The sequence below is a fragment of the Magallana gigas genome, chromosome 1 (assembly GCF_963853765.1).
Source record: "Magallana gigas chromosome 1, xbMagGiga1.1, whole genome shotgun sequence".
Taxonomy (NCBI): domain Eukaryota; kingdom Metazoa; phylum Mollusca; class Bivalvia; order Ostreida; family Ostreidae; genus Magallana; species Magallana gigas.
Genome location: NC_088853.1, coordinates 64507461 through 64579549, shown reverse-complemented (window position 1 = coordinate 64579549; position 72089 = coordinate 64507461). Strand labels below are relative to the sequence as shown.

The 72089-nt window shown below is 33.7% G+C and overlaps 2 protein-coding genes across 3 annotated transcripts; both read right to left on the bottom strand.

The window, feature by feature from the left end:
• Positions 1-26808: 26808 nt before the first annotated feature.
• Positions 26809-34788, bottom strand: LOC105329227 (uncharacterized). Of its 2 annotated transcripts, XM_066084113.1 has the most exons (11): positions 34672-34788; positions 34133-34213; positions 33616-33696; positions 32924-33029; positions 32360-32435; positions 32110-32207; positions 31844-31911; positions 29731-31629; positions 29289-29375; positions 29007-29078; positions 26809-28503 (listed from the first exon to the last, which is right to left on the bottom strand). In XM_066084113.1, exons 1-11 carry the CDS (start codon positions 34712-34714, stop codon positions 28286-28288), a joined length of 2829 nt encoding a protein of 942 aa, XP_065940185.1. In that variant the 5' UTR covers positions 34715-34788; the 3' UTR covers positions 26809-28285. The 2 variants fall into 2 exon arrangements, with proteins under 2 accessions (XP_065940185.1, XP_065940221.1); XM_066084149.1 differs by lacking the exon at positions 34133-34213 and having other exon boundaries at positions 34672-34784.
• Positions 34789-36147: 1359 nt separating this feature from the next.
• LOC105339865 (uncharacterized) lies at positions 36148-54443 on the bottom strand. Its single transcript, XM_066084071.1, has 16 exons — positions 54258-54443; positions 49694-49813; positions 46862-46928; positions 45605-45632; positions 44549-44629; positions 44165-44245; positions 41148-41228; positions 40606-40686; positions 40044-40124; positions 39670-39750; positions 39087-39167; positions 38483-38563; positions 37911-37991; positions 37319-37399; positions 36945-37025; positions 36148-36450 (listed from the first exon to the last, which is right to left on the bottom strand). The coding sequence occupies exons 2-16, from the start codon at positions 49735-49737 to the stop codon at positions 36341-36343; spliced, it is 1140 nt and encodes a 379-aa protein (XP_065940143.1). The 5' UTR covers positions 49738-49813; positions 54258-54443; the 3' UTR covers positions 36148-36340.
• Between the last annotated feature and the right edge of the window lie 17646 nt (positions 54444-72089).

Sequence of the window (72089 nt, the reverse complement as noted above, 5' to 3'; positions counted from 1 at the left end):
CTAATAGTTTCGTTTATAATTCATGAAATCTTTAATTGCAACCCTTATGGTGCTTCATGGTGTTGTTTTTTTTTGTAAATTGACGTACAGGAATGGCATTTTATGAAATGAATCTTTTATAAATAATACATTTTTTAATTAAATTTCAGAGAAGTCCTTTACTGCAGTCCCTTGATTTATTTGGTTAATTTACACGAAATGTAAACAATTTTATTGCCAGGGTAACGAATGTTTAACCTATTACAAATCATTTTAAAAGGGACCTTTTGTCACGATCATCCTCTCTTACTACAAAAACGACAGTTATGTAGTTAAAGAAATCAATGCTACGGGTTGGTCTCTTGCATGTCACTTCAGTTTGAAACTTACCAAATCATCAATTAAAAATTGTAAGCCTTTTTAACCTAAGTATAGGTCGTAAAGGTTTTACGAATGACCCTCATGATATCCCTGGCAAAATGCAGTAATTCAATGCAAGCTGTTTTTTAAAAAAAAGTGTTATAAATGTAACGGTGGTCTGTTATTTTCCACTTTAATTTTCCCGGATTATCAAGAGATGCTAGTTCATACTCAATTAAGAACAGCAGCAACAACATCATTCTAATGAACTCCTTAACAGAGTCAGAAAATACAAAAATCGCAAAAAGGGTGAAATAAAAGAGTGACGATTAAAAATGAACCCCCTGTTTGTGTAATTATTGAACATGTAATCTTTACTCTCAGTTTGGAAAAAACAACATCACTGTAGACGTTTTTTTTACTAATCTGAGCTGAAAGTTCCAGTGAATTTTTCTGATCACTTTTTTCTTAGTCCATCGGTCTGTCCGTCTTTTTTTTTTCTTTTATACATTTTAGACCTTTTCTATAGAACCACTGAACCGATTTCAACCAAATATAGCACAAAGCATCGTTAGGTAAATTGAATTCAAGTTTGTTAAAACTAAGGGTCAAGCTCATTTTCTAGGTGAGGTAATTAAGGATCATTGAAAATGAGTTTTTATTTTTCAAATATCTTGTATTCAAAAATAATTTGGTCAGAAAAGCAGAACTTTTTGTGAAAGTATCCTCAGATAGAGTAGATTCAAGTTTGTTCAAATCATGATTCCCGGGGCAAGGTCGGGCCACAATGGAAGGGGGTCAAATTTTTAAACAGGGTTATCTTTAAAGATCTTCTTTCCTGAAACTGATCAGCCAGAAAAGATGTAACTTGTAAAGTACCTGCTTTATAAAAAAAGAAAAACAGCAGTCAACTTTTCTTTTAAATGCATTCCAGCTTTTAACATATTTTTTTTAAGAAAGTAAGAATCAACAACCTTTAGAGAATTTAATCGATTAGTTCAGGATCGATTAGTTCAGGATGCAGAAAACTACATTTTAAATTAAATTAAGATTTTTTTTCATGGAAGTCATCTGTATCTTTATTGATTCATTTTATTGATTTACAGAGAATGTCTCTATATGAGATGATTATTTTAACCCCCCCCCCCCCCCACGAAAAAAAATAGATTGTTTTACTTGAAATTCTAGGTATCGGTGCAATTACCTGAACTAATTATTATTTTATTAAGTAAAACAAAGCTTTTGCAAAGTTTTGATTGATGCACTCCTAGTAGCGTATATTAATCAAGATTGAACCCTAATAGTTTCGTTTATATATAATTCATGAAATCTTTAATTGCAACCCTTATGGTGCTTCAAAGTGATTTTTTTTAAATTGACATACAGGAATGGTACTTTATGAAATGAATGTTTTATAAATAATACATTTTTTAAATTAGATTTCAGAGAAGTCTTTTACTGCAGTCCCTTGATTCATTTGGATATATTTCCACGAAATGTAAACAGTTTCATTGCCAAGGTAACGAATGTCGGCAATGTTTCAATCTATTACAAATCATTTTAAAAGGGACGCTGTATTACGATCATCCTATTTTGCTACAAAAACGACACTTATGTAGTTTAGAAATCAATGCCAGGGGTTCGTCTCTTGCATGTCGTTTAAGTGTAAAACTTACCGAATCATCAATTAAAAATTGTTAGCCTTATTAACCTAAGTATAGATCGTAAAGATTTTATGAATGACTTCATGATAGCCCTGGCAAAATGCAGTTATTCAAATCAAGCTGTTTTTTTAAAAAGTGTTATAAATGTAACGGGGGTCTGTTATTTTCCACTTTAATTTTCCCGGATTATCACGAGATGCTAGTTCATACTCAATTAAGATCAGCAGCAACAACATCATTCTTATGAACTCCTTAACAGAGTCAGAAAATACAAAAATCGCAAAAAAGGGTGAAATCAAAGACTCACGATTCAAAATGAACCCCCTTTTTGTGTAACTAATAAACATGTTATTTTTACTCTCAGTTTAGAAGAAAAGAACATCGACGTAGAAGTTTTCAGCTAATCTGAGATGAAAATTCTAGTGAATTTTTCTGATAACTTTTTTCCGCCGTCCATCGGTCTGTCCGTTTTTTAGGTGTTCTTTTTTTAATTTTCAACTTTTTCTACAGAACCACTGAACCGATTTGAGCCAAATTTAGCACAAAGCATCATTAGTTAAATGAATCCAAGTTTTTAAAACTAAGGGTCACACTAATTTTCTAGGTGAGGTAATTAATCATTGAAAATGTGTTTTTATATTTCAAAAATATTGTTTCAAAAACAATTTGGTCAGAAAAGCTGAACTTTATGTGGAAGTATCCTCAGATAGTGTAGATTCAAGTTTGTTAAATCATGATTCCCGGGGTTAGGTCGGGCCACAGTGAAAGGGTGTCGAATATTCACACAGGGATATCTTTAAAGATCTTCCATCCTGAAACTGATCAGCCAAAAAAGACGTAATTTGTGAAGAACTTGCTTTATTGAAAAAATACCGCAGTCATCTTTTCTTTTAAATGATTTTCAGCTTTTAACATATTTCTTTAAAGAAAGTAGTAATCAACAACCTTTAAAGAAGTGTATACATTTATTTCAGTATGCAGAAAACTACCTTTTAAATTCAATTCAGATTTTTTTTCAGGGAAGTCATTTGTATCTTTATTGATTCATTGTATTGATTTACAGAGAATGTCTCTATATGAGATGATTATTTTGACCCCCCCCCCCCCCACGAAAAAAACCAGATCGTTTTACTTAAACTTCTAAGTATCAGTACAGTTACCTGAACTAAATATTATTTTATTTAGTAAAACAAAGCTTTTGCAAAGTTTTGATTGATGTACTCCTAATAGCGTATATTAATCAATATTGAACCCTAATAGTTTCGTTTATAATTCATGAATTCTTTAATTGTAACCCTTATCGTGTTTTATGGTGATTTTTTTTAAATTGACATACAGGAATGGTACTTGAAAATGAATGTTTTATAAATAATACATTTTTAACAAGCATTCTGAGAGTATTGCATAAGCAATACACGTCCCCTACCGGTTTGTATTATTCTATGAAAGATTCCAAGGACACAACTATTTCAGAGCTATTGTAAACGAGATGTCATGCTTTATTCAGAGATAAAAGAACAGAGGAAATTAAAACTATATAGTTGATATAGAAAATAAATAGGAAATAGGTAAAATAATACTCTTTATTTCATCTCCTGTAATCTCGCCAAGTCTATTCTGTATTCGCTTGTAAAAATTTGTGAATACAATGCACTGTTATGCACAATATCATTTCTTACCGTCTTCTGTACCCCGAATCAAACGAAACAGTTAAACAGCCCAACCCGACAACGAACCCGATTGTACTAATACTACAAAAAAAACCTGCCGATTAAATTTACAACACAATGCTTGACACTATTTTATAGAATTTATTTGTTTGTTAGAAATGATAAAAGGAATGGTACAGGAAAAGGAATGGTACAAGTAACGCACGATATTATTACTGACTACATACTGACCTCGTTTATTCAGGTACACACCGAACCCGATAACGAACCCGAACATTAAAAAATGTAATATAAAAAATTAATTTTCTCGAAAATATGTCAATCAGACGCTACAAAAGTGTAAACTTGATCTGTAGTTTGACATTTTGAAGCTGTTCAGCAAGTTTCAAATTATTCCTCAAATGCATAAAGAAAAAAAGTGTGGAAAACTGAAGTGGGACAGACAGACGGACTGACAGACAGACGGACGGACAGACGGACTGACGGACGCAAAGGAAAGCTATAGTCCCCTCCGATGAAACCGGTAGGGGACTAATAAGATTTCAGAGAAGTCTTTTACTGCAGTCCCTTGATTCATTTGAATATATTTACCGAAATGTAAACAATTTTATCGCCATGGTAACGAATGTCGGCAATGTTTGAACCTATTACAAATCATTCAATAGTAATCAACAAAATGCAAGGAAAATGTAGTGGATTACGATTTAGCTAAATTTGCACCGGTTGTCAAGAACCAAGAGAGATAACTTTAAATAATATTACAACTCCACCTTATTGATGGATTTAAAACTCAGAGTTCCAATACAACATTATTTTCAATACAAAGTTATTAACACATTGTCCACGACAGGATGAATCTCTGCCATTCAGTCAATAGAAAGGTGACAGAAAGGTAACTTAAAAGTGACTGAATGGCATATTTATGCCAATCAGTCACATTTCCTGACCATTTACTTATCATTCAGTTGACTGATTGGTAGAGATTCATCCTGTGCACGACCCCAGACGGAAACATATCAATAAACTCCTTAACAGCGCAGAAAAAGTAAAAAGGGCTAAATCAAAGAGTCATGATCAGAAATGACCCCCTTTCTGTGTAATTAATAAACGTGTCATTTTTACTTTCTGTTCAGAAGAAAACAACACAACTGTCAACGATTTATAGCTCACCTGAGCCGAAAGCTCAAATTAGCTTTTCTGATTACTTTTCGTCCGCCGTCCATCTGTCTGTCTGCCCTTATTTTTTTACGAGATCGAGAATACTAATTCTTATCTTTCCAGTTTGAAATAAAAATAGTCTAGAATAAAAAAACTATCTTCATAATTTTATGTGTACATTGGGTTTAATTGGGGGTAGGGGTGGGGGTGCATGCGTGGAGAAATATTTGTGACGATGGGGATTGTGATTGGCAGTAGAATAGGTTGTATAATGGATGAACATGTATCAGCAGTGAATTTTCGAGGTTTAGACATTTTAAGGGTTTTAAATGCTTGTAGAATAGTCAGGTATACTTCTGACTGGGTTTACTATCTGTGTCCACTCTGGGTTTACTCTGGATCCACTCTAGTAAACCCGAAGTAAACCCAGAAAGTAAACCCAGGGTTAAGTTTACTTTCTGTTAGGTTTGGTCTGATCGGTACTGTACCTGCTCTCCTAGCAGCTTCACTGATGACGATAACGACCGTACAAGCACAGTTATGACCACTGTAATCAATAAGTATTCAAATCTGCAATAATTTGCACAATGTTTTCTTTCTAAAATTAATGTATAGATAGTGAACGATAAAAGTAAAATTTAACGTTTTACTCAACATGGTGAAAAAACTTTTATTTTATACAGTATTGCGTGATTACATCCTAACTATAGAGGTATTAATATACATGTATTACTGACTGCACAAACTAGTGCATATTATTTTCAGACTGTAATGAATGATTTTAACACTGTAGTAAACTGAGCATCTTAATAATCTTAATAAATGTACAATTTGCATATACAATGTACTACAGTTAGCAAATCTCTTTTTAATACTTTTTTTTCAAATGGATTATTAAACTTCTCTATTTTGACCATTTTTACGTAACTTCAAAATTCTTCTGCTTTTTATTTAAACCACTTTTACGCGACCACAAAGTTCACCTTAACAGTGCTGCGTCTATGTCACTGAAAAGTTTTTGGAACACATTTTAGTATATTTGCAATAAATTATCAGCATATACTGCTGCACAATACAATATACTAATAAGTACTGCAAATATACTACAAACTATGAACACCTGGAGACCGTTTTACTAACAATTCGTGAATCGTAATCGTAAGAATACATTCACGATTTCTGGACATCCACGTATACGAGAGTTTCACTCAGCTTATCGTTAACGTAGCACTTACGATTTGCGAGTTAGGTTCAACTCAATGGAACTCTTTAGAAAACAGAGGTAAATTCAGTTTGCATAGCAGAAAACTTGTATACATCGGATACAGGATGAAGAGAGAAAAGCAAACTGGACCGAGTGCCACGTACGGCTTGGAGCTTAGTCGGTTATTAGAGGGATGTTTGGTCCAACTTTCTAAACAAAACACAACGCATGGATGAATGTTACACAGTCCAAACAAAACACAACTGATGGATGAATGTTTACAGTCCAAACAAAACACAACTCATGGATGGATGTTACAGAGAGGTATGAAACAGGGATATCTCCTATGGTTTTTATTGTCTTTCAGCAAAAATCTTGAGTTGTTAATTTTTTAACAGTACAACTACAATTGTTTTTACAAAGTATGTCACAAGGCAGTTATCTACGAGGGTTGTTGGGAAATTATTGAGTCTACACAGATATAATCCTTTCAAAGTGACGAATAAGTGTAAAAATTGGCATGAATTTTGAAGAGACATTTACAAATAATTAAACAACGTAATATTCAAAAAAAGGTTTAATATTTTGTTTACAGCGATAGATAAACCAATCGGTAGTCGGGGTACCCGGCGCAAGCATAAAGTTGGAGAATAAGAAAACTATCTAAGCGTCCGAAAACTTACAGTTTATAATGAAAGAAATCAAATTATATATGTTAATTTTGCTATTTATTGTGACTTATTTTTTTTTATCAAGTTTCACTAGTGTTCGAGTTGATATACGCATATGATACAGATATATTTATCAAGCAATATAAATTTGACAACGACGATATATAAAAAATTGACGTCAAGGCAGCGTAGCGAATATACATCAAATTGATGGAAATTTTGGAAAAGATCTTTTAAAGCTGCTCGGTCCGATTTTATATCAAATTTTATGCACGCTTTTAAATGATGGCTATGCTTAGTATATGTATAATAATAGACATTGCAGTAGTTTTACTCGTCAATTATGCCAAATTTCAATGATGAAAAATACGTACAAAATTTGCTAACAAAACAAACGACATTAAAGGGTACCGCGTTATTTCGCCTCGTGTTAATTTCGCCCCTGACGACGAGACGGGTATGGTTGTATTACGAATTTGACATCGCTTTAAATAAAGGTCAAAATGATCAGACAAATTACAATTAAACATGTGTACGTTTTGTTCGCTAATATTTCCAAAGTCTGCTTTCTTTACAATCGATGCATAGCATGCGGGTTGAATAACCCCAATCATTCGGGGGACAAAACCAAGCGGTTTCCTTTTCTAAACATTCCCGGGATGCATTTTGGTTTGTTTTTTCGTTTGCCCAAAGAGAAATTATTTTTATTTACTGTGAATATTTCTAACTTTGAAAGGAGACTGATTCTGCTGGTGTAAATAGGAGAAAGTCTATAACTTTCTAAGATAAATGATTTGTATGAAAAAAAATTGATACTGTAATTACAAAAAAATCGGACCAAGCAGCTTAAAGACTACCCAATTGCTTTAACAAAAATATTGGTCAGTTTACCAGGAATGATCTAATCATGCCATGGACAAGAATATTTTTACATTGATAAACTTTATCCTGGTGTACGTTTATGTGAAATTTCAAGAGTTTATCTTTTCCCCCAAGGAAATAAGAGTAAATGTCTCAATAATTTCCGAACAACTCACGATATTTTAACACAAACGGTTCGCAGTAGCTAATATAATTTTTTTTAATTTATACGCTTCTTTATTTTAATCTTCGTTGTCTTTTTATTCATCAAGCATATTATTTTAAACTATTTCCGACATTTGCCGTATATCAGCGCATTGTTACATGTAAACAGTCGTCTGTCAAAATGTTTTCCATGATCGGATTCTCGTTGGTACAATTATGGTGTGCTGAAGAAAACAAGACTTCTCAGAAAAGTCAGACCAGTGTACAAGGAATTCACGGCTTCTCGTTAATCACTGGACAGGTAAGAAGACCAAAGATGAGCATAATTATTGTGAGAAATCTGTTATTCGACATATTGAGGCCGACAATGCTCAAATTCAAATCAAGCTGGTTCAAAAATGTGCAATTAATGTAACAGTAGTTATTTTGCATTTTAATTTTCCCGGATTATCACGAGATACTGGATCATAATAAATAAAGATCAGCAACAATTAAGTATTCAAATAAAATGCCTGATCTATTTTATGATATTTTTAATGAATCAAAACAAATAACAAAAGGCAGAAAGACAGCTTCCAGAAAGCTCTTGATTTTATCAAGTTTTTTTCTACATGTTTTAGAAAAATACCATCGAAAAAAGAGATATTAAAAGAAAAAGACAAATAAATCACGACGCTTTTTTAACCGAACTTTTCGAGCTGGGGTGAGCTTCGGCACTTTTGGTCACAGGAAAAAAAAATATATATATATATATATATATATATATATATATATATATATCAAGCAGGATGGCGGTGGGTCAGATCGATTCAGCTTAAACCTTGTTTAGAGCAAGAACGTTAACGGTGATGTAGATTTATGTAACGTAAGATCTTCATATACTGTGGTTTCATCAATATTCGTTGAATACCAATTTTCGTGGATTTCGTTGTTAAGTTGATCCACGAAATTAAATGTTCATTGAAGTTCAATTTCAACTAACATTTTGTATTGATAGGATCATTGGCCACGAAATTTCGTATCCTTGAAACTATGGTTTTCATTAAATCCACGAACATTGATACCCACGAAAATAAATGAAACCACAGTATGCACTATATGTCTCTTATTTGCGCAAATTAACGACAGTGTTAATTGATAAGAAGAATTTGTGCACATTTGTTAGGGTTGAGCCACTGAACTGTGACCTCTATTCAGAGGGTCCTCTGAGCCCATTGTCAACAAAAGACACCTGTGATTCTGTATCAAGACCTTACGCTCTGTGAGTGTGTATGTGTTGTTTTCCTTAGCGTCCAGGGCTGGGATTCATAAAGATACTTAAACAGCACTTAAGTGTAAGAAAATACTTAAACTCATAAAAAATACTTAAGTCACGCTAAGAATTTGTTTTAAACTTAAGTTTTATTCATAAAACAACTTATGCCTAAGAAAAATCTTAAGCAATACTTAAATCTAAGAGTCCTCTTGAGGTGTCTTAAAGTTCTAAGAAAAACTTAAGTTCAAAATCAAAATGGCTGCCATCGGAGCACACAGGAGATGTTTTCGCAAAAGAAAAGACTGTTTGGTAGAGTACAGTGATGCTGAACTTGTTGAGAGGTACAGATTTGATTCAGCCGGTATCCGTTTTCTAGAGGGGTTGATTGGTAACGAACTTATGAGTGGTTCACGCAAAAACTGTGCACTTTCTCCACTGCAGAAAATTTTATTAACACTTAGATTTTAAGCTACCGGTAAAATGCAGTTGTGCAATGGAGATGACATGGGTGTCTCGCAGCCTACTGTTTCTAGGTCAATTACTGCAACTCTAAGATGTCTCTCTTCTCCACGAATTTGTGCTCAGTTTATTAAATTTCCACTAAATCTTCAGGAAATTCGCAAAAACCAAGAAGAGTTTTTCAAAATCGCTGGGTTTCCTGGAATTGTTGGGGCCATCGATGGCACACATGTACAAATTATCGCTCCTTCTCAATACGAAAACGAATATGTCAACAGACATCATTACCACAGCATCAACACACAGGTCGTCTTTGATCCATTCCACAAGATAATTAATGTCGTAGCGAAATGGCCAGGCTCAACACATGACGCTAGGATCTTGAATGAGAGTGGACTCAAGTCATTGTTTGACCAAAACAAAATCCCTGTGCATACGCATTTGCTAGGAGACAGCGGGTATCCTTCAAAGAGATGGCTCCTAACTCCATTTTTGCGACCAAACCAAGGTTGTCAAACCAACTATAACAGGTACGTTTCCCATTTCACATAATTCTCTGTCAGGTAAAAGCTAAGTAATGTCTAATATATACATCTACCCTGTCCATACATGATACAACCAACACGAAAAAAGCAGCGAAAAAATGGCCATGACCGTTCTACTTTCGTTTTCCTGATAAGCGCCCTCTGGAGACAGCAGTGCTAAATATATACATAACATGGGGCGGATCAATGAATTTCATTCCACCAAAATTTTATTTCATTCAAAACTGTCACTGTACAGAATATAACGGGATGATATGGCATTTTGCTGCTAGTTCTACATTACTGTTTAAACTATCTCTCTCTATCAATTTAGGAAATTTCCCATTTATATTTTTTTTAAAGGGGGGGGGGGGGAGTAATATCATTTGGTTAATTTGATTTTTGAACCATTAAGAATTGTTTTCCCTAGTATATCATTTCAATATCTAAAAATATCCACACATATACATGTAATTATATGCCTATATAAGTAGTCATATACTTATATCATAATTATAAATTGAAAAGCAACATATGTACATGGTAATTATAATCTTTGCGGGGGAATATTTTACAGAAGTATTATTTTAAATTTGACAATTTCAGAAAAGAATCATTTAATCTGTGTGAGACCATTCACTTCATCTGTCAAGGGTTCATATTAATTATATAATTCCAAATCTTTTATATGCTGAGATTTATCAGAAATAAAGTGCATCAACATGTTCTGAATTTAAAATGCACCTTGCTGCTGATGCTGTAGCTTTTACTGGACATGTGTATAGAAGTAAGCAGAAAGAAGCTTACAGTAATTCTTAGGCATTTATCTGCCAAGTAGTATCATTGAGCTGCTTAATAGGGATCTGTTAATTAGTGTTCTTATCTATGGAATTTGATAATTTTTATGATTAAAAATATGCATAATTTTTTATTTTAAATTTCAAAGATAAGTGAAAGAATTGATTTATTAAGGGTATTTTATAGGGCTCATAAAAAGACAAGAAGTATTGTGGAGAGAGGCATAGGACAGCTTAAGAGAAGATTCCACGTTCTGCATGGAGAGGTTAGATTATCCCCAGACAAGACTTGCCAAGTAATTGTTGCTTGTTGCATCTTACACAATATCTGCAAAGACAGACAGATACCATGCCCCCTGGATGGTGACCTGGATGACAATCAGCAGAATGATGGGCTGAATGTACAGAATGGTCAACAGAATGATGGAATTCGTTACAGACAGCTGTTCGCTGAAACTCACTTTTGACTGGTAGGCATTTGAGTGAAAACAAACATACATGTTTTAAAATATTCAGGTTTTTTTTAAAATAACATTAACAGCAACACCAACAACAACATTTGTATTAAAATAAATTTCATAAAATATCACATAAAAATCACTAGTTGTACATGTAGATGATCATCATAGGTGCACATATTTCAAGTCTTTCTTACTAAATTCATTGATTTAACTACTGAATCTCTAAAATTTGTCATAAATACTATTTCTTTTAAGTTTAACTTTACATTTCTATTGACATTTTACTTCATTATTTATATAAATTAATTTCTGTTTTACTAATGGATTGAATGGACATAGTTTTTTTTCATTCCTCTTTCTTCAGCTTTTTGATTTTCAACTCTAGATACTGAACTTCTAATTCTAGCTTCTTCAAAGTCAGTTCCTCAATTTTCCTTTTAGGATTAGAGCAGTTGGTGCGACCTCTGCTTAATGGCAGCATCCATGAAGATGGAGATGGCGGCGGAGGTGATTCTGGGTCCAGAATGTGGGGAACTGTATCTGGTGGTCCCTCAATAATATTGATCCCACTTTATTTTATTTTAACTTAAATTAATGATAACAAACATAACTGGAATCAAACTATAATCAACATGTCAAGCGGCCATTAAATGTTTATAATTTTTGGTGTACCGAGCTTGATGATTTTATCGAAAAAAATTTCCACCCAATTTTTTTTCTTCTCGAAAATATATAAAATACATCGGGGCGGGCTGTTTTCTTATTTGATTTTGCCTTACACAAGCAAGCTTTCTGTCAAATATTACCTTCTATTCTATCCATTCATACAAGGCAAGATATGATACATTTAATAATTAAGCATTGTTTATACAATTACTTTGAACTTGCCAAAATGACTTTGGGTCTCTCAAGGTCATGACGTAACTTAAGGTCGTAGGCAATCTTTGAGTAAATTAAAAATTTCTAAAACGTTTCTTCCAAACTTTGCAGGGGTAAAAACATACATAAATCTGATATAGAGCTTACTTAGTCAAAGAGTGATTTATCATCTTAATGTGAAACATGTCTGTATATTTGATATAATAAATGCCTGATAAAACAATAGCATAATTGTTTAGATTTAATAAAACTAACCCAGCTCCAGATTCATCAGTCGTTATTATAATGTGAATGAGATCTCATTGTTCAAAGAGAACACTTCTAATAATAGAGACATTCATTACAATTTGTATTCTTTTTCTTGCATTTTGTTATGTTATCACGCGTTTTAAGAACTTTTCCTTTTTTAATTCTAGCAGTACAATATTATTTTTCTTTTTTGGCTGCTAGATTCTACACGTTTATTAACTGATATTAGCTGCTGCTGGATTCATCTTGATTTTCTTTCATACAGTCATATATGTATTTGGTAAATGCGATTGTTATTATTTGAAACAAAAAACCACACACACAACCCCCACATGAATCGTAAATACTTATGAGTATAAAGTTTCATTTTTTTTTTAAAGCACCATTTATTACTTACTAAATTTCCTTTAGTATTATTAATATCCTTTGTTTAAAACGAGGCGAAAATGAACAAAAAGTTGTGCATTTATGTATCAATTTTTTTTTTTTTTTTTTTTGACATTCCAAAATACATGTATTTATTTTTAAAAAATGTATTCTTGTTTATCATCGCTACACGTACTATTAATGTTTAATTAAAGCTCCGACATTAACGAAATATTCACAACATATACAACTTAAAAACATCTGTTTTGAATCACCCGGACACTTTAGAACTGCTGATTGAATGCGTTTTCAATCTTCCTTACTTTAGTAACGATTTTTTTAATCATGGCATACATGTTTCTAATCACTCATTGAATCTTTATCAGCGTCTGAAAAAAACCCTTTAAATAAGCAGAAAATCAGTTTTTCTCATTTGGTTACATGTAATTGAATTGGGATGGAAAATATATACGAGCATGTGTGTCGGAATATATTTTTGTAAATATCAAGAATTAATTCAAACAAAATTTTTAAATCAATTATATATTAAAGGTCAATTTAATATATTGGGTCTTGTCAGATTAATAAAAACTTAAGTTTAAAAGATGTGAACGAGTTTGAAAAAGTGGCGAAGACCACACAGTGCATGGGTAAGCAAACTCCAGTTTGCACCCAAGATATCTTTACAACACAATTTTAATCTTAAAAAATGTACATATCTGTAAAAAAGTGCACTAGGAATCAATAAAAAAAAATTTATCCAAAATATAGGTTGTTTTTCACGGGTATTTAAAATATGGCATGGTACTTTTATGTATGTGTCATTGAAGAATCCCCGAAGCCTTTTTTAGCCGTGTTTACAAGCTAGAGGGGACATTTGAATGGAAAAATCTTGAAATATATTTATACTAATAAATACATATCGTTTGAACTCAGTTGTAATTACTTAAATCGAATAATCTAAACATGCTGCACAGATATATTTGGACATAAAATGTTTACCTTTGGCCAGTGCTCCTTTTCACTGTACACCCATCCAGCATTGTCCACGTACTTAGTTTCTGCTGTCGTTTTATTTTCGTAACTGATTTCACAGAAATTAGCCCCTTTAAAATAATTAACAGATTTACACCGAGGTGTCACTATACATTCCGTCACACAGTCAAGGAAACTTACTTCTGTGAAGGATTGGATTAGTTTCCTGTCAAGCCTGTGTCCATGCTGAAGTTGAGAAAAGCCCGGATTAAGGCTGCCATAACATGACACAAAGAAACTGAATAAATACCACGAACATCGGAAGATTTCAGACAGTTGCATTGTGACTTAGGATAAAGTTGTATGAAAATTCAGTTGTGTTTTGTGCCTCGAAAATTTCTAAAGTAGTGTTTCATACAGTGAACAACTTGAATTGCGCACTTAAAAAAAGGACTTGCTTAATCTTAATTGTTAACCTTTTTGAGATGTAGTAATGATAAGCATGAAATGTTTTAAAAAAGAAAATTTCATTAATAATAAGAAAACAAGCGACAGTGACAATGTCGTTTCCATTAATTTTAATCAATAAACCGTCTTTGTGACTGAACAAAGCCGCTTGAAATTATGCATCTTTAAATAATATATATATATTAAAAGAAGAAATCAGTAATGCATCAAACTCAATAGTTTTACAAGTTTAACAATACATCTACATGTCAAGGTATAAAGTTGTCACAATCAAATCCTAGTAATTGCTGTAAAACAGTAGTGTAAGTTGTTTTTATGTGTAGAGGATTTATCCCGTACTAAACCCAGTGATTTGATAGACTTTTTATTTTTATCTCGTATGGAGCCTCATATTTTTCAGTTTGGCATTGGTCAGCATAATAGACTCAACCTGGGTCATTCTACCCGCATTGTTAGGGCTTATAAGGTTTGAATTTTGCAGTTCTGGACAGAGCGCACGATTTCCCCACACGGATCTGACCACGTGTGTGTATTTAATTTTGTAACTGGTACCTGGTAACTAAATCTCTAGACGGGGTAAGTTTGCTTTTATTCATTTCATTTTCATAACTCTTAAAGCTTGTAAGTGCCACTTTATATTACTATAAATAGCGGACAAGAGTTGCCACGTGAATGTTACCTTAACGTCGTATGTTTAACAGTGCCACGTGTTTGCAACGTATATATCGAAATATTTGTGCATTATAGGCTACTAGTGCCATGTTTTGTTAAGATATGTAGTATATAGTGTAGTATAACTACCTGTGCCGTTCGCTACGGTGTGTAAACATATTTCTAAGTGGCGAGAGTTCACTCTGTTTAAATGTATTATACGGAGACCGGTTAGGGTCATTAATACATTGTACATATGTAAGCATTATAATTAAAGGTCCCGGGGTTAGTCACATTCTATGCATGGACGAGGCTCTGTGTATTGGCCTGAGTGGTGATGGTGATTGACGGCCTATGGTGGACAACCGGAAGAGTTTCCGGTAGTTGATTAACTGGAGCAGGTGAGGTGGTGAACTGGTGGACACGGTGGATACAATGGACGATGATTCAGGGTAGCAAGGTGATGGGCGGAGACAGGAGGATTAGAGCCTAAAGACCGTCCCGCGTCGTATCTTGCCGACTCTTTATTGTGTAATTGTAATTTTTGTATATAAATATTTTATTGTACATTGTATTGTTGTTGTTACTGATCAGAGGCTCGGCCATGGTGACAAAAGTATCAGCTTTCTAATTATACCCCAACTTCTTAAAGAAAGGTCAGGGATGTTGATGTATTCCTGGACTGTCCGGTCGTCACGTTTTACTTTCTCAAACTGCTCTTAAATCTTATAAATCAGCGCACTGAACTCTAGACGTTTGGTTTTTGGTGTAACATTGTCTCTTAAAAAGGTTCATAAAAAGTAATCCTAGGTGTTGAATAATAACAATTTTTTTAACATCAAAACCTGGATCTTTGAACTGCTCCTACAGTTTTAGCTCACCGAGACGAAGTCAAGGGGAGCTTATGCTTTACCCTCGGCGTCCGGACCTGGTTAAAGTTTTTGTTGCAGGTCCTGTATCTAAGAAATTACTTGTCCTATCTTCACCAAACCTACTTATGGACTTGATAGACTTGGATGCTGAATCTGAGTCCTAAATTTCAGATGCTGGAGGAGGTTAAGGTTGTTGGACCAGGTTAAAGTTTATGTTGCAGGTGCCCTTTGATAGCAATATCTAAGTTACTGCTGGTCCATACTTCATCAAACTTGCATGGATGGCGTGTCTTATGATACTGATGAACCAGACAGGCTTGAGTGCTGAATCTGAGCTATAGGTTTCAGATGCTGGAGGAGGTTAAGGTTTTTGGAGCAGGTTAAAGTTTTTGTTGCAGGTGCCCTTTGATAGCAAAATCTAAGTTACTGCTGGTCCTAACTTAACCAAACTTGTATGGATGGTGTGTCTTATGATACTGATGCACATGACAAGCTTGAATGATGAATCTTAGCCATAGGTTTCGGATGCTGGAGGAGGTTAAGGTTTTAAGAGCTGGTTAAAGTTTTTTGAGCAGGTGTCCTCTAATGATTATATCTTAGCTACTCCTGGACCTAACTTCACCAGACTTCAATGGATGGTACGTCTTATGACACTGATGCACCTGACAGGCTTGAATGCTGAGTCTGAGCCATAGGCTTCGGATGCTGGATAAGGTTAAGTTTTTTTAGAACAGGTCACATGTTTACAAGATAATAGTACTATTTCAAACTTGCATAGTTGATTAAACTGTAATATTAATGAATAGCAGAGGTAGCTTCAGATCCTGAGCTTGATCTCCATAATCAAGGATACTAAAAAATATATCTTAGTTATTACAGGTCCTAACTTCACCAAACTTCAATGGATGGTGTGTCTTATGATACAGATGCACCTGACTGGCATGGATGCTGAATCTGAGCCATAGGTTGTGGATGCTGGAGGAGGATAAGGTTTTAATGGCTAGTGCCCTCTGATGATGAAATCTTAGTTATTACTGGTCCGTACTTCACCAAACTTGCATGGATGATGTGTCTTATGATACTGATGCACCTGACATGCTTGAATGCTGAATCTGAGCCATAGGTTTCGGATGCTGGATGAGGTTTAGTTTTTTAGAACAGGTCACATGTTTTATAGATGACAGCTTGCATATATAATAAATGAAATGCAGAGGTTGCTTCAGTTGCAGAGCCTGATCTCAATTATCAAAGATGTTAAAGAAATCTCCTACCTCACTCAAACCTGCTCGATAGATACAGTACCCGCAACGTTATTTTTCACAAGATAAACGATAGGATAGCATTAACGCACGATAGAACAGTATACATGCATGAAAGGATAGGATTAACGCACGATAGAACAGTATACACGCACGATATGATAGGATTGATACACGATAGGAAAGGATAAACGATGTTCATGATAAACGTATGATCGCTTTAAACGATATTTACGAACAAACCGATAATGGCAGAATTTGAGAGAGAACACGTACAAATAAAGATTTACGTGGAATTTTTTTATAGTAACAATTGCTGAGTTGCTAATCATCGCTGCATCATTTATAGAATGTATAAAAATGACCAGTTAATTTTTTTTCAACTTAAATTATGAGCTTTAATGATCAACAAGGGCACCGCTAAGCGGAGCATCCCCTCGCGACATGGGTTATTGTGTGTAGGGATGCATTATTTAGCAATATATAGTTATGTTAATGAGAAGACCACATTCTACTAACCCTCCATTACTGCAAAAACTACATTTTCTTTACCTGTACTAGATCTAAATCCAAAAAATCTCAAGTTGTTGATTTAAAATGCTTACTTTCACTTTGGTTTCAAAGAAGTGAAGCGGAAGTTTGATAACTCTTACTCAGAAATTTCGATTGATAACCCGTATACAAAATCATGTAGTATTTATTGAGTTAATATGTACAATTATAATGATCCGTAGGTCCGGTACCGCTGGACTCGCCGGTCGCCTCGTCGTAAACACGTCAGGCGTCTGTACTAGCCGGCTGCAGATCTCCAACTGGCGGTAAAAGCATCTCGTGCTGGAACTCCCGCTTGGTGACGTCACGGGCTATAAACAGCCCGTACATAGAATAAGTCCACAATCACTACACTCCCCTCCGTTTTCTTTGAGAGGAGTAGGTCACGTCTGGTGCTAACAGAACTTCCGAAAAACTAGGAAGTGGGAAAGCCATCCCGGCAACAGTCGGGATAGCAAGTCACAAGGGCAGGGCCCATCTCCACGACAATGGCCGACACACACACACACACACACACACACAGGTTTGTAAACACCGTCAATTGACTACACCTGAAAATTTACATGCAACTGACTACACTGCTTTCTCGTATACTTACAGCGAAGAAAATTCAGAATTCTATTTAAAATAGTATCCTAATGATCGCTATATACTGCGATTTTTATTTTCATTTAAAATAAGAATCTGTAAAATGCCGTGCATCTCACTACATTTTTACACTTTATGAAAACACACATGCAACTCAATACTGACAGAATGGCATGCATTTCACTACACTATTGACAACACACATGAAAATCACTACATTTTTATGTATATACTATATATCGCATTATAATCTCATAAATAATCTTATCTGCGTTTTAATTCTTAGCGATTTTCTTATACTTGCGCATCTGAATGTGGGTTTGAATTTTCTATTCATTGCAGTGCTTTACAAGCAAAATCAAAATACGGTTACATAAAAAAATCATAGCTGGTCAGCAAGAAAACATAATCACCACAAGTGATCGTTTGTACATCAACTGAAAAAAATACATATTAAGCTATTTTTTATAAAACATTATTGACTAAACTGTTGAATTTTACACTGTGAATCATGATAGTTAACGCAGCTATATATACTTGACAATTGCAACGTATTCTAAACACTGAAAACAAACAAATACAGTTTACAAGGTTGGTCAAGATATTTTTGATGAGAACAAAATCCCCCAGACATTCTCCCACTTTGAAAAACTTTACGCTTCTAATATATTAAACAAAAAACGATTATTATTTTACATAGAAAAAAATTCCCATTTTGCCCGTAAAAAATGTGTTATTACATAAACTCAGCAGAATTTTTCTACGTTAAGAAAACTGAACGCAGAAGGAACGCAAAGAGAGCGCAATAATCGCAACTACAGCGACCTCTAAGAGCGCGCGAAAATAAAAATAACACGTTCAAACGCTGTGTATGCGCACTGAGAGCGCGACAGAGACGCAGTGACATCCCAATTTTTTTGGACTCCGAGAGGACTTTGTGCATGCGCAATCAACTTATCGTTACTGCAAATATGTGCGTTGCTTGAGCGCGCCGACGGAGATCTATAGTAGTGGTGCTGTTGCAGACCTTAAGGCGCTGTCATGATGACAACACATTTCATTATTTACTGTGTGCTTAATAGAATGCAGAAACACGGTGCGTACTTTGTGTATGCTCAAATTGGGCGCCGTCTCATGCCGTTCTAGGCGATCCCACCGCGACAAATGAAGATGTTGCTGCATTGTTGCGGCGCTGTGTGAGCTGTATGAGCTTTTACTGCTTGCAGTTTGATGCTTTACATTTTTAAAAGAACGCAGCAGGACTGCATTGAGAACGCACCCGGTGTAACTTGAGTTCTTAAATTCCATGTCGCACGGTCACCATTTTGTTTAATTTTTTTTACTACCTTTGAATCATTCACGCTTTAACTTTTGACAAGCAAGTCACTCATTAATGGCAAACAACGAACTGTTTATGTATTTTTCCATTTTGGAATTAAACAACAAGTGCGATCGGTCATCAGGGAATCAGTTGTACTTGATCCACCATCTGATGTTCTATATGTCAGCGTTTGCTCTTTATATACCCGGTATTTTGCTGGATTTTTTATCATGATTAGTGTACATTTTTGCCATATTTCATACATCTTTGTCTCACAGATAATATGGGCATACATGTACAAGTACAATGTACAAAATTAAAACTTACGTGTGCTGATATAGACAGAACACCCTGGAAATTGGTAAATAATATCAGATTGAACATGGGTAATATTAGATTCTGAAAAATCCACAAGTCTTTAGTTAGTAAATAGAATTTAAGTGAAATATAAAATGGATGAAGCCTACTCCATATTCCAACGGCTGTGTCTTTGCAGTAATGATGTACATGTACATATTGTATTGATTTGATTTGTTAGTCGTTTTTGTTGTTTTGTTTTGTTTTTGGTTGTTTGTTTTTTTTTTGGTGCCGATTTAGACAACACCTTTTGGCGACAAAATTCCACAATCATATTGAACATTTTGTTTACAACATTAGAAGAACACACCACACAAGTCCACACAATATCATATGTTTTACATGAATTTAATTTCTGGCATATAGAAAGTTTTAAAAACAATTAAAAAAGAGTCCTCGCCTAGTCAAAAAAGAAATATTAAAACGATTGTAGGTTTTTACAGACAGGCACGTAGCATCGGGGGGGGGGGGGGCAGGGGGGGGGGGGCCTGGCCCCCGAACTTTTTATCACATCAACAAATTTTTACATATAAAAAATGGAATTATCATGGAGTTGGCCCCCCCCCCCCCACACTTTTTTGGGAGTATATAAAAAATTGATACGAAAATAAGGAAATCAGGAGTGAAATTGAAGTTATATAGTACCCCCCCCCCCCCCCCCCCCCCCCCACGGATTAGGAATTTGAAGATTTTGGAAAACTTAAAATTCTCCTTTTTTTTTTCTTTTTTTTTTTGCTTGTCAAGATTTTTTGGATGAGTCTGGCCCCCCACTTTCAAAAACGATGCTACGTGCCTGACAGATTTAGATCATAAACATATAATGAGCTTTATAAAGCATGAAAATTATAAAAATTGACTGCGCTTTTGCTGAGTGATCATGACCTGCTAAAAGATTTAAACTTGCGTTCACTGCATTTTCAATGCGCTGACTACATTCTCAAAGACAAAGACAGGTATTACATAACATTAGAAACAGAGGTTACAATATTGTCGATATACCGGTATCTGTAATTACCTGTTTGCATGTAAAAAGTTTCGAACTCCATGTTTTAGAGAGAGAGAGAGAGAGAGAGAGAGAGAGAGAGAGAGAGAGAGAGAGAGAGAGAGAGAGAGAGAGAGAGAGAGAGAGAGAGACGGAGAGACGGAGAGAGAGATAGAAAGAGAGAGTGGAGAGATCTAGAGAGACGGAGAGAGAGATAGAAAGAGAGAGATATATACAGTAGTACTAGTATGTCATTATCACACACACAATTAACACAGCAAGTCACTACACTTTAAATACATACATCAAAGTCACTATATACAGCTGTCAAACATTGAGCAATACTTAAGGCTGTTTCCACAAAGTTAATTTTTATAAGCACTATATTGCCACTGTATATTACCGTACATGTAAGTAATTAAAGCCATTATTATCAAAGACACAACGGAACAAGTCACTACATTTTTGATACACACAGAAAAGTCACTACACTATATAAAACACAAAATTAACATAAAGATTAGAAACAGAGGTGAAAATTTATACCACGTATTTATATGCAGTCAATGTGCATGTAAAATTCCTCATACTCAAATTTCTTTGAGAAAAAACAAAGAGGAAATAGAGAGAAAGAGAGCGAGCGAGCGACAGTAAGGAGTCCCCTAGCACGCGTAAATTATACAAACTCATGCTCCAATTTTATTGAGAGAGAGACAGAGAGAGAGAGAGAGAGAGAGAGAGAGAGAGAGAGAGAGTTCTATGCATAATTTCATAAATGTTTATTGTATATCAAATAATAAGTTTCTGGTGCGGAATAAATAATTTTTTTTCAACGTTATAAAAATGGACAACAATATTTTTTTTCTGAGCTCGTTTGATATTGGTTTAAAATTTTAGGTAGGCGGAATGTGCATGATATTCCTATCTATATCAAGATTTTCCAATTTCTTTTCAGAGCACATACCAGAAAAAAATATCTTAAAAAATTGGAGCATTCTCAAAATATGTTGGAATATTTAAAATCCGGCCGCGGCCGTACATACCTGTATACCAATATCAATACTGCAATTGGGAAATACTCGCTTTATGTAAACCATTTCATGAATTCAATGATTGAAGTCTTCCTATGTATTGAGCAAATCTGCTTAAAAGCTGTAATTTGTTTTCTTCAATTTAATATCAGGTTGCATTTTTCAAGTTGTACGTCGTGCATTGTCGTATAATGAAAATACTTTGTACGGAAAGATGGGAAATGTCGATACGTGTATTATTTTGGATGGTACACCTCCAACAATTTTTGGATAATTCAGGATTTTGTTTTACTGGTTTCACAATGCATTAAGGTAGATGAAACTATAGCATTTTAACAAACTTGTAATTATAAACTGTATATAAATCGGCATTACTTTTGTGGACCATCATCAAACTAAATGCTTTTGCATGTGGACTTCCTTTGAAAACAAATCTGATATAAAATTTAAATTTGACTTGTAAACAAGACCTGAAGCGCTCCAAAACTAATATGGGGAAGTGAGCTGAGGTAAGCAAATTATAAAACTTTTTATATACCTATAAAAAGTCTTAAAGCATCACTACAGGAAAGTGTGGTAATGTTTGACCAGACACAACAGAATATAGAGAACCTGGATGTATTGGTGTATAGTGAACCATTTTCAATCTTTTAGAATTTTCAATTTTTACAATATTTCAATGAGAATACGTTTTAAAATATTCTAGAAAAGTAAAAGTTAAAGAAACGTAAGCGGGTTCCGGGTAAATCCCTAAAATAATGTCATTTTATCAGTAAATTATTAAATCCAACTCGTTGATTTTATCAAATAAATATTTTTAAGAAATGATGAAGATTTTATGAATACCAATTAAAATTTGATTTATACTGTAAATAGATGAAATCGCTAGAAATCAAAAGTAATTAATGTCACAGTTGCATTAAAATGATGAAAGGTCGGCAGCAAAAAGAAGGCACTAAATTTCGTATTTCGAAATTATTGTCAATCTAAAATAAGATGTAAAAACTTGTATTTGCTTCTTAAGATATAAATTCATATAGAACGTAAAGGCAAAGTGTCCCACAAATCCCCCCCCCCCCGAGTTATCCCGGTGTTGTAAAATATATGGAATCGGCATGAGATCGCTAAAAAGGTGAAACATATTGCACACTTTTTCATGATATTCTAACAAGGGATACATGTCACGGCGCCCTGACTGTGACCGAGGCATTTTTGCATGGACAGCAGCGGATCGCTTTAGGACGCAGCGCCGGTGTAACGACGAAAAGTGACCCCCGTAGAATATTGACCCGGAGGTCACATTTCTACGGAGAAAACTGATGCAGGGTCAGTATTCTATGATAAGTAGGATCCATTTTCTACAGTAGAAAACCATTCCAGACCTGTAGATCTACGACCCCCCCCCCCCCCCCCCACACACACACACGTTGTAAACTGACCCCATAGAATTTTTACATCACATATAAACTAAATTATAGAAATTAGAGGTGAGATGTGCAGCATTCATATTTGGCAAGGGGGAAGGGGGCAGCAAAAGCATATTAATTATGGATGAACTTTTGGTCTCAAATTTGGATTGGTCTCTGCCAAAAAATTTTGGCCTCAATTTTATTTTCATATTTTCTTTACATATTTGATGATTTTATTGATTTTAAGTTCAATACACATGAATCATCACACTAGATGGCTTTAAGAGTTTTATAGTGATAGTTCTATTGAACCTGTTTATGACTACAGATATGAGTGATTGATTCTAATAGATTTTGATCGAGGGTGCTTTTAGATTACAAAGTAGTTTAAAAATGTAATGCTACATTACAATTTTGTTAATGTACTAGTACCCAATTAACTCAAACTGCTCTCAGGATCAGACAATACCAATATCAAATACTTGTTTGAAAAAAAAAACAATTGCAGAGACCAGTTTCTTTATTCCAACTAACACGACAGGTCGAAAATTGTTTGCTTTAATCAAATTCTGATATTAGAGTTCCCTCATTGGTGAAAAATTGTTTCCTAAATATACAAACAACACATGCAAGAAACCGTACTCTAATCAAAAGGTAATGATTAACAGCATCGCTGAATCAAGTTTATATAAGGATGCAATGTTGCATTGATTCAAAAACTACATTTATATTAGACTATGTACAAGTAATATTTTACATAACAAAATATTATTTAAACCATTAAATATTATACATATATTAGACCGAATGCTTTTTACCTAACAGATGCATTTTGCCTCAAATAAACGTTAGAATTAATTTGATCTGCAACGAGTCGTCAAATACAATGCAACCCTGTAAAGGACTTCCCTTCCCGATTTTCTGTATGCAGTATGCAACACATTGATGGTGACTTCATTTTTTACTCATGAACGAACATATCTCAATAGATTGTTAAATCGTTATCTAAGGTACGTCTTTTTCTTCTGTTGCCAAGATTTAATATTAGGGAACGCTTTATATTCAGTTTGCTTTAATTAACGAAACATGACTATATCTTTCATTGTTTAATTTGAAAAATTAAATGAAAGATGAACAGAAAAGCGTACTCAAGCTGGTTATTCGAACAATCTAAGTATCAAACACGCAATGCCCCCCCCCCCCCCCCGGCACAACCACCATCCCTGTATCTACCTTAAAGACAATAATACTAATACATGTATATGGTCGATATTCTTCAAGGTCATTTTTCTACAGCCCACACGGAGAAAAATTACCCTTAGACCATAATTTCTATGATGTGATCCAAGTATTCTACAATTTGGTGGGTCATTTTTCTACGTAGAAAAATGACTCCCGGTCAATATTCTACGGGGGTCACTTTTCGTCGTTACAACGGCAACGTTCTTTAATGCACTGTCACATCAAGTTGCGTCCCCACAAAGTTACAACGGAGTTTTAAAATAGCTGGAATCGCTGTGAGATCGCTAGATTTTTTTTAAATTGCACATTTATTTATTTTATTTAACAAGGAGAAGATGTCAGGGCGACCGAGTCGTTTCTACGGAGCTCCCGTATCGTCGAACTGTGTTAATTGCCATGGAGTTCTACTTAGCGATTGTCTACGCATTTCTTAAGTGCCCATGGCTTGCTCAGAGGTTTAACCTCGCGTTCACTTCATGGTCAATCAATGCGCTGACAAAAACAAAGCAATGTTTTACACAAAAATTAAAAACAGAGGAGAGAGAGAGAGAGAGAGAGAGAGAGAGAGAGAGAGAGAGAGAGAGAGAGAGAGAGAGAGAGAGGAAAGTTATATATTATCATTATTACACACTCAATAAGTCACTACATGTACATTGTTGAAAAACAGAGCAAGTCACTACACTACACTTACATGTAGCAACATTTTCGTTTCAACAAAATGAATATTATATACAAATCTAATACATACAAAATATGTATATTGTGTTCCATCTAAGGAAGGGAATTGCTATAATTTGCAAGTCATTACGTCATTATCATCTATATTTATTCAATGTAAACCCTAAAATCCACGAAAATTGGCCCCCATGAAATTAAATGATTTCACAGTATTTGTCAGTTTTGTTTTAAAAACTTGTAAAGCATATTTTTGCTAAAAATCTAAGTTTATGGAGGCAAAAACGTATTACTTCGGTCTTTAAAGCACACCGATTTTGGTTAAATGGTATTTATTTGCTATGTGTTTTTAACTTCTTACAAAGATTTTGGGAGTTGATCCTATGCAGTTACTTTCGCAAACCGGAAGTGAAACAGTGTTTGGACCTAAGCATAAGCAATCATCGCCGCTGACAAGACATAGTATTTTTTAATACTTGAAAATAATCGATAAATTCGATGTAATGTATTCAGAAGCATCGTTTTTCAAGGAAACTTGTTTATCAACACCTTGAAAATATTTTTGTAGCCGTAAGTATTCCTACCCCCAGAGCTTTTGAGTTTCGGGTGCGTTACGTCTATTGTTAAATGTTACACAACATGATTCATATGGGGTTTTCCGTCTATAGCTCGGAACTCTTGTCAGAAAAGCCCGATAAAAAAAATGTGCGTAATTATTCGAATATAGGTATGTAACTACTTTCCATGCGAAATTACACATACATGCATCTTTGATTTTAAAATAAATAATAATCAATAAAATCACCTCCCGTCAGTACTTCAGTATTTTGGTTTTAAAAATGCATCGTATTGATAGTTTGTGGAAAGATATGTAATGTAAATGTTGGGATTATGTTCCATTTTTTACTATATATTTATGGGCTCTATGTCTCTGTAGCCTTTGGTTTGTCATGTCAAAGATTGATTCCAAACATTTAGACTTATTCATTTTAACAAGACCTATAAATTTTTTATAGGACTTTTCGTAGGACGTAACTGTTTCTTGCATAAAAACAAGTTAAAAATAACGCTGGTTTTGAGTTAAATATGCATAGATTGCGTAGTCTTAGCTCAAAAGCCATACAAATCGTGTTGATTTCAAAGATCCAAGGTTGAATGGACAGCAATGAAATAGACAGGCCTACGTCACATTGTTGTTGGACACAACTACCCAAAGTCCACGCGAATGTTTTCAGATAAGACAGTTAGCGATAAGTAATGATGCAATACGATATGATACGATCATAACGATTGGTCTTTCTCCTTTGATGTACTATTTGTGTAATTTAGCCGACTGTTGGTTTTTTTAAAAACATAATTGATGCATGATTCCATGATGAAACGTGTAATAATAAAGTGTTGTGATATTCATTTGATATATCTATGGTATGTTTATCATGAAATAGATTTTTCATTTTTAAATCTAAAGGTTTCGTGGTCAGTTTCTTACATTTTTTTTTGCCAAACCCTGTCATCACCATCACTCCAATATAGCTCATGTACAATGTATTATATTATCAATATTACACAGAAGCGAACATGTACATGGCCGAAAAATGTGTTTGGTAAATTGATAAAGGTAACTCACGTACTCCATGGGATCACAAAGAGATAATAACAGCTTTATCAAAAAGTAGTATCAGTAATCACAGCAACTCATTTAAAAGGTCCAATAACTTTTATTCTATTCATAAACATTAGTAAACCATTTTTCACATTTTCAAAGCTCATGCTTACACTGATCCGATTACAAATACATGACATTGTATGCTTAATATATCTGTGCGATAAACATTGTGGCTGAGTTATTGAAATACAACTGATATATAAACGATGAAGAGCCAAATAAAGATGCTGCTGCTAAGTGATTTGCTTCTCTCTTATGTTTGACGTCATTTACACATACAACAAATCACAAAATTGTTCATACACACACCAAAGTCACTACAGAGTTGTCAAATATTCAGCAAAATATCATCTTAACTACATATCCAAAGGTTACTACCATTTTTATATACAATATATCCCCATGTAGTGTACACAACTAATACACAGAAATCTTTTACTTCAAGATGTTAAGTCACTACAATTTTGATACACACAAAAAGTCACTTTACTTTTGTCAAATATATAGCAAAATATTACAAAATGTTTACAACTTTAAACAAATGTTTATATGCTATTATTAATATGCAATATGTATTCAACGTGTAAATTAATTCTGAAGAAAATCCACTGTTCAGAGGTGTTGAAACTTGAAAGTTGCAAGTAATTATGGTATTATATAGTTTGTACAAAATACACCTTCAAAACGTTAAGGTAAAAAGTTTAAGCATACAAATTATATAAGATTATAATATGATTTCATTTATCAAAATAATTGATTCCAGAACACAAACCATCAAAAATATAACAAATAATTCAAAACAACATTCAATTTGTAAAATTTGTTACATTTCAATCAATACACATTATACATGTATATTTAATTACAAATCATTATTCATTTTAAACTGTTGTGCATATATTTTCATAATTCTTAAAATAAAATCATCTGCATCCTATTACTACCTCTAAAAATTGGTCTTTACAAGGATTTTTTTAATGCATAGACTAATTTACATGTACGTGCAACTGATATTAGTACTACATACATATTCTACGAACAATAAACTTTATTTTTAGCTAACACAAATATTGCCATTTACAAGCAGTATTGCTTACAATACAAGTACATATATATGCTTTAGACACATAATGATATTACTTTCCTTCTCAGCAAACAGCAATATAGATGCTGCTGCTAAGTGATTTGCTTCTCTCTTATGTTTGACGTCATTTACACATACAACAAATCACAAAATTGTTCATACACACACCAAAGTCACTACAGAGTTGTCAAATATTCAGCAAAATATCATCTTAACTACATATCCAAAGGTTACTACCATTTTTATATATACAATATATCCCCATGTAGTGTTGCCTATTCCTCATTGTGTTTCAACATATGTCTTTGTAGCATGATGATTAATCTGAACAAGCATTGAAGAATAAAAAAGATCTAGCAACTTCAGCAGTTTATCTTGTTTGATAAAAGAAAGATTTTATACTGAAAATCAAGAAGTAATCAACTGCTGTATTACTTTTGAAAAATCCTCTTTCTAGACGTGATAATATTTCTCACTGCATATTTGATACTCTTCCAACTAAATGAAGCCAATGTTTTTTCTGAGTTTATAGCAGTCTGGCATTTCAGCTGGCCTGGCGTCTTCCCTAATTTTATTTCGAGTGGAAACTGGCGCTCTAAGGCAGCTTTTTCTTCTCTTGTCCATACATGTCGTGGTGCTTGCGGTGGTCCTAAAATAGTTAGGAATACCATTAATTACCTACTAACTAAACTTTAATACAAGATTGTATATTTCAATACACGTTTTCCAAATAAACTGTAAAATCATCTGGGTTTTTCTTTTTTGTAAACACTCATTTTATTTGTTAGATGTACATATAAAAAAAAATGCAATATGGAAGCTAAAGATATCCCCACTGTTATGTGAACATGCCTAATCAAAATGTGTGTTAAAATTTCAAGTATCTGTGCTAAGAAAACTGTGACAAATATTAGTTCACAAATTTCAGTCTAAAATATCCAAAGCTGTCATTTGACAATTATTTTCATGTCCTCACTCCAAAGGAGAGGTGTATGCTTCATATTTTTCTCCGCAACTTTCACTTGCTGTTAATTTTTACCCACTCATTGTTTAGGTATGCCATATGGTGATTTGTATTCACTCAATTTTAAATTCTTTCTCTTGATTTGTAAAAAGTCACTCAACATTAATCTAAATAAGTACAAATGGTACCTTTCTTGACAGGTTTACTTGATGACTTCGCTGTTCTTTTACATGCTTCACCTCCATTTTCATGATAACTATCTATATAACATTAAAAAAAATAACCATCTGTCCACTAAATTAATCTCAATTATTTTCAATGTACATGTACCTATTTATAATGTAGTATATAACCAAAATTATGTATATCTACATTTAAAAAAAAAGTAGAAACACAATAAATGAATTTACATGCACAATAGTATCATTTCAGATTGTTATCAATTAAAGAAATAAATAGTGATTACAAACCGTCATATCCTGATTGATCCCACATTTGCTCCACATCATCTTCATCATTTTCATCCACCTCATCATCTTCTTCTTCAACCATTTCCTCTGCAAAAGCATACAGGGATGTATTTTTATATTTCTATATAAAAATGATCAAACAATTCCTTACTGTATATGTAATTACATACCATGTAATTATTTTTTTTTGGGGGGGGGGGGGGGGAGGGGGTGGAAAGAGGGGCTTAAACTGTTGCCAGAACTATATCATAATAATGGCAAATAAATAATATAATCAAAATATCTAAAGGGCAATTTATAATCAAAACATCACATTCCTTTGTTTTTTGCTTTAAGGACTTTATACCATACAAAAAGTTCTGCTTTGCAAGTATACCATTTCTTTAAATTTACAGATATGTAGTATTCATATTCTGTTATAATAAAAAATGAAATAACATACCTTTGTCAAATTCTATTTCATCAAAATCTAATCCCTTATATTTTGAGATTGTTCCGTTGTTGATACAATGAAGAAGTCTTGAAACTTTCGCTAATTCAAGAGCATCGCTAGGGAGGCGGTAAAATTCTCTATGAATTCTGATATCATGACCTTGGAATGTTGCCAATATGTCTTGGGAGTTTTCCTTCAAGTTCAAAACCTGGGCCAAAGTAGCCAATTGTTTTCGAAGTTTTGTAGATGTTATAAGATCTGCATGTTTGGCCCCACACTTAGATGCAAATTCCCTAATACTGTCAGAACCTCTATAATGGGAACAACTATTGTTAGCCCTAGCAAACAGATATTCAGAGTCAGATGATCTTTTTTTGAGAAGTAACTCAATGTTGGTCTGCATGGCTTTCGTAAGTAGAACAGGGACTTTCCGTCCTTTCTTCCCTAGAATCTCAACTCTTAAATGCGTTTTGCAAAGATGCTTCTCGAATTCAGAAAGAGTGTCTTTCACAACTGGATCTACATGTCCTCCTCTTTTTGAATCATGGACACCCTTTACTGTCATTCTCTCTGCTTCCCCACTTCTTTTACGATTGAATAAAATCACTTGGGCCAAACAAATTTTGGCAAATTCGGCATAAGATTCCTCGGTCCAATTTTTTTTAATCTCCTCAGCCCTCTTATTTAAGTAGGAGTTCATCTTCACAACATCTTCTACTAGTGGTAAAAGTTGGGTTTTGTTAAATTTTCTTTGAGAGAGAGAATTCAACGCTTTGGCAGAAATAGATGTCTTCCAGTCACAACTGTACAGCTGCAAAAATGTATCAGCAATTTGCTTCTGCTGTTCGTTTTCGTTTCTGATGGAGAAAAACAGTAAATCCTCTGCACATTTCTTCATACTAAATCCGATCTTTAAAGCAAGGGATGGTATGCCAAATGTTTGAGTTTCCTTGTCAAAGTCAGCTAAGTTCTTGACTGCCTCCACCAATGACTCCCAGTTTGAGGCTCTCATTGAATCTTCTAAACATGGTATGTTGTGTTTGGTTTTGAGAATTTCTAGAAGGCGCCCTAATTCTCTCATTTTTTGGGCAATGTATTGATGGCGATGTTGAAAATGACCCTGTTCTTCATAAAGTCTATGCCCAAAGCGCATTATTAGAAAGTCTCCTTCCAATGTACTTCTAACCTGGTCATCTTTCATTTTGGTAATGACATGATCGTATAACAGTCTGTTCAATTTTGTATCTCCCACAGGAAGGAGCAACTTCCCACTTCTCATAGGTGGAATAGAGACATCATTTACAGACCATGTTTTTTTGCAAGTTTTCTGATGTTTCCAAAGGTCCGACTTTTTGTAAAACCCTTTGCAGAATTGACAAGGAAGGTAGGCTTTGCAATCATTATCAGTTTTTGCTCTGTATTTTGGGATTAAAATGCCATTACCCTTTTCCAACACACCATAGTTGTGGTTGAAGTCTCCTTTCTTTACCAAAACATCCCACATCTTTCTTCTTTCTTTGCTTCTTTTTGGAAGAATCAAAATTTTAGCAACTTCAGGCTCATTTTGGTGTTTTAAAGATAAGTGTCTTGCGACGTTTGTTGTAAAGGTATCGCAATATACGCACACATGAGATTTGTTGTCTCTTCTACCTTTGGAGTTTATTCCTGTTTTTAAGACAGAAATTTTTTTACTGATGTTTAAACTGGAATATACATTGCTACCGGTAATTTCTTCAGAATCATCGCTATCACTTCCACTGACTCGCTCCACTGACATATCTTTTTCAAAATCCGATAGATTTAAATCATCTGATTCTTCCTCTTCCAATTCATCCTCTAGATCTTCTTCACTTGGAACAAAGTCAGAGTCATCTGAATAGTTGGACATACACTCCTCAGATTCGTTTTCTAAAAATTATTTTGAAGCATTATTATCAGTAATCAAAGAAAATATACACAATTGCTGTAAAACTATTTCTTAGTGTATGTAGTGTTAATTATTGTGCTATGAATAAATTGTAATGTCATTAAAAATAATTTTAAACATGTAAACATTTTTTAAAAAGAAGTTAACAATTTTTATCCAAATTATATATAGAATTGATTATATGAATATAGATACCTTCTTCCTCATAATCTGAGTTTACTTGACTAGGTTGTTTTTTTTGTTTTGATGTGACATCCTCTTTCCTGATAAAAAAATAATTAATATTATTTTTATAGAGTGACATGAAAATTCTCTGTTTTAAAACAAATGTTTGAAAACTTCTATTATAAAAATGAGTGCATTTTTGTCATAAATCAAATTTCTTATTCATAAATTCATTTCTACATACGGAATCTGAGTTACATAACCAGATAAGAATTTCAAACAAGCTTGTAAATTACCTTGGCCTAACTATCTGCAAACAAAAGACTCTGTCTCCAACAGTGAATCGGCTTTTATCGTAGAGTCTTTCAATTTCTTTCCCTGTCTTCAAAACAGCCTGTTATCAAATAAGTGAAATTTAAATGTTTTGTTTCCAGCTTGCAAAACTTAGCAATACCAACACAATGCTTTAATCATCGACCTTAAATATACCAATTATTCAGGTAAATTTTGCAGGAAAAAAAACCCTATTAATACAAAATTTTATACCTGTCTCTCCCTTGAGACCTCTAACAGGCATTCTTTTTTTTTTAAATTCTGTATAATGATGTTACAATTTCTGGAGCTACAATAAACAAAACGGTGATTATTTAAGGACAAAAGACAAAAACAGAAATTAAAAATATAACATAGATCATCAAGTTATTAACCATAGAGAAAAGGATACATAAACATTTGATATACAATCACTTTATTACAAATATTATCTGGACAAGAGACAAAAACAGAAATTAAAAATACTGTACACAGGGTTTATTTTAGCCCCATGTGATTTTCACCCTTCGACCTTTTCAGACAGTTTTGCCCCATCTTGGAATCTCCCAGACAGAGTTGTGTTTAAAAGAGATAATTTGAGACATTGAAATTTGTCTAGTCTTAAATTTGCTGGCTAACAATGAGGGAGAAGGGGCAAAAATAATATATAAATGTTCCCTAAATACAATACAATACAACTTTAATCATCAACCCTACAGATTAGGATACATTTGATACAAAATCTTTTTTTTTTTTTTTTACAAATATCACACAACTGAATCATAAATTATAACTAACCTGCCAAACAAACATCTATTAAGAACAGGATAGCCAGGCCCATCTCTACCATTGCGCAAAACAGGTATCACCTTTGCACGAATTTTTGAGCAATCAGATGTCTCAACTGTAGCAAAAACATTCAAATCATTACTAAGTCATGAAAATGACAGGCGGTACAAAACAAAATATTTTTTTAACATGTTATTAAAGGAAAAAAATACAATGGTAATATAAACACTGATAAACACATAAACACACTACACTAAAATGATAAGTACTATAACAACAATTTGATAAATATGACATTTAAAGCAAGTCACAGCCACTGTAAATACCTTATTTTTACGCAAGTACTTAATTCTGCAATTCAACTGTTTAATATTGAATTTAAAATCCGAACACCAAATTTTTATCAAAATTTCACTTAGTTTTCATGTAAAATAAAGCGAAGCATTAAAATCTGTGATTTTAAGTGGACATTAATTCCAAATGTTTAATTGGGAATCTACAGTAAACAAAAACATTTCCAGAGGTTCCTTCAAGAGTTACAGGCAAAGTGTTTGAAAATCTTTGAAAAAATGTGAAAAATTATAGGTTAAACAAAAACAATAAATGCTTAATCCTCTTTCTCTCTCTCCCTCTCTCTGTCTCTGTCTCTCTCCCTTCCTCCCTCTCTCTCTATGCCTCTCTCTCTCAATAACAATAATCACCTTCTCCAGGCTGCCATCCAGCATTTTCTTCAGCAATTGTCATGTTGTTGGCCAAGGAACGGGTCTTAGAGACCAGAAGATCTGAATCATAAATAAAAGATATTGATAGTGAGAGTCCATTTATAACATGTGCAAAATTGATGACCTTAACACAAACATAATTAATAATTTTGTTTTTACATGAAATAAGATGACAAAATAGAGATCAAAAGTTATTATCACAAATATAAAAAACTCACATCTTTCTGCTGAATAACCTTCTCTCTCTCTCTCTCTCTCTCTCTCTCTTTCTCTCTCTCTCTGTGATCTTATAAGTCATGACTTTGCTTACACATACCTCAAGTCACTACATCCAAATTTACACATATCAAGTCACTACAACTCCGATACACACATAAAATCACTACACCAATATAATACAAGTAAATTTCAGATATTTTCAACAAGTTTCCATAATGTAATACAAAAAACAACATCAAAGAAATCATTTATAGGGAACAAAAAACCCAATAATCACCTTCTCCAGTCTGCCATCCAACAATTTTTTCAGCAGTTGTCATGTTATTAGCCAAGGAACGGGTCTTAGAGACCAGTGGATCTGAATCATAAATAAAAGATATTGATAGTGAGAGTCCATTTTAACATGTGCAAAATTGATGACCTTAACACAAACATACTTAATAATTTTGTTTTTACATGAAATAAGATGACAAAACAGTGATCAAAAGTTACTATCACAAATATAAAAAAACGACATCTTTCTGCTGAATAACCTTCTCTCTCCCTCTCTCTCTCTGTCTCCCTCCCTCGCTCTCTCACTCTCTCTCTCTTTCTTTCTCTTTGTGATCCTTTAAGTCATGACTTTGCTTACACATACCTCAAGTCACTACATCAAAATTTACACATCTCAAGTCACTACAACTCCGATACACACATCAACTCACTACACCAATATAATACAAGTACATTTCAGATATTTTCAACAAATTTCCATAATGTAATATATAAACAACATCAAAGATATCATTTATAGGGAACAAAAAACCCAATAATCACCTTCTCCAGTCTGCCATCCAGCATTTTCTTCAGCAGTTGTCATGTTATTGGCCAAGGAACGGGTCTTAGAGACCAGTGGATCTGAATCATAAATAAAAGATATTGATAGTGAGAGTCCATTTAAACATGTGCAAAATTGATGACCTTAACACAAACATACTTAATAATTTTGTTTTTACATGAAATAAGATGACAAAACAGTGATCAAAAGTTACTATCACAAATATAAATCAAAGGCCGGAACGGCCACAAAGGCGTCGAGCTGACATTTTCTTTTAAATAGATTGATAAAATGATATCAATAATTTGAATTTTTGTACTAATAGTCGTATATCAAATAATACATATTAGAATAAAAAAAGTAAATGAATTATGTTTTGCGTTCTTTAAAAACAAAAATCACTATATTTCCATATATAATAGGTTGTGATGCGTTTTTAATACAATAACTCATCATAGTTACAAAAATCAAAGAAATTTCAAAGTTCAAAAATAAATAATATTTTCTTTCTGCTTTAAACAGTCTTTCAACAATTTTCAAGGTTCATAATTTGAATACATTTACAGTGTGTCCCTTATTAAAATAATAAAACATACTTTTATTCCCGTTTGAAAAAAGATTACCTATGGTATGGTTGTTTACATACAAATCCACAACATGTGCTATTTAAAATGCTCGACGAAACCGATTAAATTTCAAAGTTAAAAAAAAATTATATTTTCTTTCTGCTTTAAACAATTTTCAAGGTGAATACATTGATTACAGTGTGTCTCTAATTATAATAATAAAACATACTTTTATTTATTTCAATTCCTGTTTGAAACAAGATTACCTATGGTATGGTTGTTTACAAACAAATCCACAACACGTGCTATTTTTTGCTCGACCAAACCGACTGCATTATCGTGTTTATTTATTGCAACAAAATCACTAGATACGTTTATCGCTTACATTCATTTTGGAGGCCGTGCCCGATAACAAATAAATTTACATATCAAATTTTATTTCTATCGGGCACGGTCTCCAGTTAAAATTTAATCGATAAACTAAAATAATATTTAGTGAATGTTTACACCTGTTGTATTCATCCGCCATTCTTGAATAGGCAAATTTATACTTATGCAAAGAGTTATCAATAACCAGGGAGGCAAAGTTAGATTTTTTTGTACACAATGTAGTTGAATAAATGGAATAAAAATCTTGTAATACGTTTAATACTTTAAGGAACTTATTTTTTTGCGCATTTAAAAGGCGGTGCAGTGCATGAATTTTTGGACGATTGCCAATCCAGACGATCGCTAGAAGGCTGCCGAGCATTAGCTCGACGCCATAAAAACCGACATCTTTCTGCTGAATAACCTTCTCTCTCCCACCCTCCCTCACTCCCTCACTCTCTCTGTCTCTCTCCCTCCCTCCCTCCCTCCCTCTCTCTCTCTCTGTCTCCTTCCCTCCCTCACTCACTCTCTCTCTTTCTTTCTCTTTGTGATCCTTTAAGTCATGACCTTGCTTACACATACCTCAAGTCACTACATCAAAATTTACACATCTCAAGTCACTACAACTCCGATACACACATCAACTCACTACACCAATATAATACAAGTACATTTCAGATATTTTCAACAAGTTTCCATACTGTAATACAAAAAAAAACATCAAAGATATCATTTATAGGGAACAAAAAAACCAATAATCACCTTCTCCAGTCTGCCATCCAGCATTTTCTTCAGCAGTTGTCATGTTATTGGCCAAGGAACGGGTCTTAGAGACCAGTGGATCTGAATCATAAATAAAAGATATTGATAGTGAGAGTTCATTTAAAGGTGTGCAAAATTGATGACCTTAACACAAACATACTTAAAATTTTTGTTTTTACATGAAATAAGATGACAAAACAGTGATCAAAAGTTATTATCACAAATATAAAAAAAACGACATCTTTCTGCTGAATAACCTTCTCTCTCTCCCTCACTCTCTCTCTCTCTCCCTCACTCTCTCTCTCTCTCTCTCTCTTCCTCCCTCCCTCACTCACTCTCTCTCTCTCTCTTTCTTTCTCTTTGTGATCCTTTAAGTCATGACTTTGCTAACACATACCTCAGGTCACTACATCCAAATTAACACATCTCAAGTCACTACAACTCCGATACACACATCAACTCACTACACCAATATAATACAAGTACATTTCAGATATTCTCAACAAGTTTCCATAATGAATACAAAAAACAATATCAAGAAATCATTTATAGGGAACAAAAAACCCAATAATCACCTTCTCCAGTCTGCCATCCAGCATTTTCTTCAGCAGTTGTCATGTTATTGGCCAAGGAATGGGTCTTAGAGACCAGTGGATCTGAATCATAAATAAAAGATATTGATAGTGAGAGTCCATTTAAATGCAACTCTGAAACCTCTCTCTCTCTCGCTCTCTGTGATCTTATTAGTCATGTTTTTGCTTAAACATACCTCAAGTCACTACATCAAAATTTACACATCTCAAGTCACTACAACTCCGATACACACATCAACTCACTACACCAATATAATACAAGTACATTTCAGATATTTTCAACAAGTTTCCATACTGTAATACAAAAAAAACCATCAAAGAAATCATTTATAGGGAACAAAAAACCCAATAATCACCTTCTCCAGTCTGCCATCCAGCATTTTCTTCAGCAGTTGTCATGTTATTGGCCAAGGAACGGGTCTTAGAGACCAGTGGATCTGAATCATAAATAAAAGATATTGATAGTGAGTTCATTTAAAGGTGTTCAAAATTGATGACCTTAACACAAACATACGTAATAATTTGTTTTTACCTGAAATAAGATGACAAAACAGTGATTAAAAGTTATTATCAAAAATATAAAAAAACCGACATCTTTCTGCTGAATAACCTTCTCTCTCTCCCTCACTCTCTCTCTCTCTCCCTCACTCACTCTCTCTCTCTCTCTCTCTCTCTCTCTCTCTCTCTCTCTCTCTCTCTCCCTCACTCACTCTCTCTCTCTCTCTTTCTTTCTCTTTGTGATCCTTTAAGTCATGACTTTGCTTACACATACCTCAAGCCACTACATCAAAATTTACACATCTCAAGTCACTACAACTCCTATACACACATCAACTCACTACACCAATATAATACAAGTACATTTCAGATATTCTCAACAAGTTTCCATAATGAATACAAAAAACAATATCAAGAAATCATTTATAGGGAAAAAAAAACAATAATCACCTTCTCCAGTCTGCCATCCCGCATTTCCTTCAGCAGTTGTCATGTTGTTGGCCAAGGAACGGGTCTTAGAGACCAGTGGATCTGAATCATAAATAAAAGATATTGATAGTGAGAGTTCATTTAAAGGTGTGCAAAATTGATGACCTTAACACAAACATACTTAAAAATTTTGTTTTTACATGAAATAAGATGACAAAACAGTGATCAAAAGTTATTATCACAAATATAAAAAAACCGACATCTTTCTGCTGAATAACCTCTCTCTCCCTCACTCTCTCTCTCTCTCTCTCTCTCTCTCTCTCTCTCTCTCTCTCTCTCTCTCTCCCTCACTCTCTCTCTCTCTCTTTCTTTCTCTTTGTGATCCTTTAAGTCATGACTTTGCTTACACATACCTCAAGCCACTACATCAAAATTTACACATCTCAAGTCACTACAACTCCTATACACACATCAACTCACTACACCAATATAATACAAGTACATTTCAGATATTCTCAACAAGTTTCCATACTGTAATACAAAAAAAACCATCAAAGAAATCATTTATAGGGAACAAAAAACCCAATAATCACCTTCTCCAGTCTGCCATCCAGCATTTTCTTCAGCAGTTGTCATGTTATTGGCCAAGGAACGGGTCTTAGAGACCAGTGGATCTGAATCATAAATAAAAGATATTGATAGTGAGTTCATTTAAAGGTGTTCAAAATTGATGACCTTAACACAAACATACGTAATAATTTGTTTTTACCTGAAATAAGATGACAAAACAGTGATTAAAAGTTATTATCACAAATATAAAAAAACCGACATCTTTCTGCTGAATAACCTTCTCTCTCTCCCTCACTCTCTCTCTCTCTCTCTCCCTCACTCACTCTCTCTCTCTCTCTCTCTCTCTCTCTCTCTCTCTCTCTCTCTCTCTCTCTCTCTCCCTCACTCACTCTCTCTCTCTCTCTTTCTTTCTCTTTGTGATCCTTTAAGTCATGACTTTGCTTACACATACCTAAAGCCACTACATCAAAATTTACACATCTCAAGTCACTACAACTCCTATACACACATCAACTCACTACACCAATATAATACAAGTACATTTCAGATATTCTCAACAAGTTTCCATAATGAATACAAAAAACAATATCAAGAAATCATTTATAGGGAAAAAAAAACAATAATCACCTTCTCCAGTCTGCCATCCCGCATTTCCTTCAGCAGTTGTCATGTTGTTGGCCAAGGAACGGGTCTTAGAGACCAGTGGATCTGAATCATAAATAAAAGATATTGATAGTGAGAGTTCATTTAAAGGTGTGCAAAATTGATGACCTTAACACAAACATACTTAAAAATTTTGTTTTTACATGAAATAAGATGACAAAACAGTGATCAAAAGTTATTATCACAAATATAAAAAAACCGACATCTTTCTGCTGAATAACCTTCTCTCTCTCCCTCACTCTCTCTCTCTCTCTCTCTCTCTCTCTCTCTCTCTCTCTCTCTCTCTCTCTCTCTCTCTCCCTCACTCACTCTCTCTCTCTCTCTTTCTTTCTCTTTGTGATCCTTTAAGTCATGACTTTGCTTACACATACCTCAAGCCACTACATCAAAATTTACACATCTCAAGTCACTACAACTCCTATACACACATCAACTCACTACACCAATATAATACAAGTACATTTCAGATATTCTCAACAAGTTTCCATAATGAATACAAAAAACAATATCAAGAAATCATTTATAGGGAAAAAAAACCAATAATCACCTTCTCCAGTCTGCCATCCCGCATTTCCTTCAGCAGTTGTCATGTTGTTGGCCAAGGAATGGGTCTTAGAGACCAGTGGATCTGAATCATAAATAAAAGATATTGATAGTGAGAGTCCATTTAAATGCAACTCTGAAACCTCTCTCTCTCTCGCTCTCTGTGATCTTATTAGTCATGTTTTTGCTTAAACATACCTCAAGTCACTACATCAAAATTTACACATCTCAAGTCACTACAACTCCGATACACACATCAACTCACTACACCAATATAATACAAGTACATTTCAGATATTTTCAACAAGTTTCCATACTGTAATACAAAAAAAAACATCAAAGAAATCATTTATAGGGAACAAAAAACCCAATAATCACCTTCTCCAGTCTGCCATCCAGCATTTTCTTCAGCAGTTGTCATGTTATTGGCCAAGGAACGGGTCTTAGAGACCAGTGGATCTGAATCATAAATAAAAGATATTGATAGCGAGTTCATTTAAAGGTGTTCAAAATTGATGACCTTAACACAAACATACGTAATAATTTGTTTTTACCTGAAATAAGATGACAAAACAGTGATTAAAAGTTATTATCACAAATATAAAAAAACCGACATCTTTCTGCTGAATAACCTTCTCTCTCTCCCTCACTCTCTCTCTCTCTCTCTCTCTCTCTCTCTCTCTCTCTCTCTCCCTCACTCACTCTCTCTCTCTCTCTTTCTTTCTCTTTGTGATCCTTTAAGTCATGACTTTGCTTACACATACCTCAAGCCACTACATCCAAATTTACACATCTCAAGTCACTACAACTCCTATACACACATCAACTCACTACACCAATATAATACAAGTACATTTCAGATATTCTCAACAAGTTTCCATAATGAATACAAAAAACAATATCAAGAAATCATTTATAGGGAAAAAAAAACAATAATCACCTTCTCCAGTCTGCCATCCCGCATTTCCTTCAGCAGTTGTCATGTTGTTGGCCACGGAATGGGTCTTAGAGACCAGTGGATCTGAATCATAAATAAAAGATATTGATAGTGAGAGTTCATTTAAAGGTGTGCAAAATTGATGACCTTAACACAAACATACTTAATAATTTTGTTTTTACATGAAATAAGATGACAAAACAGTGATCAAAAGTTATTATCACAACTATAAAAAACTCACATCTTTCTGCTGAATATTCTTCTCTCACTATCTCTCTTTCCCACTCTCTCTCTCTCTCTCTCTCTCTCTCTCTCTCTCTCTCTCTCCGTTTGATCTTATAAGTCATGACTTTGCTTTTACATACCTCAAGTCACTACATCAAAATTTACACATCTCAAGTCACTACAACTCCGATACACACATCAACTCACTACACCAATATAATACAAGTACATTTCAGATATTTTCAACAAGTTTCCATACTGTAATACATAAAACGACATCAAAGAAATCATTTATAGGGAACAATAAAACCAATAATCACCTTCTCCAGTCTGCCATCCAGCATTTTCTTCAGCAGTTGTCATGTTATTGGCCAAGGAACGGGTCTTAGAGACCAATGGATCTGAATCATAAATAAAAGATATTGATAGTGAGAGTCCATTTAAAGGTGTGCAAAATTGATGACCTAAACACAAACATACTTAATAATTTTGTTTTTACATGAAATAAGATGACAAAACAGTGATCAAAAGTTATTATCACAAATATAAAACATAGGTAATCACAGATTACAAAGCTCACCGAGACGAGACATCACCCTTATGAGACTTCACCTTTATGAAACCACCTTTATCATATTAAATGAAAATCATACTTTATGATCTTGGATATTCATGGATTCTGTTTTGACACAATATCGTATATCATCTGTTGTATGATAATCATATGTTCATATGTTAATCAATACAATAAAAGAAAATTAAATATTGCATCCTATCATATTTATAACATATATCATATAATACAATAAAATACCATGATAAACAATGATGAGATATGATTATTGTAACGTATGATATGACATTGTATTGTGTTATACGTTATTGTATTTGATCACATAATACAATATCATAATATATATATAAAACAATATAGTATTATAGTACAATATCATATTACATAATACATCATAACATTGAAACATATGATATTATATTGTATAAAATAGTATGATATTGTATTTTTTATACATAATATGATATTGTATCATATGATACTATATAATTTGATATGTACAACATTGTATCATATCAAATGATACAATATTATGTGATAAAGTAAAATATTATGTAATACAATATTATATAATACACATTGTATCATATGATACAATAATATATTTTACAATATCATACAAAACAATTTCATGTGATGTGATAATATATCATATTATAAACCAATATCATATTATTCAATATCGTATGATACAATATTATATAATATTACAGTATCAAATTATACAATTTCATGTGATATAATTCTATATTACAGAAACTTAAATCATATTATACAATATCGTATGATACAATATTATAGAATATACAATATTTTGTCATAGGATACAATATTATATTTTGCAATATCTTATGTAATAGTATCATGTGATAAAATAATAAAATTATAATACAATATAATATTATACAATATTATATCATAATATACAATACTATACATAACGATATCATGATACAATATCATAATATAAAATATCAAAAAAATTGATACAATATCATATCATATCATATAACTTTTTATAATATTACATATGATATTATATTGTATCATATTAAACAATATTGTTTCATACCATACAATTCTATATCATAGGAATCATGTTATATCATTTATTAACAAACACATCTATCTATCGAGCAGGTTTGAGTGAGGTAGGAGATTTCTTTAGCATCCTTGATAATGGAAATCAGGCTCTGCATCTGAAGCAACCTCTGCGTTTCATTTATAATATAGTTAAATCAACTATGCAAGCTATCATCTATAAAACATGTGACCTATTCCAAAAAACTAAACCTCATCCAGCATCCGAAACCTATGGCTCAGATTCAGCATTCAAGCCTGTCGGGTGCATCAGTATACATAAGACGCATCTCCATGCAAGTTTGGTGAAGTTCAGACCAGTAATAACTAAGATATCATCATCAGAGGGCACTAGCAATTAAAACCTTTACCTGCTCCAGCATCCGCAACCTATGGCTCAGATTCAAGATCCATGCCTGTCAGGTGCATCTGAATCATAAGACACACCATCCATTCAAGTTTGGTGAAATTAGGACCTGTAATAACTAAGATATATTTTTTAGCATCCTTGATAATGGAGATCAAGCTCTGCATCTGAAGCTTCCTCTGTGATTCATTCATATTACAGTTTAATCAACTATGCAAGTTTGAAATAGTACTATTATCTATTAAACATGTGACCTGTTCAAAAAAACTTAACCATATCCAGCATCTGAAACCTATGGCTCAGACTCAGCATTCAAGCCTGCCAGGTGCATCAGTATCATAAGACGCACCATCCATGGAAGTCTGGTGAAGTTAGGACAGGTAATAACTAAGATATAATCATCAGAGGGCACCTGCAACAAAAACTTTAACCAGCTCTAAAAACCTTAACCTCCTTCAGCATCTGTAACCTATAGCTCAGATTCAGCATTCAAGCCTGCCTGGTGCATCAGTATCATAAGACACACCATCAATGCAAGTTTGGTGAAGTACGGACCAGCAGTAACTTAGATATTGCTATCAAAGGGCACCTGCAACAAAAACTTTAGCCTGCTCCAAAAACCTTAACCTCCTCCAGCATCCGAAACCTATAGCTCAGATTCAGCACTCAAGCCTGTCTGGTGCATCAGTATCATAAGACACACCATCCATGCAAGATTGGTGAAGTACGGACCTGCAGTAACTTAGATATTGCTGTCAAAGGGCACCTGCAACAAAAACTTTAACCTGGTCCAACAACCTTAACCGCCTCCAGCATCTGAAATTTAGGACTCAGATTCAGCATCCAAGTCTTTCAAGTCCATAAGTAGGTCCAGATGCATCATCCATGCAAGTTTGATGAAGATAGGACAAGTAATAGCTTAGATACAGGACCTGCAACAAAAACTTTAACCAGGTCCAGACGCCGACGCCGACGCCGAGGGTATAGCATAAGCTCCCCCTGACTTCGTCTCGGTGAGCTAAAAAACCGACATCTTTCTGCTGAATAACCTCTCTCTCTCCCTCACTCTCTCTCTCTCTCTCTCTCTCTCTTTCTTTCTTTTTGTGATCCTTTAAGGCATGACTTTGCTTACACATACCTCAAGTCACTACATCAAAATTTACACATCCCAAGTCACTATAACTCCGATACACACATCAACTCACTACACCAATATAATACAAGTACATTTCAGATATTCTCAACAAGTTTCCATGCTGTAATACAAAAAACAATATCAAAGAAATCATTTATAGGGAAAAAAACCCAATAATCACCTTCTCCAGTCTGCCATCCAGCATTTTCTTCAGCAGTTGTCATGTTATTGGCCAAGGAATGGGTCTTAGAGACCAGTGGATCTGAATCATAAATAAAAGATATTGATAGTGAGAGTCCATTTAAACGCAACTCTGAAACCTCTCTCTCTCTCCTCTCTCTCTCGCTCTCTGTGATCTTATAAGTCATGACTTTGCTTACACATACCTCAAGTCACTACATCAAAATTTACACATCCCAAGTCACTACAACTCCGATACACACATCAACTCACTACACCAATATAATACAAGTACATTTCAGATATTCTCAACAAGTTTCCATGCTGTAATACAAAAAACAACATCAAAGAAATCATTTATAGGGGAAAAAAAACCAATAATCACCTTCTCCAGTCTGCCAACCAGCATTTTCTTCAGCAGTTGTCATGTTGTTGGCCAAGGAACGGGTCTTAGAGACCAGTGGATCTGAATCATAAATAAAAGATATTGAAAGTGAGAGTCCATTTATAACATGTGCAGAATTAATGAAAAATTTTAAAATCATCATAGCATACTGATAGTATGAAAATATTTAAAACTGAATATTTAATATGTTACAGAAATCTAGGAGTTTTACAGCATTATTCATTTCTCATGCCCCTATGATATCAGGTAAATGGGGCGATTCCTGCTATTTCTCAAAAACATGAAAAAATCATCAGTTTTTTTTTTAAATTCAACAATAGAAAATATGGAGTGCAGAATATATAGAAATATATCATTTATATATGTATTAATATTTCTTAATACAAATATCTAAAGCTCTATTCATAACTTTGAATTTTGGGGCATTAACACAACCCATATCCCACACATAATCCTTTGCAAAAAATAGTGTAATTATGACAGAATAATCTTGCATACATGTATAGTACCAATCAGACCCAACCTAACAGAAAGTAGACCCCAACTAAAAACCCTGGATTTACTTTTAGGGTTTACACTAGATCTACTAGAGCAGACCCAGAGTTAATCCCGATCAACCCAAAGTACACCCAGAGTGGACACAAAGAGTAAACCCGATCAGAAGTATACCCCTAAAAGCAGACAAGGTGCAGGGCTTACAGGCAGTAAGACAGATAGATAAATGACAGGTCTGCTTCACATTCAAGTGCGAAAAGTGGACCCCTAAAGCAAACCCAAAGTAAACCCTGAGTGGACCCAAAGTAAACCCAGACTGGACACAAATTCTTAAAAGCAGTCCCAAAGTAAACCCAGGCTTTAATTGGGGTCTGCTTTAGCATATGGTTGGGTCTGACCAGTTACTTCTTATGAACCTTGAACATTACATGTGCGAAGAAAAAATGATTCCTAATCTGTCAATAAATTGTTTAGTACAACAGACTAACAAAACATGTCATTATGAATAAAATGAATGACTATGGTAACAGCTTATCTTACTTTCTTTTTTTCCCCTTTTCCTGGACACCTGAAAGTTTATGAATTCAGAAGATTCAAGATTAATGTATTCCTGCAATTAATAGCAACCACAGCTTGCTGATGCAAGTGAGCTTTAAGAACCAGTGCATGAGAAAAAGAACAAGCTAAACCTACAGATTCATTAAAAAAAAATTGGCAGCATTGCAGCTATAGTATAATACAATACTTATTTACTCACTATTTGGATGATAGCAAGTTTATTGTCCCCCTCGACAGCATTATTTGTTGTTCACTTCTACAAAAAGATGCTGTCTCAGGGGTCAATAAACTTGCAATCATTCTCACAGCCAATAAACAGCCAGGTACTGTATATTCCTTATTTTACGCGAGTATTTAATTCCCCGATCCCAGCGTTTTGTATCAAAACGCGAGAATGTAAAATCGCGAATGTGGAACTTTTATCCTAATTTATTATAATTCTCAACTCTCAGAAAATAAAAGCGAGATTTTAAAATCCGCGAGGGATGCTTCTCGCGATTTTACGCGGATATAAATTCCTCGCGTTTAATCATGTTAATTAGGAATTTACAGTATATAATATCGAGTAATAATAAAATGTGCTCCATAAATATCTTGGGACAGAGAATAGTTATTGTAGAATAGGTCACATAAATTTAATAGTTAGAATATCATCCTGATTTGCAAATAAATATGGGTCAGGTGGGTGGACTTTATTTTTTATTTTTTTTAAAACATCTTTTTCATTATTCATGTCTAATGCTAATATGAGTACAAAAACCAATATATGGAATATGTTTAACTTATCTTTTAATTCCATCTTATTTCAACTTAACTGAAAATGCATGAAGACATTAGAATCCTTATGTTAACAAGCATGACCAATCTAATTATTTAGATGTTTGATCCGCTCGCTTACTCGCAATTGTGAAGTGAGTAAGCGAGCGGATCAAACATCTAATTTTAATTAGATTGCAAGCATGACTGGGATCAAACGATGATCCACATGTTAAGCAGCCTTTAAAATGTTCTGAATTTTTTGTATACCAACCTGATTTTTTTACCCCCCATTTTTTTTTTGCACAATTTGTTTTTTTAAAGATAAAATGCATCAGGACGGGCCACTTTCAGAAGGACGAGTGGTGATGAGAATCTAAAGATTAATTTCATGTGGCCATATACATGCTAATTTTTATCTTTTTTCATCTTTTAATCTGGAAATGATAAATCATCAACAATAATTTAGAAAAAATATATTACCTGTTCCAACCATGGTAATGACTTGGTTCCATAATCATAGAGAAGTTCCTCACTCTCACATATATCTCTGGTAAGAAACAAATTTCTTAATGTAAAAAATATGTCTAATCTAATCTCATAGATTCAAGGCCCTGTCACACCAAGTTGCGTTCCCACAGCGTTGTAAAATTAATGGAATCGCCATAGGATAGCAAGAAATATCAGAGGAAATGTACTATTTTATTTGACATTTTTACAAGTGAAGATGTCATGGTGTCCTGACGGCAACCGAGGAATTTCTATGGAGCTCCCGCAGCGTGTAATTGTGTTTCCACAGGGTTCTACTTGGCAATAGACTGCGCTCTCGCTGGGTATCTGCTGAGCGCTCTTGACATAATAAGAGTTTTAAACTTCCGTCTATGGTGTGCTCTGTGCGGTGACTGCGTGCACAGGACATTCTTTACTTATTGGTAGGTTAATCTTATGAAATAAGATTTTATCTACGTTCTTTAATAGATCCTGGAACATTATATAAATAGTGCCTGTTTGGGAGGGTAACAGTTGAAATTGACACCCCGAGAAAACCATTGTCAACCCCCACTTTGCGTCGGTTGACAACGGTTTTCTCGGGGTGTCAATTCGCGTCGGTTGACAATGGTTTTCTCGGGGTGTCAATTTCAACAGTTACCCTCCCAAACAGGCACTATTTTTTTTAATTATACTGAATGTCTTAATTTTAGAGAAAATTTTACTGCTTTTATATAGAAATGATGTGAATTTTACAGCAAACCCTATGCCCATAATTTACGCGCATGTAACAATTCGTTCTGTCGGCCCATTGCCAAGCGTGTTGCTAACACTGAGGGTAAGAGAACGGATTGTTAACAGCGTCTAAACCAATCAGATTTCAGTATTTAACATGAAAGTATAATAATCTCAAATGCTACATTTAACATCCATATCTAGTCTGAAAATACTATATTGCTTGCTATTGTACAACAGCCGTTGTTCGAGTTTTCATGGTCTGGATAACACACTAGAAACGCCATGGCAGCGCGGCATAAATGCTAATAAACTCAAAAGAAACTTCAAGAGAGCGCGATAAACGCAGCAACAGCTCTTTGAGGTCTCTGTGTGAACACAGCCAAACAAAAAACAACTCATTCAACTGCTGTGATCGCTCAGTGAAAGCGCAGTGAGAGTGTGATGATGATACAGTGACATCCCAAAGGACTCGGAGAGGTCTCTGTGCAAGCACAATTGACTCATCACTGCATCTACACTGTGATTAGCTGCATTCTTTGCGTACGCCAATGGAGTTTTTGTGGCGCTGTCATGGCGACCTACTCTGTTTCTACTGTGTGTTTATCTCAACCTTGGCTCGTACTCTGTGCTGTTCATAGTATGCACCGCTTCATGGTATTCTTTAATGTTCTAGGCGATCCCAACGTGACAAATGAAGATGCTGTTGCATTGTTACCGCACTGCCCTACAAGACTCTACTGCGTGTACCTTGGTGTTTTACATTACCGGTATTTAACGACGCAGCTATCGCCATGAGGACGCAGCTCCGGTGTGACAGAGGTTTAACAAGTTATATACCAAACTTTATAAAATTGATCTAATTAATAGACATGCAAATGTTTACAGTAATACAATACGACCACAGCAAACACACTTAAAATAAGTTCATTCTTACAACATGTACAACAAGGGTCAATTTCATTCCCTCTTTTCTTAAATTTCAATTGTTACATGTACACTTGCAATGGTTAAAACAAATAAAATTTATAATGAATCAAAATTAGTCCTTCCAGGCACTTTGCTATAAACATGTTTTACTGTATGATCAAAGGACTATATATGGTATGGGCCTAAAATGGCCCCCTTAAGGGAATATCATAATTTTACTGTAATTCTTTGTTTTCTTTGTACAGATATATATGTGATATTTTTACTTAATGTTCATTTTGATTCAAGTGCCCATAATTGAGAAATAAGGCATTGTAAAGACAACCTTTTTCCGCCATTTTTGCATTTTAGCATTAAAGAGCTTGTTTTCAAGCAGTTTTTCTTTCAGGAAACATAGAGCGCATGCTTGAACCAACAAAATATTTTAATCAGAGATGTATCTAGTTAAGTCTAATAAGTGACAAAAAATTTGTCCTGGTTCAAGCATGCGCTCTATATTTCCTATTCGTAAAAAGATGAGAAAAATGTCAATTTTCGTCTGATTTTGATTGAATTATAGAAATAGCGTCACTTCTGACGTCATATATTTCAAGTGAGTGCAAATAATTCAGACAAATATGTGAAAAATATATTTTATATCAACTCTTCTAAATTATAACATAACATTTTATTGTGCCCGAAACACTTTAAAAAATAGTGAATTATGGGGGCCAAATTTAACTCTTATCATATACAGTTCTTTGAAAAGCTTCATCAATCCTTTTCAGTGGTCGCCTATTATAGCAGATTATTTTTTCTTTCAATGAAATATGATCCTATACAAATAAATCTACTAGTACATGTACTAAGCACTGAAAGCAGTCACCTGTAACAGTATATGGTGATCATACAGCATGTTGTTATTTTTAATTGACTTACAAGTACATTATAAATATGTATTGTATTGCATTATTTGTTTAACAAAAGAATCAACGAAATTGGACTAAGAACTTTCAGGAAAACATCTCTATAAAATGAAAATTCAAATGAAGGGTCCATTCCCTAGTATAACCATTTTTTCATGTTCTGTGTCCAAACTGTAAGTTCATAGACATTCCACAATCTTTAATTTTTTAAACAAAATTTATTGCAATGCTTGGTGGATTAAAGAAAATTACACACCTTGTTGCAAATAAGCATAGGTGGACTTTGTCTATAATTTTCATAGTGCAATTTCTCTCGGAGGGTTCACCATGGTTAACCAGACGGCCCAGTCTATTAGATTCCTCAGATGCATCCACACTGTAATACCAAATCCAATACACACACTCTACTTAGTGTTTGATAACCTTGAAGTTAAAATGTTAAAAAATAAAGATTTAATTAAAATTGTTGATTACTTATTAAATCATTTGCTGCATATTTATTATCATATATATTCATAAACACTGATAAATGAACTTTAAAATTAAATTTCCACAACAATTGACCAACATACATGTATTTTTCAATAAAATTATTAATAATATAATTAATAACATTCTTAATGTATGTAAGAAATTGTCTTTCATTTAGTTTCCTAAACAGTAAAACTTTGGAATCATCATTGTTTGTGGGTAAATATTGCCTTAAATGGCTACGAATTGGCTTCCCCAAGCACTAAAGTATATACACACATATACTTAATAATATATTAAAATTATCCCAAACTTGCTACCAATGAAAAAACATCTCCACAATCTAAACATTTTTTAGCTGCCTATGAACATTGACCCCCAGAGATAAAAATAATTCCACTGAATAAAAATTTAATTTCGGTTGTAACACCATATTTGATGAGTTATATAATTTCATTTACAATATATATATATATTATATAACTTGCCTACATCACGGTGTAACACATTAATCCGTTTCACGTTACATTTGAAAGTTGTACAAATCAATATAATTTTCTATTTTTTGCAATGATATCTACCTTCATAACCTGCAAGAATGATTGAAGAAAGCATTTTATTGTTTACATTTATCATTTAACAAATTAATGAATTGATCATAAAAAGTAGGTAAAGTTACTAAATTATTCATAGGTACATAAGATAAAAGAAATAGCCATTTTATCTTGTATAGTAATTTGAGTTTAACATCATCATGATTATTTCGAACAGTCCATGATTTTTCTTACTAGTTTGCTGAAGTTTTTGATTGATTGATAAACTGGTTAGAACTGGATAATGTATATTTCAGTTCAGTTATTTTCTATACAACATACAGCTGTCAATTACAATAAATTTCCTTAAGTAGTAGAGGACATCATACATGTACTTAGTGCATGTAAATATATATTCTTCTGATAGTTACATTCACCAAATTTTGTCTTCATAAGATTCCTCCAAAGAAAGCAGTTCCATGATTTTTATTCTTCCAAAGCTTACAAAGTATATTTATATATGAATAAAACTACTTCCTCTTTTAGTGCTAATACAAAGGTTGGTTCTTTGATGTTTGTAGGAATATTTTTATTTAATATTTTAAATTTGATAAGATATCCTGTTAATTAGTCATATATCTCCTGATTAAAATGAGGTTGTACATTTCTGGTTTGCAAAATTAGGTTTTCTTTTAAATAAGTTTGGAAAGAGATCTTCAAAAAAGATTTAAGCATGTTTAGGGGCAACATACATCAAAGACCCCCAGTCATATATGATAAAAGAGCTAACTTTATTAAACAAAATGGCTGTCAATATGGCGGTGCATAGGAGCTGGAAAAAAAAGTTTTAACTGTTAGCACCCCTTATAAAACTTTCATTTTTTGCTGATTTTTTTTTTTTATAGCGAGCACTGCCCCCTTTTTACTGTGCTTGGTATTACGTATTTAACCAATCAAATTCATTCTTCAACTGACAGGAAAAAATAAATGTCCTAGCATAAAGTTTGAACATTTAACTTAGCACATTGAATATATCTTATAAAAAGAACAAAAACAAAGGAGAAATAAAACATGATTAGTATAAAAAAATAATTTTTTATGAAATTTAACAAAGGACCAAATAACACTAAAACTTTTAATTGTAATCAATTACAGTTGATCTTCGACATCTCGAACATCGATACCTCGAATACAATGGATATGTCGAAGTGATTAGTAAGTCCCAACCACTTATTTTTTTAGTATTTTACCCTCAATATTTCGAATACTTGGATATCTTGAAATTTATAAATAGTCACATCTAGTTCGAGATAACGAAGTTTGACTGTAAATTGGTATTTCCAACAAGAAACACATCTTCAAAACATATACCAGTTTGTGGAGAAAAAATATCTAAAGACAGATGGTGAAACTTTTTCTCTGTGTTCCCCTTCTTGGGAACTAATAAGTTCTCCTGCGTATGCAACTAAAAAATCTCCCCTGTGTCTCTCCACCATTGTTCTGACACCCCGACCTAGTTGGTAGTACATGTACACATAATCATGATAATGAAATTATGAACTTCTAAAAAAAACTCAGGCAAAATTATCGTGGAAGACTATTTTATCCATCCAACAAAATGAATACTTTTGGTTGAGAAATTAAAAGGTCAAAATAAAATTTACAAATTGCTTATCAATATCACACAACATATTCAAGGTATTTTTAATATGCCACACTGATTTCATTCTTCACTTGTTGGTCTATATTCAGACAAAAATTCTGTAACAATTTCTGCTCCATTTTACATATTGATAATCTTCTTTATCTTATAAAAGAGAAAGAAAATCATAACTGTTTGCTCATATTATGTATATTAATGTGTACTGCCTCAAAACTTTTAAATTTTTAATTATTAATAAATTGCTTCATACATGTGATAAGTTGAAGACCACAAAACTGTACACAAAACTGGAATTTGGGTGAAAAAACTGTACACTGCCCATCAAAAAACGGTACAAAAAACGGTACAAAATATTGCTTGAATTCTTTTGATAAAGCACCTTATTTCTAAACCAACAAATGTATATTGTCGAAAATGCCTTATTTTAAATGTTTTAATAAAGTTTTCTATGCTTTAAAATTTCATATTGTGTTTTATAATCACAATTTTTTCATGAATCATATGAATTGAGCAAGAATAGATGATAGTTTGTTCACCAACTTTATATAGTACAACGTAAGAGTCGATGTCTCCAATTTACATCTTGTTCATGAATGTGTTACTGATATATACACCAGCAATGTAAATAACAGCAGCAAAAGCAACCTTACATAAATTTCTGCACATAAAAAATCCTTCATTTCAGCGTAAGCATGATAATAAACACGTTTATTCATCGTATACATTACGTACGGAGAGCTGGTTCAGATTCATGTATATTTCTAAAGTTGGCTAAAAGTTTTTCGATCAAGTTACGAAATATTTTCAAACAGTTATAATTAAAAACAAAGCTACCTAAAAGAGCATTTTGATATGGATGGATTATCCCAATTACCGGCAGTTCACACCTTCGCACGCAACAGTTTGTGTACACTACACAAGTATCGGTAGGTCACGTGTCAAACACAGGTGATGTTTTCCAGTATTGAGAGGAAAATGGCGGCATTTAGCAAGAAATTCAAAAAACTGTACAAATGTTCATATTCCGTGAATTTTGGTGTCCCGCCGGTACACCGTGAATGGGGTCGATAAAACGGTACATTTGGCGTACCGCCGGTACATATCACATGTATGTTGCTTGCCTGCTTGTACTTTTGTCATCAGATGAGAATAAAGAGAATGAATTGGTGTGACCATTAACAAAATACAAATGAAAACCAAACGTTATTTAATATTCAGAAATCATACTATTAAACATGTTAAAAGCTGAACATATCCTGAGTAGACTTTAGTCATATCTAATAAAACATTTAAATAGAATAGTTTTAACAAGAGCTTGGACTGTTGGCACTGCGTGTCAAATTTTAAAATGATGAAGGCAGGGTCTACTCATGGTTATCTGTCCAATTATTAACATTGACTACTGTAAAGTCTTGTGTCTAGAACACACCTGTGTATATTACGCAATCATGTGGCGCCGATCATGCATTTACAAAAACGTCATTTATTAATAAAGATGTCTGTGAATAATTGAGAAATATCGTAAGTTATCACATTTCTTTGTGAAATTTCACAACCCCAAACCGGAAGAGAAACAAGTACAGACAACTCTGGTACATGTGCAGTTGGTAAAATTATTGTGCACTTTAATTTAGCAAGTTTTCGGAAAAGTTTTACAAGCGTAATTTCCAATGTTGCATTAGTATTTGAGTATGGTGAGATGATCGTATAATGCACATAACATCACGATATCATATCAGTAAATCCCGTCAGAAAGTTGTTTAATCAAACAAAAGATTTTGCCCATGTCGCACATGGTTATTCATACATTTATATTCATTTCAACGATTGACAATTTGTTTTAGTACATATAAATACAGATATTTTATTAGATCATCAGAAAAACTCTGTTGAGAGCACTTTAATATCCTGTATATATAGCCATGTATACACAAGCGAGCGTGTTTCCCTCGGGGCTCCACCCCCACCTGAAGTAAACCGACCGGTTAAAAAACCTGGGCCTTTAAGTCAAAAATTGTACACTATCTTAATGTCTTTTTGCTATATTCTAGTTACATCCCACTGAGAGTCTCAGTTTGTAAAATAAGCAAGTGTTACCGTACTAATACATGTTATACAAAAACCAATAAATTAATCAACCAACTGGTGTATACCTTTTCCTTCAAAAACATCAACAGCAAAACCAGGAGGGTCCACATCCTCTTTCAGGAACCTCCTAGCCTCATCCATGGGATTTACCCTTTTTCTTTTGGGCATTGTTAACCTCTGAAATATGCACATACTCATATCACATCTATAAGCTTCTTTTTTCCAACAATTCAACAAGGGCATGCGCATGCTATAACAACTTGCTCGCGCGGAGCAAACATTACGTAATGTTATAATTAAAGATTGTGAGTTAAAAAATACCTTAACAATTATTTTTTTAGCCTATGATTATTTCTACAGGGTGACTAGGTTAGCTGCACCAGCTACGTAGCAATTATACCTACTCTCATAACACTGTAACTGTTGAATCTACTTCTTGTCAGCCATGATGCGTCCAACAACATTCGGCTCCCCTCGGGCGATTAGGTACGATCGACCGAGGTGTGCCGAGTCTTCCAACGAGGAGGGGTGAACGAGGAGGGGTGCGTTCAAGATCGTAACGACTAGCTGCTGCTATGTAACGCTGTTGAACGACAAGCTTACCAAGCCGCAACGTAGATATTCGTTGCATTATTTTTTAATATTGAGCATCAAATTCAATATGGTTCCCTTTATTACCACTTTGTAACTAACAGGAAATTTTTTTAGGGATATTTTGTTCATCATACAAGTTGTTATTAATTTTTACATGTTTAACGTTATAACAAACTAACGTTATGCTTAGGCCTAAGTATTGATTTTTTTTTCTTCAAAAATTTGGTATGCGCACCAAAGTGGCAGTGTCATCAGCGATTGATGGTGGCCGTAATCTGGTTGAAGAATGGAAGAGTCTTTAGTCGAATATTGCCAATTATTTTCAAATCAAAGATTAAATAGATATCTTCGATCTATCTGCTACGATTTCGAACCCAGCCCTGGTCAAATTGGATGCAGATGGTATGATGGCAATCGCAATTTCTCGGGCCGGTATTTTTCCGAGCTCTGCTGGAAAGGCCCGAGAAGTTGCGATTGGCATCATAGGCGTCGGTACAAAGGGGGGGGGGGGGATACAGGGGCTTAGCCCCCTTCTTTTTTTTCAAAGTTATACATTTTTTAAAAAAAAATTTTATTTATTTTTTTTTGTTTGTCAAGATTTTAGATAAGTCTAGTCTCCCACTTTCAATTTGCTTCCGACGCCACGGGGTAAGGTGGTCTTAATAATTTTGTTAAGTTGAACCGATAATGGATTGAGGACCCCCCCCCCCCCCCCTCCCCTTCCTCGTGGAGTAGGTGGAATGCTAGATAACTATTTTAAGTATTGTAATTAAACATTGATATGGCGCGATAATAGAGTTAAATAGAATATACAGTGGCGGATTTAAGGGGGGCGTGGAGGGCGCACGCCCCCCCCCCCCCTAAAATTTTCAAAGTATGCATGAATGTAGGTGATTTGATAAATTTTTACATAAAAAAGTTAGCATTTTGTGTTTCACTTTATTTATAATTATGCCTGACTCAATGTTACACCTCATTGATACACCAGCTGTGCTATGCTGACTGTAATTCTGCTGCTCTATAAACATCTGATCCTAAGGTTCTGATAACAAACCAATTAAACTGTGTTTAAAACAAGCAGTGTTGGTCATTTCATTATGGTGGCTGCATCCAATTCCCCATGGCCCTGAACTTGGGGCTTCGACCAAGAATCGACTGGAAATCCCAGCAGTTTTGTTTCAAGTGTAAATCGACTGCGCTGTCATTTCCTTATTGCGATGCAAGCAAAAATTTCTGAATATTTATATAAAAGCTGGTCGAAGGTAAATATATAATTGCATTTAAAACCAGATGGTCTATGTGCAATCATTAATTAATTACTGTATATTTTTTTTTCTAGGAAAATAGACTATTTTAATGTAAGAATATTGAAGATTTGATGCATCGGATATTTCTAACAGCTAATAGGGGGTCGGTTACCGTAACGTCATTAGAATGTTGTAACTTTGATAACCTGGTTAATTTTGGGAGTTCATAAATGCCTAAAATATTTTGTTTTTAATCCAATACATGTATTAGGTATAAGTAACAATATGTGTCAAATTGTTATATATATGTTATAGGCTTTTGTGTAAAGTGTACATAACTAAAAAAATACCACTATTTTGAGCCTGGTTTTACCTTCAAAATACACGAAAACCCAGGAGCTTCCGGGGCCTTCGCCTTCGCCCCCTGCCCCCCCCCCCCCCCCCCCCAGACCCCCTGCCTCAATAATTTTATCCACGCCCCCCTAACTACAAATCCTGTATCTGCCCCTGGATATATATATATATATATATATATATATATATATATATATATATATATATATATATATATATATATATATATATATATATATATATATATATTTATAATGGTTCATATTTTTAAATGATTTGAAAATTGTGTGAATTTACCAACAATTTTATATGCATGCAACTTGCATTTTCGACAGATTTCTTATCACCGTATCAACGTGGTATGCTTTCACTGTAATTAACTTAACCATCATTAGCAATCTTGAGTACCTTCATAAATAAAAAAGGACTATTTCTCAGTATTAGTTACTCGAACATCAAAGCACCATTTTTTCTTCTTAAAATAACGAGAGAGAGAGAGAGAGAGAGAGAGAGAGAGAGAGAGAGAGAGAGAGAGAGAGAGAGATATTTATTTTAAGGTCAGGTCTAATAAAATAAAGAGGTTACATTATTCTTTCACATTTAAATAGTGATGGTGTTAATCAGTGAAAAAAAGCTGTTTTAAAACTGTGTTTGAAATTGTGCAAACACTAGTTGCAAATCTAAACAGCATAAAATGTTTTATCAAAATTAATAAATTCCAATGTTAGTTAGATTCTTCCATTTCAATCTTTCAATCATTTTGTTACATGCTAAAGCTGACATGAATACGTAAGAGCATTAGTTTCGATTGCTCCTCAACAGTGAACTGCGCCACTGGGGTAAATATACCGGCCGAGAAAGTTACGGTCGGTTGAGACATTCGGGTTACACTGACTGATGGAAAATTTAAGTTAACATTGTAGAACATTTAAATCATAAATATGTTTGTGAAAAAAGAAACTACAATCAAACAAACAAAAAACATAAAGATGGCTTATTCTTTGAAAGAATTTCCTATGTGTCCGCAATATCTTGCACAGATACTTAGTTTAAATTGATGCAAATTATAGCGTCTAGAGCTTTAAATATTGTCACATAAAATTTTATCATTATTTAATCTTTCTTAAAGTTCTATATTTTGTTTAATGAATAAAAAATAGAACTAAGTAGGATTGTTTTTATATTGAAAATTTTGTTCAAGGAAGTTAAGGAGGAGGGGGACATTTATTTTCTCGTATGTCAGCTATATTGCTATATGCCAGTTTATTGAGTACACATAAATCTTCAGGATGTAATCGGGATTATATTCCCTTCACATAATGAAAGGTTCAGAACTACCACTACTTAAAGTTAATAATTTAACAATTAAAACAAATTTGGATTGCCTTATCTTATAGAATTTATAAACCGTCGCATTTGTCTTGTAAATGAAAAATATACTAATGGAATTTATTTTAAGAATGTGACAGTCACTTCATGCATATTTTTTACAATTTTATGCTATGCTATGGTATGCGATTTTAATGATATTCTATGATATTTTGATGCAATGCTATGAGATTCATATGCTGTGCTATGAGAAATTGAGATGAAGGGCTTAATGATATGCTATGCTATACTATGGTACATGTATGCTTTGAGATTTGCCCCCCCCCCCCAAAAAAAAATAAAATAAAATAAAAAATGACGCCTCTATACACAGAAGAGTTCCAAACATTTAGAGGTAAAATTATAAGAGGACAAAGTCTACCAGTAATCTGCAATGTGAACATTTATTCTTTTAATTAAAAGCATTTAAAACCGAGTTAAAACCATGTTGTATGCTATGGTATGGTATGATATGACGAATGAGAATCTATGAGATTGTATGCTACGGTATGATATTCCAATGCTATGGTATGAGTTTCCAATGCTTTGCTATGAGATTCCAATGCTATGCTATGCTATGGTGTATGTTGTAAAAGATATGCTTGAACTGACTGTAATAATCACACCCTTGAACACTATACTTGCAGTACAGATATACCATTTTTTTTTACATCCAAAAAGTCATAGCACGCTGTCTACATATCAAAACAAATCACCATCGTGCTAAACAATCTATCTCGATGATGTAATGCTAGTTTTAAATTAATGACTAAAATATACGGTAATGTTAACTTATTTTAAATACATTTAAAAGTTTCGATAAATAATGAACACTTATAAAAACATATTCTGTATACACTCACAACGTCACTACACTAAACATTGTTTACACTCACAACAACTCACTACACTATAGGTAATAAATAAATGGTTTAAATCATCTTTATATTTTGGTGCATCGCCCTTTTGTGTACTTCAACAAGTTTAAAAGGCAATCAAACGTAAGTTTAGCAAGAAAGTTTACTTTGTTTAAGTCACGAAATATGATGAAACATGTGTTAAATTAGGATTCACTCTCGGAATATTGTTCATTGCTTGTATCTAAAAAGCACGCGTTCACGTCTTATTCCATTTAATATTTCTATGAATTTAGGTTAAATAAATTATGTTACAACAAAAGCTTACCTTGAAGTTGCAAATGTATCATATAAATAATCCAGAGTGAATTTGTTATCTGCAACACGAGATAGACGCCATTTCAACGTCTATTGCGCATGCGTTGATTCTGTAAACATGGCAAAGTGTGTAACGAATGAAAATGACCATGGAATTGGAGTGTAAAAAAACGGGTGTATACCGACAAATGACACCAAGCGTAATTTTGATTTTTTGGGGTATAATAAGCCAAAATATAGCTATTCCAACAGAATCGCAAGTCACTACAGTGATTTGTGTAGTGAGTTTCCGAAATGAATTGAGTTGGTTGATGTGTAAACAAGGTACTGTAGTGGGTTGAAGGTGTTTACAAACACACACACACACACACACACACACACACACACACACACACACACACACACACACGAAAAAGACTTCGTTTTGAGGTTTTTAGTCAGATATTTTGAGAAAGTGCCTCTATAGTGTTACATGTATATAGTGAAAACAATTACAGATGTGTACCTTGAAACATAATTATGATAGTTATACGGATACGCCGAACACGTCAACTTCACAAAGAGTGAGATACTCAGTTATCTTGGAGATCTTTACGAATCTCCCCTGTGGTGACGTCGGACAGTCGATGACGACTAGCTGTGACGCAGTACCGGGGCCAGGAAAGAAACCACAGGGAGTGTTGACGTCTGATTCAGTCAGCCCTACAGTGACGGTGACACCTTTTGGCCGGTTTGACTAATCTAGAATAGTGAAAAAACATTATAAAAATAAATAACAGAAAAACATTTCAAGAAATGCATTTTTCAAATTTTAATAATTTATTTTCCCATTATATTACTCTTATGCATGTTATATTAGAATATAAATGACTTTACAACGAACACGTTTGAAACACATTAAACTTGATAAGTAATAAAATTCCTGCAAAGAAAACAAGAAACTAAATGACAACCTTTACATATGTACGCTATAGATTCAATGATTTTGTCAAAATGATAGACCATTACTGCAAAACTAGAAAATCCACATTGTATCCATAGATTATATTTCTATTTTGCTGTGCTGATACTTTGTACGCTTACCTCCATTATGGTCTATTCCTCTGTTGAGTATTCTGACAGATTTGATGGAATACACAGTCAGTAGATCCACCCTCCACCAAGGATTGGTGTCGCCCTCCCATGTGTGTGTACACTTGTCTTGGTAAATGTCTGTACCTCTGTTGCCGTCCACTGCATATTCAGCCCCAAAGGGCGACATTGTTGACGACTGTTTCGTATGTTTGCCCAATGCAAGACCTAGCAGAGCTGTCAACGATATTACAGATGTGTGGGTGTAGAGCGGATGATTTTTAAACGTTATATGAATCAACACTATACATTCAACCCCACCCCTCAAGAAAACACATTCAAAACACATACCCCTTTGTACATGAAATATACAATTTTGGTAGTAAGCTTCCTGGTCTACATAATTATGATTTAAGTAATTATGAATTCTTGGAAGTAAAGAAGACGTTTATTATCAATTATTTGCATTCACATAGGTGACCATTTTGACCCAACATTACAGTCAACACCCATATCCGGAGGAACATGAAATATTTAACTTTATAGAGCTCTTTCTGGTCAACATATTTATGAATTCAGTTTTTAAGGCGTGGAGATAATACTCGGCAGTCTACTCGCAATCATCTGGATTGGCCATCGTCAGATTTTTCTTCTTTACCGCCTTCTTAATGCGCATAAGAAATGAGTTCTTTTAAGTGTTAAAAGTATTACATGTTTGTTCCATTTATTCAGCTGAATTGTGTACACAAATCGAACTTTGCCTTCCTGGTTATAGACAACTTATTGTATAAGTATCAATTTGCTTAATCAAGAAATGGTGGTTGAATACAATAAGGTATAACAATTCGCTAAATATTATTTTAATTATATTTATATTATAAATTTTAATTGGAGACCGTGCCCGATCGAAAGGAAATTATATATGTAAATGTATTTGTTATCGGGCACGATCTCCAAAAAATGTAAGCGATAAAGATATCAAAGGATGAATGACCATCTTTAAGTCCTCCTTAAAGATAGCTTAAAGACGATCTTTAAGCCACCTTTAAGCTATATGTGCTAAGGTGGCTTTAAGAAAGCGTAAAGATGGCTTAAAGGTAGCTTAAAGGCTATCTTTAAGCCACCTTTAACTTATAGATCCTTAATGTCCAAACTTCTTTAAGACACCTTTTAGCTACCTTTAAGCCACCTTTAAGCCATTAAAAAAAAATTAAAATTCAATTTTATCCTTAATATACCAACAAAAGTATTAACTATATGGGCTAAAGGTATTATTATGGTTTTTATTTTTGAAAATAAAATGAAAAAAAATAAATAAAAAACGCCTAAGGCGAGAATCAAACCCGGGACCCTTTGTTCACTAGCATCTCCTCACATCCTCTGTGCCACGGTAACTTACATATCATAGGTGGTTTTATATCCTATATATCAGTGGCTAATGAGTGTGTTTAGTGTGTATATATTAGTCGATATTGAATATATGTATTGAATGTGTATTTTTTACTTGAAAACATTTTGACAAACCATTCAGTTTGTAACAATCAATTATATCTAATTTATAAATTACATTGTAAATTGCATGTATTTAGATTGAAATACGGAACTTGGTCTTCAGTGAAAACAATATATTTATATCTCAAAGGAAACCGTTAGGCTCACTAGCAGGCCTTCTTAATGAATTTAAACCGAGTAGATAGACGGCCATCTAAATCATAGCTATAAAAATGCAAGAGAGAAAATGAAATCATTTCTTTTATTAAATGCAACTATTAGGGTATTAGTTCTAAGCAATTTCCCGGTTTTCATGATCACGGCACCGTTTCCAGTCTGGGCGGACTCCGAAAACGGAGTAAACGGAAGTGATTTCTCAAAAGTAAAAATACTCCGAAAAAGGAGTTTAACGCATGCGCAGTTAATCAAAATATCACATTTTTACGTGAAACAGGGCACTCTGGAAAATTGATCGTGCAAAGCGGATTATTCATATGCAGGTCTGAAAATACGTTTAAATGCTTGATAAGACATGTTTCAACAGAATGTATCTAGCAAAAATATACGTTCGTTGGGCAAATCAAATTGTATTTGCTGTCAAAGTTGGTCAATTCTGTTTCGGATGAAGAAGTCAATAAAGTGAATATATTAATGTTTTTTCCATGATTTCACTATTATTAAAGATGATTTTTGTGCTAGGGTTTGAAAAACAACTATTACTGTGAGGTTTTCTTATCCCGTTTTTAGTCATTACACCGTTCTTTTGATTACGCGATGACTCGCCCAGTCGGCACTTCTAAAAACCTTGTATACATCGTAATTAGTCGTATTTAAAAAAAAACATCACCTTTATTAAAGGCTTAAATACTTACATGAGTGAAACATTTAAATTTCAATCTCCATACTTCAAAGTTTTAATTTGAAGTTTGATTTTCTTGTCTTATAAGTCCTGGTCGACCACGTGTGAGTTTTAATATTTGTATGTATTTTTCCCGTTGTTTACCGAAACATTTCCACATTTCTTTTGAGGTATAATTTTAAAATTAACCATTTCTGAGTCGTTTCCATTTTTTTTCGCGCTTCTGAAGGATTTTGTTCTATTTTTGTCCTCCGCCGCAACGCGGTGCGGGGACATAGAAATGCCGGGCGTCCGTCCGTCCGTGGGTCCATGGGTCCGTGTGTCTGTGGGTCCGTGCGTCCGTCCGTCACACTTTTTTGTAAGCGCTCTCATGCCTACAAATTTTGACGGATTTTCATTAAATTTATACCAAATTATACCCTGCTGGTCAAGCAGTATACTAGTATCGTGTCTATCGACCAAGGCTGATTTAGGAACTTGACCAAGGTATTAGTGGTATAAACATTTGGTATAAATTTCATGTAAATCTGTCAAAATTTGTAGGCATGAGAGCGCTTACGAGGTGAAATTTGGGATAAAACGGAGTCATTATTGTGATCAAAGTCCCATAACTCCAACAAAAAGTATCGACCAAAGCTGATTTTCGAACTTGACCGAAGTATTAGTGGTATAAACATTTGGTATAAATTTAATGAAAATCCGTCAAAATTTGTAGGCATGAGAGCGCTTACAAGGTCAATTTTTGGATAAAACAGTCATTATTGTGGTCAAAGTCCCAGAACTCCAACAAAAAGTATCGACCAATGCTGATTTTCAAACTTGACCAAGGTAATAGTGGTGTAAACATTTGGTATAAATTTAATGAAAATCCGTGAAAATTTGTAGGCATAAGAGCGCTTACAAAAAAGTGTGACGGACGGACACTTGGACGCCCGGCATTTCTATGTCCCCGCTCCGCGTAGCGGCGGGGGACAACAAAGCAGTAATATCATGCCCGGTATAACAAAGGCAGTTGAGAGTCTTTTCATCTTTAACATGTACCTAGCAGATCTAGAATTAGACCTAGAAATAATTAAAATTTAAAAAAATACAAGCCGTAAACCGATTATTAAATCAAATCAAGCATTTTGGATTCATTATTTTCATTTTGTTTAATAACCGGATGAACTAAGAGAGAGAGAGAGAGAGAAAGAGAGAAAGAGAGAGAGAGAGAGAGAGTTCACCAATTAATTTATAATAGGAAACAAACATACTTTATTTAGTTTCATGCACAGATTAAGATACAGAGACTGTGCTCACCCCTACAATAATTTTGAAACAAAAAAAAAGATAAATAATTTTATAACGGCAATCTGTGTCCATCAGAGCGGTGTTGATGATAGCGATCTGTGTTTAATGGAGCGACAATTAAAACCGCCTGGAACACACCCCCCCCCCCCCTCTTCCATGGAAATTATATTATCACTCAGATCACCCCCTCCCATCCCTATAAAAGAGCTTTTGCATTTAATTGTTCAGCTTGATCAAACTTGACTTAAAGGGAACTTAAGAGGGTTTAAAGACAACTTAAAGGGAGCGTAAATGCCACTTAAAGATGCTTAAAGGTGGCTTAAAGATGGCTTAACGGTGACTTAAAGAAGTTTGGACATTAAGGGCATATAAGCTCAGCTTAAAGGTGGCTTAAAGATTGTAAATCCTTTAAGCCACCTTTAAGGACTTGCTTAAAGATTGTTTTTCGCCCTGTGTATGTAGTGATTTTATTTCAATAAGAAAACATAAATATGCAGCTGGTTAGGTCGATCATTATCGATAGCACGTGGTGTGGATTTGTATGTAAACAAAAACACCATAGATAATCTTGTTCAAAGGGAATTGGATTTGATAAAATTATGTTTTATTATTATAATAAGGGACACACTGTAAATGTGCTGTATCTTCATTTTCAAATTATGAACCTGTGAAAATTGCCTAAAGACTGTATAAAGCAGAAAGAAAATAACTTGAAATGTCTTTGATTTTTGTTACCATGATGGATTATTGTATTATTAATGCATCACTTCGTATCTTACAGGAAATATACTGAGTTATGTAGATGCATGTAGTATTAACTGAAGGAAAACCTTTCAATCTGTGTCAAACAGAGTTAAGTGAAAATGATGGGTTCACTTTGATGACCATATTTTTCATAAACCTCAATGGAATTTGCAATATGTGGCATGCATTTTCTCAAAATTGCAAAAGTATTTTAATTCTAAGACAAAATGTCTTTTCAGTGTAAGTTAAAAGAAGGCAAAGGTCAGTTTCAGAAAAAGTACCCGGTCAATATTTTTGTAAAATTGAGAGTTGCTGTTCTGGAAGGCTTATAAGTGTTGCAAAAATTAATGAAATTATTTCTAATACATGTAATAAATAAATGATTCTTGTTTAAATTGATATGCAATATGTAGGCCCCTAATGTTAAGAGGTTAAAGCTGACATGAATTCATAAATACGCATTATTTCCCTTTTATATCCGCCATATTAGTTGTCGATTTCTAATGTTCTGCTCATCGCTACATTCAGGAATTTCATACACCCGAACACGTCACCTTGGACGAAAAGACTTGTAAAAACACTGTCTGTGCAAAATAATACAGATACCTTGGACATCCTTTCAAAGAATAAACATTTTACTACATTTTACTACAATGTGTAGTTCATGCATTTAGAAATCTGAGACGGATAAAAAAGTGATAAAAACGACTTTTTGCAGCTTAATTGAGCAAATAAATTTTAAAACTCGGGTTTGTTCAATGTGTAAATGACACTTTGAAAAGAAGATAAGAGAGAGAGAGAGAGAAAGAGAGATGTAAAGAATTAATTGCATGTACCTGATCGAGTTCAATTCTAACATAGTCAGATTTTGATTCCGTTTCGTTGATGACCGACACGAGATCGCACAGCAGTTCCTGTTTCTGGTAGTTGACTCCCCGACATAGCTTGGGTCTATATCTACATTCCCGGACACACTGCTGTTGTCCAATGATTCCCACTACCCGTACAAAGGGACCACGATACCTCTCACTATGAACAACGGCAGCTGTCGATCTTTCGTATAATGATACCAAACAAAGCAGTACTGTTGTAAATGCCACTTCATTCACAGATTTACTAATCAGAGAGCCAACCATTCTGTGCTTGTTCAAAAAAATGATAACAGTTTAAAAAAATTGTCTTTGCTTTGCTGACGAGTTTCACAATTTAGTAAATACCAACAGCGTGTTATCTTAAAGCTGGAAACTAACATTGATTTCTTTCCTTGTGGCCTTCTTGCGGAGTTGATTGTATATACATATTAGGCAGTTTTCTATAATAGATTGTAACTGTAGTTAAACGGTTCGGATTAGATCAGGGAGCACACGACCGGAAATTTTCTTTAAGAATGATCAACGTTGTCAACAGGATAAATTGATTTCAAAATTCCAATACCAATACATTTAACAATAGGTTTTGCTACAAGTAACTTACACAATCAAAAGTGTCGTTTCATCGTATGAAATTATGTATGATATATCTGGAACTTTAACACGTGAAAAAGAGCATAAACAAGAAAGTCATGTTTTTTCATTGTTGTGAAAAACAAAAATAAAATATTCATCTTATTGATTTCACATAGAATCTTGCAAATCACCATTGTCACCTTTTCTCCCTCTGTATCTTTTATTATTTTACAGTCATATATAATGCATGAATTACTGTTTCTGTTGAAAGCTTGCACAAGTACTCAGCCTTTTATTTATTTACACGATCTTTCTGCGTATGATTGTTTTGAATCTATTTTTTATTTCGAATACAAACTATAGTTTAAATGGACAATTATTTATTTAAAGGGACTTGGACACGATTTGACTTAAACTGTTCAAATTTTGTTTTTCCATTTTCAATGTTTATACTGATAAATAAAGAAGTTTTTAATGCTATGCCAAAATTTGAAAATCAAATATCAAGTTATAAGCAAGAAACAGAGTTCATAGTTCTTTGTTTTGTATACAAAGCTCGAATGTTGTCATTTTTTCATATGTGAAGTATTGGTGTTATTTTCAATCAAATATATCTTTCTTTTGTTGATAATAGTATTTATTAAGGTATTAAGTTAAAATTGTTTCTACATGTCATTTTGTCTAAGAAATGGTAATTCTCTACATTAGATGTTTTGTAAACAACTATAAACTCGAGCTTTGTTTACATAACAACCAATTCTTACCTCTGTATCTCGCTTGTAACTTGACTTTAACATTCAGTATTTTGGTCAATCATTTAAAATGCTCCAGTTAATCATTTTATACATAAAAAGGAAAAATAAAAATGTTGATCTCAAATCGTGTTCAAGTCCCTTTAAAAGACAATGATCATAACGATGTTCATTGAAAACAGGAGCTTGTAACATAAAGGATGCTAAGATTTTGACTTAGTAGGGTCTAAAATAGGACTTACGCGGAATCTGAGGACCTACATAAGTCATATTTAAGTATGTCTTATACCGTAACATAAAGCAAACTCAGCAATGTTTTAGCTAAGTCATGCTTATGTTAAAAAGTAAAAACGAATTCTTCATTTCTTTTATCGAACTTAAATGTACTGGTAATAAATCGTTATCTTCGGTTGATATCTTTATTCATAGATACAAGTGCTTGGTACTTTTTGGTAGAAGTAAATGTACTGACACAAAAATTCAAGGTGGGATGAGTGTAAATATATGTACCTAAAATTTTTTAAAAAGCTCAAAACAATATATATCAGGGAATGTATTCAGCCTATTGTTATATCCCCGCTTCGAAGGAGAGGGGGTAAACTGTTTTACCCTTGTGTGTCTGTCTGTCCGTCCGTAACAAAAATTGCTGTCGCATTTATCTCAGCAACTATTTATTGCAGATGCTTGGAATTTTTACACAGTGTTTGTTAAGGCATGCTTTATCGTGGGATATATTTTTGTACCAATCAGACGTCAACTTCCTGTTAAATGATGACTTTGCTTATTTTTAACCAAAATTTTCAAACAAATTAATCTTGAAAATACACGAACGGAAGATCAACAAAACCTATAGAAAATGAAGAAAGAACTCTGAAGGTATGTATATGAATTTGATTGAATACGTAGATTTCTCTTGATTTTTTCTAGAACAAATATATTGTTCGCAACGTTCGTCTGCATGATACATATTTAACAGATGAGAAATTTTCAATCCGTGTATACGTTATTCAGCCTTAAAGACTGTTTTTATATAGGCATGTAATTAAACACATACAAGAATGGTTATTAATCTGAATGTTTGGTCTAAAAACAATCAATATTCGATTGCCGATACTACAATGCATAATGGCGAGCCAGTATATAGCAGATGTCATGTAGGCAAAGAGTTAGTCGTCTATATTTAGAAATAAAAATGAAGGACGCAATATACATGGAAAATATATATTTCTATATATTTAGTAAATAAATTAACCCATATAAAACATAATTATTTTCTTATTAGAAGGAAAAACGACGAAGTGTTTTGTTTTAAAGTTTTCTTTTAAGTGTACTGTACAACATATAATTCCCATTCCCTAGGTAGTCTGAATTGTGTAATGGTAGGTTTCTCGATTGCAAATACGACGATCCGGGTTTGATCACCGCTCGGCGTGGTATTTTTTTTTCTTTAAATATTGGCTATAGAAAAAATATTGTAATGTAGAAAAAACATTTTCATCATAATTTGGCAATTACAGTTTATCATCATATTATAGCAATTAAAGTTAATCTAGAAAACATGTGTAAATGATAATATATTGATCACACGTCTAAAACAACACTTGTAACACAGCTGAAGGTCTGCAGCTCCACAAAATATTAGAATGACAGTTCCATTAAATACATTGGGGGGGGGGGGGGGGGGGGGGCACTGTAATTCTACAGTTTGTCAATCTGAGTTTTTCTGTAAAGTTAATTTATACTTGATACATTGCAAGTATTTGCTTAGTAGTAGTAAACATAAATATCCACAATACATATAAAATAATATCTTTATTTTTTAGTGAACATTAAAGTTGTGTATAACTACATTTTTGTTTTGTATTTTCAGAACATAAAAATGAATGAAGATCAAGTGAAAACAGAGGGTAAAAAGATTTTCCCATGCATCCTTTGCAAAAAAAGAACAAGACCAAATGACAGAAAAAAATGTGAGTCAACAGCAATCCGTCGCTTCCTCAAAAAGAACTTTCTTGATGAGGCAGACTCAAATGACATTTTGTGCAACAAGAGTAGACATAGCTACCATGGACACCAGAAAACATACCAGCAGAAGTCTAGTTCCCTTCCTGTGTCTCGGCCTCCAAAAGCAGGAGTGTGCAGTCCACCATCTATATCTTTGCCTCTTTTTTGAACGTTTTTTGGGGGGGGCTATTCTAAAGGTTCATAAAGAGAAGCAAATGTAAATATAGAGTAGTAATGACATAAAAAATAAATCATTAATGTTTATATTTACATTTCTTCATGATATTGATGGAATTAATGATACCTATGCCCCGCCATGAATTGGCTGGGGAATATAGTGTAACCCTGTTCAGTCATTCTGTACATCTGTCCTGTTATTCTGTCATTGTTCACTTTCCAGTCATTATCTTAACAACTGATGATTAACATTAACTCAGATTTGATACATGGATATGTCTTATGAATATATAGGTTGAATTTTGAATTTGGTTGCGGTCCCATGATTTTTGACAGAGTAATGCCTCTTGAACTTAGAAAATAATGGGAAATTCCCTTTCCGATCATTATCTCAACAACCGTTGCACATGTATACACATCTCAGATTTGATATATGGATGTGTCATAGGAATATACAGGTTGAGTTTGAATTTGGTTTCGGCTGATGATTTTTGACAGAAATGAAAAATTCTCAGTTTCCGCTCTCTAACTTTTGAAGGGATGCATATATTCATAAAACTGATATTTCATATACATGTAAGAAAATACAGATCATGTTCGAATTTAGTTTCGGTCTAATTTTTTGACAGAGTTATACCTCTTGATCTAAGGAAATGATGGGAAATTCTTAGTTTCCGCTCTCTAACTTTTAAAGTGATGCATATGTAAATCTGATATTTCATAAAAGGTCAATTTATTACAAATTCAGGTCAAGTTAAAATTTGGTTCCAGTCTGATGATTATTGACAGAGTTATGCCTCTTGAACTTCAAAGATAATGAGTATTTTTCAGGGATTTATAACTTATTCTGCAATCAAACCATTGTTATACTAAATTTGTAATTTGAAATTTTGGTCGCCTGCGGGGGCATTAGTGGCGTTACAGCACATTTATTTTTTGTTAAATTAATCAGAATAAATTGCAGATCATGGAGGTAGTAAATCAGTAATGACATGAACAGCTGTTTTAACTTTGTAGATTTAGGATGTAACACAATGTGATTATGGCCACATCCAGGACATTCTAATTTCATTACTTTTTTAATTTTTTTTTTTTTTTTTTGGGGGGGGGGGGTGAGCCCTTTGAGAATTCTGGCCATATATTAAGTATAGCTTTGGAGAGTTTGTCCAAACAACTCCTTAAACCACTGCACAAGAAGTAGAGAAATGTTGTAGGTATTTGAAATTAATTGTATTGAACATTATGTTTGGAGATTAATTTTCTTAAGAATTTTGGCCATTTTGAAATTGATAGATTTTTTGTCATAATTTTTAAGTGCAATTTCTCTCCACTGAATAAAAGTTTTTGAAACTTTGTTGATATTGAAGACATAATATGTAGATATGCATTATTTCAGGAAATCACACACTTTTATTTGAGCTTGATTACTTCTGATATAATTAATTATGAATAACGAATGAAATTATATTCAATTTAAAAGCATTTTATTTGATTGAAATCTTATGTAAATGAAGAAAAAAACAATAATTGGTCAGATTGTATTATAATTTATATCCAAAATGACCCATTTTGTAAAGGGAGATGGGTTAAATGCTCTAGGCAGTTCCAGTACATGTTTATTGTGATTATTTATTTCACCTTTAATGTACCTTTTACAACAGAGTGTTGAGTGGGGGATAAAGAGAAATTGATTATCTGTTTTGGAAGTTTATAATACTGTAATAAATTTCTTTCTCTTTGAATTGCCACACAATCTTGAAATGATCTGTATTGATTCTGATGTAAATGGGTCAAAGGGAGAACAGCTTTAATTTTTTAGTGTATAACTTGAAATCAAAAATTGATTTTATTCATAAAAATCATGTCCCCACCTCCAAGAAAATGTACTTAATAGCTATTATTTTAATTGCAACTTCTTGTGCTTTTTCGACAGAGTCCATAAAATTGCCTAAAGGGTATTAACATTTTTTTATATTAAAATTTTATACAAAATGATTTAAATGAAATCTCTTCACTGTTGTCAATTTAGGTATTCTCTGGACAACTTTGTGTCTCTGCTGAGGTGCATTTAATGGAATATCATTAATTTAAAAAAAGATTATCTCAAATCTCAGCAGGTAATATATTGCCTTGTGTTTATATAAAAAGGGGGTTGTCATTCGGGCCTGTATAATACATTCAAGGTTTTTTTCACTTGTTGGGAAAGCTAGAGAAGTTGCAATTGCCAGTTGTTTATCTTTAAAGTTTTCTGTGAAAATTATAGATGCCAAGAAGGAAGTATTGGAGGATGAGCAGTGCCAGGAGAGAGTTACAGACTGACAAGACTGAGGAGACTGGCCTCATGAAAAACAGTAAAACAAATTCTGACCTGGACTTGACTGAGGAGACTGGCCTCGCAAAAAACAGTAAAACAATTTCTGACATTAAAATGACTGAGGAGACTGGCCTCGTGAAAAACAGTAAAACAAATGATGACCCTGAGGAGCCTGTCCTCAGGTTACAAAAAAACAGGAAAACTGCAAAAACATGTGATACAAATTTGCTCAATGAACTCTGTGAAACTGATCTGCTTCATAAATCTGTTGAAATGACTTTGCAAAATAATGTGGATAAAAATCTCAGAAACAAAGCCTCTGCAATTAAAACTTTCAATGATTGTGGTGCAATAGTTGAAAATGAAAAAGGCCACAGATATAAAGACAACCAGGTATGCACTACAAAATTAGTTTTGGGGTCATTTCATCAAGGAGATGCAAGATTTTCATCATTCTCTAGAGGAAGTCAGTGTACTTGCAATGCTCTTACTGTGCTTATTAAATGTTATGAAAGATTCTCTTTCACAACTGAATTCATAGATAGCACTTTAATAGCAGGAGACCAGGTTTATACAATGTTGGTCAAAAGTTTGCAGCAAAAACAAATGTTTCATAACAAACTCCTTAACTTTGATGAATTGCCAAGTAACTTAACTTTGGGAGAAAATCATCATATCATTCACAAGTTTGATACCATTTGGGGATTAGTTGTGTCTGAAGAAAACAACAGCCAAGTTAAATCGTTGCAGCAAGCTTTAGAAGAGGCCTTCAAGATTTCCAGATATTTGCTTATCATGATAGGAGCTATTTGTTCTGGTATTTATAAAGCATCAAGTAAAGAATATTACTTCTTTGATTCTCATTCACATGACAGCAGTGGCATGTCTTCATGTGATGGTAAATCAGTACTTGTGCTGAACAAGGGAATTGATGATTTGGTGACTTACTTGTACAATATGTACAACAGCATGCATATTGATTTTTCCATGCAATTTGAAATTTTACCAATCT

Excerpts from the sequence above, each read along its gene's own strand:
- LOC105339865 (XM_066084071.1), bottom strand. The coding sequence starts at position 49,737 with ATGAAAATTATAGACAAAGTCCACCTATGCTTATTTGCAACAAG. Across the intron at positions 45,633-46,861 it reads CATTACCATGGTTGGAACAG|GTGTCCAGGAAAAGGGGAAA; the intron begins GTAATATATTTT and ends ATAAACTTTCAG. Across the intron at positions 39,751-40,043 it reads TGGATGGCAGACTGGAGAAG|ATCCACTGGTCTCTAAGACC; the intron begins GTGATTATTGGG and ends TTTATGATTCAG.
- LOC105329227 (XM_066084113.1), bottom strand. The coding sequence starts at position 34,714 with ATGACAACTGCTGAAGAAAATGCTGGATGGCAGACTGGAGAAG. Across the intron at positions 31,630-31,843 it reads CTCAGATTATGAGGAAGAAG|AAAACGAATCTGAGGAGTGT; the intron begins GTATCTATATTC and ends AATAATTTTTAG. Across the intron at positions 28,504-29,006 it reads AAGTAAACCTGTCAAGAAAG|GACCACCGCAAGCACCACGA; the intron begins GTACCATTTGTA and ends TAACTATTTTAG.